General features: G+C 50.8%; 2 protein-coding genes across 2 annotated transcripts; both read left to right on the top strand.

Annotated features, from left to right (window-relative positions):
• Positions 1–14,886: 14,886 nt before the first annotated feature.
• On the top strand, positions 14,887–36,809 carry Capn1 (calpain 1). Its single transcript, XM_021638456.2, has 22 exons — positions 14,887–15,442; positions 16,039–16,306; positions 16,446–16,515; positions 16,803–16,921; positions 18,900–19,033; positions 19,144–19,312; positions 20,238–20,321; positions 20,651–20,736; positions 21,695–21,769; positions 21,858–22,018; positions 28,173–28,348; positions 29,317–29,328; positions 30,891–31,099; positions 31,184–31,223; positions 31,718–31,783; positions 31,876–31,933; positions 33,373–33,437; positions 33,849–33,917; positions 34,152–34,230; positions 35,008–35,124; positions 35,401–35,459; positions 36,041–36,809. Exons 2-22 carry the CDS (start codon positions 16,040–16,042, stop codon positions 36,065–36,067), a joined length of 2,142 nt encoding a protein of 713 aa, XP_021494131.1. The 5' UTR covers positions 14,887–15,442; position 16,039; the 3' UTR covers positions 36,068–36,809.
• Positions 36,810–39,254: 2,445 nt separating this feature from the next.
• On the top strand, positions 39,255–51,061 carry LOC110549374 (solute carrier family 22 member 20). Its single transcript, XM_021638515.2, has 10 exons — positions 39,255–39,631; positions 39,715–39,818; positions 40,549–40,703; positions 42,023–42,191; positions 43,054–43,177; positions 43,559–43,674; positions 48,148–48,362; positions 49,474–49,582; positions 49,695–49,901; positions 50,680–51,061. Exons 1-10 carry the CDS (start codon positions 39,257–39,259, stop codon positions 50,774–50,776), a joined length of 1,671 nt encoding a protein of 556 aa, XP_021494190.1. The 5' UTR covers positions 39,255–39,256; the 3' UTR covers positions 50,777–51,061.
• The last annotated feature ends 1,216 nt before the right edge of the window (positions 51,062–52,277 follow it).

Genomic DNA, 52,277 nt, shown 5'->3' with positions numbered 1-52,277 from the left:
GGCCCAGCCACTAGCCCATGGCTGGCTGTGGGGTGAGGGGGTGGGTGTCTCCCTGTCATCAGAGGGCCACTGTTCTCACTACCAAAATGGTCTCTCAGTGGGGTGAGAAACCTCTGGGGTGATAGTCTTGTACCTTCAGATGGGACGGGAGCCAGGCACCTACACCCTCTGAGTTAGGGGACAAAGTTTCTGGGACTGGGGTCAATCCTGGATGGCAGGGTGGGGCATATGGGCTGGGTCCCGTCTGCCTCTTCCTAGCTTTGTGTGCTTGGCAGGTTTCCCAGTGCCATCCCATCGTGTCCCCGTGTCCCGCACACATCTTCCCCAGCCCTCACTTTCCCCTACCTGCTGACCTCCACGGGGACAAGGGCTGTCTGCTTGTTTTCTGGTTGAGCCATGTTCTGCCTCACGCTGTGTCTGACCTCTTACCCATGGGCCTCAGGATGGCATTGTTGACTCTTCCCCTCACTTTCCTCTGAACCCAAAGCACATCCCACTCCGGCCTCCGCCCCTAGAACAAGTGAGTGTCTGAAGGACTACTGCCTCCATCCTGGCTTGGTCCAGGAGGAGGCAGGCAGTAAATGCACCCACAAGTACCAGCTCCACCCCTTCCAACTGGTGGCCAGTTGCTGTCATCCTGGCCTCGGTTTCCCTTCTGTGACATTCCTCTCCTATGGGTGTAGAGGGGATTGAATCAGCAGAGGTTTCTGGAGACCCATTGGAAGAGCCACCTAGGTTAGGATTAGGACTGTTTGTGAGACATGGTAGGCTGCGGACACAGCTCAGTCGGTAGAGCGCTTGCCTTGAGTAGATAAGATCTTAGGCTTGATCGACACCCACTGGAGAAGGAGGGTAGCAATAGGGGGAGACATGGCGGCCAGAGGAAGTGGTGTACACCTGTAATTCTAGTGCTCGGGAGGCAGAGGCAGGAGGATCAAGAGGTCAGTCATCCTCTGTCACATAGGGAACTTGAGGAACAGGCCTGGCCTACAAGAGACCTTGTTTGAAAAAGAAACCTAAACAAAGAAATGAGTCATGCTTCCTTCCTGCAATACAGTCTACTGGCTGTATGAGTTATCACAATACAAACCCGCCCCCCAGAGATGCAAGGGGAACGCCAAAGAGTGAACTGTCCATGTTGGGGGTGTGAGCTCAGTGGTAGAGCCTCCACTGCACCACAGGTTCCGCTCTCAGGACCTCCAGCAGAAACCAAGAGTAAATTTATTGTTACAGGGGAGGGAAAGGCTGTCTAGAAGAGGTGACATTTTTGTTTGTTTTGTTTTGTTGGTTTTTTTTTTTTTTCAAGATAGTGTTTCTCTGTGTAGCCCTGGCTGTCCTGGACTTGCTTTGTAGAGCAGGCTGGCCTCGAACTCACAGAACTCTGCCTGCCTCTGCCCACCCCTCTGACCTGCTGACCTGTGTGTGTCAGATATGTATGTATCTAGTATACATATATTGGTATCTAACTGTGGTCCTGACACACAGCTCCTAAAACCCACACAATTTTCTGTGATAGAATTTGTCCCTCACAGAAGTCCTTGGATAAGGAGAGCATGTGAAATTCATGCTAATGAGGTGACAGGACCAGGGCCGCTCATAGAAAGACTCATCTAGGACTGGAGAGATGACTCAGAGATTAAAGTTTGCTTCCCCAGAAAATGAGAGGACCTTCCTTCCTTGAGTCATGCCTTTCATGCCTTCCTTGAGAGAGGAAGCTTCTCCCTCTCTCTTTTCATTTTGGTTTCCTCGACACAGGGTTTCTCTGTGTAGACTTGTCTGTCCTGGACTCGCTTTGTAGACCAGGCTGGCCTTGAACTCACAGCATTCTGGCTGCCTCTGCCTCTCCTGAGTGCTGGGATTACAGGTGTGTGCCATCATGCCCATCTGAAGCTTCTCTTGCTCAGACTGGATCTCTATCAATTTTGATGGAACCCAGAGTCTTTCATTACCTGTGAAAATATAGGCACAACCTCTTCCCCAACACAACATAGTCCCTGATTTTCATTCTGATGTTAAAACAGTTTTAACATATACAGGTTGATCTAATTCATGTCAGCCACAGAGAAACACATCTGCAGAGCAATTAAACAGTATTGCTCTGGATATGAACATTAATAATCCAGTTATCAAAGTCAGAGCAGCTTCAGTAGATAAAACAAAACAAAACAAAAACCCAGAAGAGACCACAATACAAGGTTTTTGGCCAAAGTTAAAATTACAGTTAGATGGTATTGAAATTGAAGGCTTAGTGGCTACAGCAGCAGATGCAACTAACAGTTTCACAGGATTCCTGGACTCCAGCTTGGTCACTTCAAAGGGCATCTACACAGCTCATAGGAATTGGGACATTGTCTCAGGTAAAACAAAGTCGAAAATGGATTAAATGCATAGGACAAGAAATCAAATAGAAAAATTAAGACCATATATGGCTAAAAAAGCTTCATCTATACACCAACATAATCAGACTCTATATGCTGAGTTAGGAATACAAATTCTGTGCTGAGCGCAGCGGCATATGCCTGTAATCCTAGCACTCAGGGAGGCAGAGGCAGGCGGATCTCTGTGAGTTCAATGTTAGCCTGGTCTACAAAATGAGTCCAGGACAGCCAAGGCTACACAGAAAAACCCTGTCTCAGAAAACAACAACAACAACAATACAGATTCCGTTCAATGTCACTGTAGAGCAATGTCATACAGTAGCTTATGTGTTTCATTATACAGTTTAGAAAATTAAAATATGCGCACCATACCATAGGTTCATCTATTCAGATTTCCAATGGGCTTTCTGAAAAGAATGATTCTAAGATTGCACATTTATTAAAGGTGATAGCTATCTTGGAAATGTCTTTACAGATTAAACCTGATGATACTCAGTAAAGTACAATATTTTAGACATTATGACACAGAAAATGTTACAGATATATTTCACAATCCTACAGGACAAGCAATTATGGAGAAATCTAGCAGGAATTTAAAGAAAATGCTCATAGAAGAGGGATATATGATCTCCCAGAGATAGATTAAACAATGTTCTACTGAATTTAAATTTTTTTTTAAATGTCAGTGAGAGAAACAGCACAGCTGCTATAAAACACTGGATTGTGAAAAAACACTGCTGAGCTCAACCAACCAATTTATTTTAAGGATGTCTTTTTTTTAATATTTATTTATTTATTATTTATACAGTGTTCTGTTCTCCCTGCACACCAGATCTCACTATAGATGGTTGTGAGCCACCATGTGGTTGCTGGGAATTGAACTCAGGACCTTTAGGAAGAATAGCCAGTGCTCTTAACCTCTGAGCCATCTCTCCAGCCCTTTAAAGATGTCTTAACCTCAGAATGAAAGGCAGGAAATGTATTGCGTTGGGTTATAAGTTTTGCCTTTGTTTCAGTAGAAGAAAGGCTATAGATTCCTTCAAAATCAATAAAGATTAGATTTGGCCTGAGACCTCCAGAAAATCTTGACTGGGGACATGATGGAAGAAACCAAGAACAACAAAAACAGGTAAAATATATGCTGATCCCTGTACATGGGAACATCTCTGAGACCGGCTGAGACATGAGAAAACGTCTCTGCGTAGCCTCAGGATTTGTCATGCCATTCTTTCATATGGCATGGATGGAAATTTCTATTACAGTTTGGTCATGCTGTCCAAACTGAGTTATAAAGACAATCAGATGCCTTTTCGTTTGAACGTAGAGCAGAGATCATCTTTAGCTCAATTGTGCTCACTGCACATCTCATACATGTGTTAACGCAAAAATGTATATTACCTTTAAAAGTTTGTATGTTTGCAGAGCAAAAGGACCGGACACCAAAGCAGACAGGGAGCCCGAGTGATTCAGCATCACAGACTCCTTCAACAGTGTTTCCTCAAAACTGTGCATTCAGAAAAACTGCTACACAGCTAGCTCGGCGTCACAGACTGTTCCAGCCAGGACTTCAGTTAAGCCCTGCACTTTCCCTCACACAGAGACTGGCAGCAAATGATACAGCCAGCTCTCTCGGGGCCAGGCCTTAGCCATTATCCCAGTTTTCTTAGTGCCCCCTGTTGTCGATTATTGAGGTTTAATCTTGATTTACCTTTTAGTTAAACACTGTTGTTTTTTTTCCTAAACCAGCTGTATACCCAAATCACCACACAGAGACTAGGATTTATTTAACTAACCCAGAGCACAATGCTGGGCATTAGTTACTCCATCTTAAACCTCCAAGTCCTCATAGTTTTCTCCCATTCAGATTTCCCACATTATACTTGCTTTTAATCATATCTTAAGTTGGATTCATTTCTCCTCCTGGTTCCAAGTCCTCTCCTGCCCAATCTCTCTTCTGACTCCTCCCGCTCACTTCTTTCTCCTCCCCTCTGGACCAGGGTGTCCCACCCTATCCTCTCCATTGCTCAGCATTGTGTCTGTTTATTTTACTGACAATACAGAGAAAAAATGGTGGCATGTTTACCCAAACTTGACACAGGTGATGCTTAGAATAAGTATCACAATGCAATGCCTGATTGAAACCAGATAGTGGGTTAGAGAAATCGGCATTTGATTGAACAGGGGTAAATTGTATACATTCCAAAAGAACATTAATACCAGCGGTCCCCAAAAGAAAATGCCCCAAGAGAGCAGGAAGGAATTTTAAGGGAACAATCACTCCGTTCCAAACAGTGGGATGAGTAGTTTTTGGTCATTTGGTGAGTGGTAGATGGTTGTCATCACTTACGGGGGTTGGTTTCCACTTGCTAATGGTCTTAGTCAGGAAGGAAACAAAGTATAAAAGGTTAGATTCAGGGATCTCTTTTTCTCTTTCCTTTTCTTACCTCTATTCTTCTTTCTCTCCTATCTAGTGTTAAGGGAAAGGGGGGGTGAGAAAGGATGAAAATAAAAAAAGAGGATATATGAATGACAGAATAAAAGGGTAGATTATTGAATCTACCTTTCAACTAAAGAGCATTCTGTAAGCCAAAAAATTTACATTGGTACGGATCTTTGTATACTGATAGGAATCCATGGTTATTTTTGTTACAGCATGCTGTGTATGCTTCAATTCTTGTTTAAGGTATTGTACCTATGCAACCTACGCTACTAAAAATGCAATGTGAAGTTCTAGTTCTTTTGTGAGCTGCTATTACAAACTATTTCAGAAAATTAAGAAATGCAAGTTAATAGTCAATCAAACTTATAGTCATGTTAGGTACTAGTTTAATTATTCACAGAAATAAGCTTTATTTAGCCTCCTGTAGATGTTTCTGTTCATTTGCTTGTTTTTTTTAAAGATTTATTTAGTTATTATTCATACAGTATTCTGCCTGCATGTGTGCCTGTGCCCAGAAGAGAGCACCAGACCTTATTACAAATGGTTATGAACGATTTTGTTTTTTGTTTTTCAAGACAAGGTTTCTCTCTGTAGCCTTGGATGTCCTGGACTCACTTTGTAGACCAGGCTGGCCTTGAACTCATAGAGATCTGTCTGCCTCTACCTCCCAGAGTACCTGGATTACAGGCATGCATCACTGTGCCTGGTTCTGTAGATGTGGTTTTGTTTTTTTGTTTTTTTTTTTTTTAATTTTTTTAGATTTATTTATTTATTACTTAGCTAGCATTCTATTTGCATGTGTGCCTGTGCACCAGAAGAAGGTACCAGATCTCACTATAGATGGTTGTAAGGCACCATCTGGTTGCTGGAAATTGAATTCAGGACCTTTGGATGAACAGCCAGTGTTCTTAACCTCTGAGCCATCTTTCCAGTCCTCTGTACCTCTGTAGATGTTTTTAATCAGATAATAAATAGCTAGAAACAAGCAATGCTTGCCCATTCAGGTATCTTAAAAACAAAACAAAACAAAACAAAAAACCTCAGAGACCAACAGAATATGACATTTAAAAGATGTTTTATTAATGAAAGTTTTTTTTTATAGTGAAATATGTCTGCTCCTGACAGCACCCCCATTCTACGTCAAATAACACGACCATAGGTTTGATTGACTATTAACTTGCATTTCTTAATTATCTTAAGTAGTTTGTAATAGCAGTTCACAAAGGGCATCCAATAACCTCTATATGCAATTTGCTTCTAATGTGGTAGGCTAGGAGCTGGGCAAGAAGCTGCCCTTGTCTCGACTGCAGAGACCATGCTGTCCAAACTGGACAAACTGGACGCAGGTAAGTCAACCGCCGAGCTTTGCCAAGGCATGGTGGGCACTCCTTCATAATTTCTGCTTCACACACAAGTCTGTCATATGTACTGGGCCAGGAGGCTGAAGATGATGCTCCAGCGCTACAGAGGAGCCTTGAGTGACTGTCCAGAGAGCAGCTGTCTGTCATTTCCATAGCTTTGAAAGCTGCTTGCTCCGAATTTCCTGTCTACTCAGGTAATGTTTGTCCTTCTCAGATCTCTGATGGGGTTGAAGACTAGATACTTATAGTCTCACAATTAAGCTTAAGCTGTTTAGGATTTAAAAGTATGTTTTCATGTTTAGAAAGATATTTATAGGTTGATAAAAGCAAGTTAAGATAAAAATGGTTTAAGTACAGAACTTTGAACTCGCCAGGGTAAAATAAATAATAGAGTACTTTGCCCAAGGTTGCCAAATACAAATGGACTGGACACTGTGAATGTAATCCTTACCTGATTTTTTGTTTGTTTGTTTTTGTTTTTTTTTTTTTTTTTTTTTTTTTTTTTTTTTGTTTGAGACAGGGTTTCTTTGTGTAGCCTTGGCTGTCCTGGACTCACTCTGTAGACCAGGCTGCCCTTGAACTCACAGAGATCTGCCTACCTCTGCCTCCCTGTGTGCTGGGATTAAAGGTGGGTGCCACCACAGCCAGCTCTGATAATTTTCATAATTGTTTCTATTGTGTACAGTTTATTATTGAAAGCTAAAGAGCCTTTATGGGACTAAGAAGAGGGGAGATGTTGGGGATGGTTTGTGCACTGTGTATTCAAATGCTGATTTTTGTACCCATAGATCTGGTTGCAGTCAGGACATGGGCATTGTCATTATAACTGGAGCATCTACTATCTCAATGTTGTACAAAAGTTGTTCTCCGGCATCTCCGACTGGTTAATAAGGAGCCAAACAGCCTGTAGCTGGGGGAAAGTTGCCATCCCGGGAGGAGGGTCCCAGGTAAAGAGAAGGAGGAGGTTGCCATGAGGAAGGTTGCCATGAACAGGTCACCATGAGGGAGTGGCCATGAGGACACGGATGGAGCAGGAACACCAGGGCAAGATTAAGATTAAATGGGCCATATGGCTGGGAAGTAGTCCAGACCAGGGCACATACGTTAGAATAGCTGTGAATCTGCCCAGCTACTGTGCCTGAAGCTTTTAATAAATATAAAGGCGGGCATTGGAAAAGCTGTACAATCCGGGTCTCAGTTAGGATTTCTGCTGCTTGGAAAAGCACTGTGACCAGAAGCAACTTGGGTAGGAAAGGGTTTATTTCAGCTCACATATCCCAATAGCAGACCAGCCTGAAAGGAGGTCAGGGCAGAACTCCATGCAGGAACAGAAATGGAGACCAGGGGAGAATGCTGCTCGTCGGCTTGCTCCTCCCAGTTTGCTCCCCCGCCCTCTCATACACCACCTGCCAGTGTCCAGGGGGTGGCACTGCCCACAGTGAGCTGAGCCCTCCCACTCAATCATTAATCAAGACAGTGCCCCACAGACTCTTCCGAGGGACAGTCATTAAAAAACATGTTACGTACTCCCTCACATAATACATCTTGATCGACGTTCTCCCCTTCCATAAGACAGTCTGTGGAGGCATCCTCTTAATTAAGACATTCTCCTCCCAGTTGTCTAGGTTTGTGTCAACTTGATGGAAACAATCAGCTCAAACAGACAGACATACGAGTAACTTGGGCATCCTTTTTGAGGATGACGTCCGAGTGGGAACCGTTATTTGCGAAGGAGCCTTTAACCTGTGCGCTCTACACTGACTCGGAAAGTTAACGGTGAAACCGGGGTACCTCTAAAGCATTCTCTGACATCCAAATATTGTGTCTGCATCATACATTTGCCACCAATGTGCATGTGGTAGTCAGAGGCCAACTTGTGGGAGTCGGTCCTCTCCTTCCCCTTTGCGTGACCCAGGGATTCGGGTTGCTAGTTTTGGTGGCAAGCGCTTTTACCCACGGAGCATATCACAGATCCTGTTTTAAAGCCCTGTCACCACTGCTGAGGTAGCACAAGCCTGTAAGCCTAGCACTTAGAGGTGTAGGTAGGAGAATCAGGGGTTCAAGGTCAGCCTGGACTTCTTGGAAGCTGTGTAAAGAGAAGGGGCAGGGAGGCTGGAGGGATGGCTCAGCAGTTACACTCACTGGCTGCTCTTCTGGAGGACCCTGCTTAGGTCTCCACACCACAGAACATCTCGTTACCCATCCGTATCCACAGTTTCAGGGGATCCAATGCACTTGTTCTGGCCTCCTTGGGCACCAGGATTGCAAGTGATATACAGACAGATATGTAGGCAAAACATCCAAACACATAAAAAATATAGAATACATTCTATTTAAAAAAAAAAAAAAAAAGCTTAACAGTGGAGGTGTATGCCCTTAAACCCAGCATTGGGGAAGCAGAGGCAGGTGAAATCTCTGAGTTCAAGGCCAGCCTGGACCACAAAGCAAGTTCTAGGACAGCCAGGGCTACACATAGAGGGAATTTGTGCCAACAACCAAACAAGGCAAAACAATAAAAACCTATCATGCTCCCCCCCCCCCGCCTCCCCTTAGGTGGAAGTCGGAGGGAAATTTGTTAGAGCCAGCCATCCCCTGCTATGCGGATTCTGGGAACTGAACTCAGGTTGTTAAGGCTTTGGTGGCAGATGCCTTTACCCACTGAGCTATCTCACGGCTGCCACCTCTCTTTGCGTCAGGGTCTCACGTATTCCAGGCTGGCTCTGAACTCCTTGGATAGTCAGGATGACTTTGAGTTCATGATCCTCCTGCCTGCCTCCATCTCTGGTGCTCAGATAACGGATGTGCACCACCGCCAGCTGCCCTAGCATCCTCCAGGCATGAACCTTCGGTGTCCTCCATTGTAGCACATCTTCATCTCACTGGTCCACTCAGGGTCTTAAGGCACACCACCTGATACCTCCTCGTCTCCCGAAAGCCCCATCTGCCAGTAAGCTCCTGTGGGTCTTAACAGCTTTATTGAGGTGTAAGTGACATGTAACAAACCACACAGATCTAAAAAGAATACATTGTTTCAACATGTCATATATCCATGAAACCATTGTGATACTCAGAATAAACATGTCACCCTCCAAAAAAAGTTTCCTCAAGGTCCTTGGTAACGCCTCCCTCTCTTCCTTTTCAGCCCAATAGTTACCTTACCTCCCAACACTAAAGTGGTGTGACTTTTCTAGAATTTTCCCCTGCTCCCTGTGGCTGTTTGAATGAGAACGGCCCCATATTTTTATATGTTTGAATAGTTGGTCCTCGGTTGGTGGAACTGTTTGGGAAGGTGGTGGTGGTCTGAGTAGATTTGACCCCCATGGATTCCTGTTGGAATGCTTGGCCATAGGGATTGGCATTATGAGGAGGTGTGGCCTTGTAGAGGCAGTGTGTCACCGTGGAGGCGGGGCTTTTAGGTCTTAAATGCTCAAGATGTGTCCAGTGTGAAACACATCAAGTGTCTTCCTTGCTGCCTGTGGATCAAGATGTGGAACTCTCAGTTCCCTTTCCAGCACCACGTCTTCCTGGACCCTTCGGTGCTTCCTGCTATCGTAATAATGGACTCAGTCTTTGAACATGTAAGCCAGCCCCAATTAGATGTTTTGCTTTATAGAAGTTGCTGTCTTCACAGCAACGAAACTCTTACTAAGACAGGATTAGGAGGTATGGCTTTGTTGGAGGTGTGTCACCAGGGATGGGCTTTGAACTCTCAAAAGCCTGTGCCTGTAAGGAAAAGTCTGGAATTTGGGTTTCTTTAACACACACAGAAATATTATAAGAAGTTTTTTTTCCCCAAGTCTGGAAATACAGGGCCGCTTCACAGCAGCTGACTATGATTTGCCTCATGCTCTAGCCTGGGTGTGCTTTTGCCAGGTGCAAATAGTTTCTGCTATTGTGTGACAGTTGGAATTCTGGGAATCTTTCAGAGGGCATATAAATGGTAGAGCCCTGAGAGGCAGGGTTGGTAGTTCAGGGGCTTTTGTCTGTGGCCTGTTAGTAGTCCTGTTCAAAGAAGAAACAAGAAATAGATTTACTGGCCTCTTTCTCTCCCCTCTATCCTTCTTTCCCTCCTATCCAGTGATAGGGAGGGAAATGGGGTGGGCATGTGGGATAAACGGTGGAAAAAAGAAGAACCCACAAAGTATCTAAGATCAGCTATGCATGCCATTCTCAGCTACTTCTCCTGTGTCATGCCTTTCTGTCTGCTGCAAGCTCCCTACCATGCTGGTCATGGACTGGGCCTCTGAAACCATAGCCCCCCAAAACTGCCTCTTCTCTAAGTTGGCTTGGCCACGGTATCTTCGTGTGCAGAAGAAAAGCAACTGAGACATCCGTCCCTTGTTTCTTCCCTCCTCTTCCTGCTGGGGCTCCAATGCAGGGCCTCATCTGTATTAGTCTTTTTTTTTTCTAAGACAGAACCCTGAAGTTTCAGATTTGCTATGTAGCTGAAGATGACTTGAATTCCTGATCCTCCTGCCTCTATCTCCCAGGGGTTGGAACAAAAGGAGCAAACCACCATGCAATTGAAGCAGTTCCAGGCATTGAATGGAGGAGGGCTCTGTGTACGCTGCTCAAACATTCTACCCCACTGAGCTACATTCCCCAGCTCCATTTATTTAAACATTTGTCTTCATTTTATGTGTTTGGTTGTCTGCATGTGTATATGTATGTATGTACCATCTTGGGCAGTGCCCACAGAGGCCAGAAGAGGGCATTGGAATCCCTGGAACTGGAGTTACAGATGGTTTTAAGTATTCATGTGAGCGCTGGGAAACGAACCACAGTCTTGCAGCTCTTGCAGGAGAACCATGAATTCAAGAGGAGCCTGAGCGACACAGCAGGGCTGTTATCTGGAACAGAGGAAACCCACCATTTCACAATATTGTGCTCTTCCGGTCACAACTGTTGAAGCAATAAAGACACAATGTTGTTAACTGAGGGCCACGGTTCACCACCGGGCTCTCCCCTAGTGTTGCTGGTCTGTGGGTTCCTGGATACATAGTATCATGTAACGTATCCACCAGGATTGTATTGAAGAGTCACTTCCTGGTCTTGAATGCATGCTGTCATCCACTCAGTCAGCTATCTCTTCCCACCTTTTGGTAATCACTTATTTCTTCATTTTTGTCTTTTTTTTTTTTTGCCTCTTTTCTAAAATGTCTGAGATGCAGAATCATTCAAGATACCACTTTTTCTCGGCTGGGCGAGGTGGCACACGCCTGTGAGGCAGAGGCAGGTGGATTTCTGTGAGTTTGAGGCCAGCCTGGTCTACAAAGCAAGTCCAGGACGAAAAGCTCCATCTCAAAAAAACAAAACAAAACAAAATAAATAGCGTTTTCTCAAGAAGGTCTGCTAGACGGCTCAGTGTGCAAAGGCGCTTGATTGCAAACTTGACAACCTGGGTTTGACCCCTGGAACACACAGGGTGGAAAGAGAGAACTGCAGCACGAACACTGTGGCTGACACATACACACAACAAGTAAAATCACTCTCACGTCTGCTTCCTTCACTCACCAACATGTATTTAATACCCAGTAACATCCTCTATAGCTTGGATTCGGTGTCTTTCCCTCTTTCTCAGTCCTGGGAATTGAATCCAGGGCTTCATGCTTGCTAAGCAAAGGGACATACGGCTGAGCTACAGTCCGACTCTCCCAGTTACTTCTCAGTCAGGGTTTCCCTGTATGGCCCTGGCAGGCCTGGAGCATGACATGCAGACAAGACTAGCCTTGGACTCTGCCTCTGGCTCTGCCCTGAGGAAAGGAACGCGTCACCATGGCCCTCCACAAATCAAGTAAGGCAGGGTCTAGCTAATTACTCGGGCTGCCCCGAACTCCCTCTGTAGCCAGCCCAGGCAGGCCTTGAACTGGTGACCCTCCAGGCTCAGCCTTCTAACTGCTGAGATCATAGGCAAGTGGCCTTGGGCCTGGAGCTCCTTTCTTTCTCTCCCTGAATTTAAAGAAACCAAGGAATCCGCTGATGCCTCTGCCACACTGGAGCAAGCTGGGGGTGAAGCCGCAAGGCCACCACCTCTGTTTCTGTTGTCGGCTCCCCATGTGTGTGACAGTCAGGAATCATGAAATAGGGCCTTCCTTAATGTAGACAGCAACGCCTCAAGTACCACCAATACCTTGGCCCCTGTAAAGGCCATCCCCGTGAACCTGGTGTCACCAGGCCATCACTACCGCCCAGAAGACTGTGGACAACCTCTCTGGGAAATGGCCATCTGACAGCCATGGGGATATCCAGAACATCATGAGGCACAGGCTGATCCTATCAAGGCCACAGTCAAGCTCATCCCTGACCTGAAAGAATGGGAAGTTCACGGGCACGTCCTTTCTGTGTCCAACCATAGTATCTAGGATCCTACCTGCTGTGAAGAAAAGGTCACGGAGTTAAGTGACATCAAGGACTTGGTGAAGAGCCAGGTGTGTTGGCGCCCGTCTTTAATCCCAACACACAAGAGGCAGAGGCAGGCAGCTTTCTGAGTTTGAAGCCAGCCTGGTCTACAGAGTGAATTCCAAGGCAGCAGGGACTATGGAGAATGAAACCATGACTTTAAGGGGGGAAAAAAAAAGATATTGAAGCAGTCTGAAGGGCACTCTGGGCTAGCCTGAGGGACCAGTTTGTTCCTGCAACTGAAAAGCATATTCTTCCTTTCATGCTGAGGCTGGCATTACCAAGTTTCATTTCCTAGTATGATAATGAGTGTGGGTTACTGCACCAGGGTGGCGGCAAATTATGATCCATGTGGCTTCCAAAGAGTAAGAGCCTCCGGGCCACCAGGTCAAGCAGGATCAGGAGAGGAAGGGGGCTTTATCTGCTGGGGAGTCCCTGCTTCTACTCAGCCCCCCAACATCAGAAAACCCCCCTCCTTCTAGAACAAACCACGGGGGTTGGAGAGGTTAAGAGCACTGGCTGCTCTTCCAAAGGTCCTTATAGCCATCTACAATGAGATCTGGCGCCCTCTTCCGGTGTGTAGGTGTACATGCAGGCAGAACACCGTATAAATAATAAAGAAATGTGAAGAAAAAGCAGCAGCAGCAGCAGCAGCAGCAATGAAGTTCCCCACCCTCCAAAAAGAACACTCACTACCGCTTTGGTTTGAGCCCTTCTTCTCTTCTCTGTTCCTCCCACCTCCACCCCCAGACAGGATGTCTCTGTGTAGCCTGGACTGTACTGGACCGGCGGTGTAGACCGGGCTGGCCTCAAATTCACAGAGATCCGCCTGCCTCTGCCTCCCCGCTGGGATTAAAGACCTGCACCACCACCGCCCAGCTACATCCTTCTTCTCTCTGGTCGTCTACCTCTTCTCTCGTCTCCTCCAACCCACTCTTATTCAGCCTTCTCTGCTTGTACAACTCCGAACCGTCTGCCGCAGCGAGAGATCTGAAGGAGCAGAGCTAGTTTAAAAAAGGCACTTAAGAGCCGGGCGAGGCGGCACACGCCTGTGATCCCAGCACGCAGGGAGGCAGAGGCAGGCGGATCGCTGTTAGTTTGAGGCCAGCCTGGTCTACAAAGCGAGTCCAGGACAGCCAAGGCTACACAGAGAAACCCTGTCTCCTTACTAGAGGTTAGAGGTGCTGGGACTTCGGCATCCTCGTCAGGCAGCTTGTAACTGCAGCTCCAGAGGGTCTGACACCCTCTTCTGCCCTCTTGTGGCGGCCTGCGTGCAAGTGCACACACACACACACACACACACACACACACTCAAATACATTTTTCAATAGATGAAACAAAAATCTGAACCCCTGGATCTGCCCAGCCTGCCACTCCCCCCCCCTTTTTTTTCTCCGCTGATTAAGCAACGCCCTCCCCCCTCCGCACGCCATCTCCCCGCCCCTGAGTCTGATCGGAGCCTCTACTGACACCTGCTTTAGACGAGGCTTAAATCAGGCAAGTGTGTGGACCAGCATCTTCCTCTCCACTAACTGCGAAGGCAGGGGCCCCGAGTCTTCACTGTCTTGAGCCCAGTTGGGCACAAGGCCTCGGTGGTGTGTGCGCATTTGGGTTTCGTCAAATGCAGCCAGCTCTTTGGCAGAGTCAGGGCGCCTAGAATCCCAGGAGAGGTGGGCGCCTCTGCGCAGTGAGGGGCCTTACACCTCGTGCAGCCCGCAGCGGCCATAGTGTGATCGCCCTACTCGAGAAGAACCCTGAGCCTGGGGACCACTGCAGTCCCTCTGCATCCCTGGCTCTCCAGCCACATGGAGTGCGCCAGGTGGAATCTGCTGGTCCCGGGTGGACCTGCCCCGGGGCTCAGGCCCTCCGCTGCCCTCTCCCGGGTCAGGCGACCCCACAAGGAAGCTGCTCCCAGGCTGGGTAGACCAAGAACTTGGGAGAAAAGGCCAGCACGCTGGTTTCCAGAAACCAAGACCGGCTGAGGCCACTGTCTCTCCTCTTCCGCCGCGCGGTTGGGGAAACCGAGGCACGGATTTACCTAAGGCCCCGCAGGGACCGCGCGAAGGCCGCTAGGGCGGAGTGCTAGCATTGCAGGCCTGCACCCTACGGTGCGGGGGTGGGGAGCTGGCTCGGCCCTGCAGCGGGGCTGCCGCGGGGACCGGCCAGGGCGGGGCAGCCGTTTGCCCAGCGGCAGAAGTCAGAGCGGCTCCGGCCAGCATTGCGGCCGGCGGAGGCAATCTCTACTCCGCGCAGAGCGGCCGGCCGCGCTGGAAGACCGCTGCGCCCCGGGAGGCGCGCGGGGGCGCGGGGGGCGGGGCGGGGGGCTGTCGGGGGACGGCGCCGCCTCGCCCCGTTCGGTCCCCGTACCTCCCGGGAGAGCAACCTGGGGTGGGGCCGGCGGCCCTGCAACTCGAGCTGCGGCCCTAGTTAAAAATACCCCTTGCCCTACCCTCCCTCTGGCCGGCGGTGCCCTTCTGTCCCAGCCCAACCCTCCTCACCCCGACAGGAGCTCGCTTCTCCCGGGGGAGAACTCTGCCTTTTACCAATCTGTCCTCTCGCAGGGTTGGCTCAGAGCCTTCGGAGGAAGGGAGGGGCTGCAGACACCCGGAGTAAGAGATAGTAGGAAAAAAAAAAAAAACTATTGGGAAGTTGCAGAGGAAGATAAGAGAGCCTAGAGGGAGCGGGGACAAGAGCCTGAGGAGTAGGTGCAGGTCCAGGGAGGGAGGGACCAGGACCGAGGGGCGGTGGAGGAGGGCGGTGGAGGAGGGCGGGGAGGAGCTCTCTTCCTGGTTGGGCCCGGCCCAGAGCCACTAAGGAAGCAAGCAGCGGGGACCGCAGCAGTCTCCCAGACTCTCCTCCCCCAGGTAAGGAGTTGGGTACCCAGACTACGGTTGTCTGACTTGGGCCACTGCTTCTGGGGCTAGAGGGCAGTCGCAGATCGGCCCCTGTCCTCTGCGTACCTGCGTGAGTGGTTGGGGTCAGGAAGCAGCTCACCCTGGGCTCACCCTGGGCTCACCCTCGGCTCACTCTGGACCTGGGCCGCTGTCCAAGTGCTCTGATTTTCAGCCTGTCTCAGGAGCCTGCGGAGGGGCATCAGGGCCTTGGAGTTTTCATTCAGTTCCTAAGCTGAGGGAAGGGGCAGGCGATAGACGCTTGACAACTTCGTGGAGGGGGGCTGCCGCCAGGCAAAGTGAAAGATCTTAACTCCGCTGTGGCTGGCCTCCACCCGATACCACCTGCCCGGATGGCTGTCAGAGAGTTGTCAGCCCTGGACAGTGGGAACAGGGGAAAGGAGAGGTGATGGCCGGGGTACCTAGAAACCGGATTCTGGGAGTACCATAGCGGGGTCAGCGGAGCATGTTTGGGGAGTAGTGAGTCCAGGAGAGTGCTGGCAGGCATGAGTTGTGTTCTGTTCCTGCTGGGGAGGCCTGTATTCCTAACAGGCCCGTGTGTCCCCCAGCATGGCGGAAGAGCTCAACACGCCGGTGTACTGCACTGGGGTGTCCGCCCAAGTGCAGAAGCAACGGGACAAGGAGTTGGGCCTGGGCAGCCATGAGAACCCCGTCAAGTACCTGGGCCAGGATTATGAAAAGCTTCGAGCAAGCTGCCTGCAGAGACGGGTCCTCTTCCGAGACGACGCCTTCCCCCCGGTTTCTTACAGCCTGGGCTACAACAGTCTGGGTCCTAATTCCCGGGCCACCCAGGGCATCAAATGGAAGCGTCCTACGGTAAAAGGGCCACTCGGGGTGCAGCTTGGCTCTGGCGATGGGTGAGGAGTGGGGCTGGGGCCCCGTTAGTGGTGTAGGGGTGTCTGGGTGCCAGTTTCTAGGAGGGACTGGCCCAGGAACAGGACTGTGGGTCTTGCAGGAGATGTTTTCAAACCCCCAGTTCATCGTGGACGGAGCCACTCGGACAGACATCTGCCAGGGAGCACTGGGTAGGCTCCCCGGATGGGGTTCTGGGTGTTTGTCCCATTGTAGCTCCCCATTCCCACTCCATCGGTTACTGCCCCAACTCCTCCCTCCCGCAGGCCCAGGCAGGCAGGCCTGGGCTATCAGCATAGGTGCTGGTTTGCCCGGATTCCTGGATCTTTTCTGTTAGCTGAGGAGAGGTGACAGGCACCCCGCGCAGGGAATCCCAGGCTGTCCCGGCATCCCGCATACACAGCACCTCCCATCCCCGGGCACATCCTCAGGGGCCTAATGAGGGTCTCTTCTGTCCCAGGGGACTGTTGGCTCCTGGCTGCCATTGCCTCCCTCACCCTCAACCAGACCATTCTTCGCCGAGTGGTTCCCTTCGGCCAGAGCTTCCAGAGTGGCTACGCTGGCATCTTTCATTTCCAGGTGAGGGTCCTGCACCCTGCACTCTCTGGGGCAGGGGCATAGCTGGCCTTAGAGAGATGTGAAAGGATGGCCCCAGCACTGTGAGGCTGGGATGGCCAGGGCCACACTTGTAGGGGCAGCCCTCCCTCTGGAAGGCATTTGACCCATCTGTGCCATCTCTGGTCAGTCATGTGTGAATGGTTGGGCAGGTATTTCAGCTTGCCTGTTTCCCTGGGTAAGGTTGTGTAAGGTAAGGGGAGAGAGTGTGGAAGGAGAGAGACTTCTGTGCTTCGGCTACTGGCAGCAATCCGTTTCTTCACCCAAGCCTCAGTTTCCCTGGCTAAGATGGAGTACTCCCTGCTTCGGCAAGCTCTGACAGAGTGGAGGAGAAAAGCCCGACTCGGGACTTAAACTACCCTTCCCTGATGTTTCTCACATGACCCGCTTTTCTCAAGTTACATTTGCAAATTCTCCGGGAACAGTCACTGAGAGAGGCACACCCGAAAGTCTTGGTTTGGTTCTTTCTGATATGACGACCCTGGCCTTGCCTAGAGGAGTCCCTGTCTTCCTCTGCCTAATCAGGCCTCCTACCCCACTCGGCCCTGGCAGAGAAGAAATGGCTGGTATCACTCTCTAAACTGAGCGCCCACTCACCCAGCTCCACTCACCAGGGCCCTGGCTTATCACCCTTTTTCTCCACCCCTTCCCTCAATTCTCCAATCCACTCCTCCTCAGCTTCTGGCTGGCCCGTTCAGTACTTCCTCCCAAATCGTTTGTTTGCTAGACCTCTTCTTACCTCATTATTCTGGGCTTCCCCCTGAGACAAGTTTTTGTTTCTCTGTGTAGCCTTGGCTGCCCTGGACACTTTCTTTGTACACCAGGCTGGCCTCGAACTGCCTCCCCGAGGGCTGGGATTACAGGAGTGCACCACCGCGCCCAGCTGCCCCCGTGACAATTTTTGGTGCTCTTGGAAGCTTCTGTCCCTAGGCACCCAGGACCTGCACCCCACCCCTGCTTCTATCCAGGTGGCAGGTCGTTTGGCATTCCTGGGCAAAGCCAGTGATTTCGTGAGCCACCCCCTCCCCCATCTGCGGTTGAGGGTCTGGGCACAACATCTTATTCCACTTCTCCCACTTGCTCTGGTGGTCAGGCTTAGATAGGGAGGCAAGCCGCAGGGGGCAGGGCTCAGGGGTTGCTTTGATGAAGAACACTGGCTTCTCGCCCCCGGCCTCTCCTGTGTCTGAATGGGAGCCTTCTTCAGTCTTGAGTTATTGGCGTCACCTGCGTTATCTTAGTTACCTGTCGGGAAACTAAGGTGGTGTTGCTCCTTTTCCTGGTTATGGAAACTGAGGCTCAGACCTGATGCAATGCAAACACCCCCATCAATAGCTAGGCTATTTGCCTAGGGAAATACTGTCAAGAAACAAGTCTGTAATTGTTCGCCTAAAAGTTTTCAGTGCATTTGTTTAAGTTTTGCATGTGTCTGCATGTGTGTATGCTCGTGTGCCTGCATGGGTGTGTGAGCACGTGTGTTGATGAGGATTAACTGTGTGTCTGTAAAGGACAGAGGACGGACGGGAGTCATTCTCTCCTTCTACCATGTGAATCGTGGAATTGAACTCAAGTTTCACCCTTAGTGGCAAGTGCCTTTGCTGTCAGAGCCGTCTGCATGATCCCGATGTGATTCTGTGGAATTGTTGTTTCGTTTCTTTTTGAGACGTAGTCCTACTATGTAGCCTTGGCTAGCCTGGAACGCACTGTGTAGGGCAGGTTGTCCTTGAGCTCGCAGAGAGGGACTCCGGAGTGCTGAGATTAAAGGTGCTTATAGTTGTGGTACCTGGGGCTGAGGCGAGCTGACCGACGCGGTATGCCCCAGCAGATAGAGGGCGTGGCCCTATGAACGTATGTTCCACATGGACCTTGAATGAATTTAATAAACCCAGCCGAATCTAGAGCTGAGGGCCCCGGGAGCAGGTCCTCACTTTGCCCTCCCCCACAGCTGTGGCAGTTTGGGGAGTGGGTGGACGTGGTCGTGGATGACTTGCTGCCCACCAAGGACGGGAAGCTGGTGTTCGTGCACTCTGCCCAGGGCAACGAGTTCTGGAGTGCTCTGCTTGAGAAGGCATATGCCAAGTGAGTAGGAGCCCCAGGGCACACCTCCGGACTCTGGGGTTGGAGGGGTGGCTCTGGCCCTCTTACCTGGGCCTGCTCCAGGGTGTCGACTGACCTGGGCCTGCCCACAGGGTGAACGGCAGCTACGAGGCCCTTACAGGAGGCTGCACCTCAGAGGCCTTTGAGGACTTTACCGGAGGGGTCACTGAGTGCTACGATTTGCACGAGGCACCCCGAGACCTCTTCCAGATCATCCAGAAGGCCGTGGAACGAGGCTCCTTACTGGGGTGCGCCATCAGAGTGAGTAGTCTCCAAGGGCCTCATTCTCAGCCCAGGCTCAGCCCAAGACATGCCCCCTCCTTACCATCCCCGCTCTGCCCATCACCTCCTCCCACCTCCTCCCTGTCCCCACATCTTCCTTCAAACCTCTGGCCTGAGCTGTGCCCACTCCTGGTCCCTTCTCATTCTTTATTTGTTTGTTTTTATGATTTGTTGGTTTTATGTGCATTGGTGTTTTGCCTGCATATATGTCTGTGTGAGTGTCGAATCCCCTGAAGCTGCAGTTGTAGATAAATTGTGAGCTGCCATGTGGGTTCCTGGGAATTGAACCCCGATCCTCTGGAAGAGCAGCCAGTGCTCTTAACTGCTGAGCCATCTCTCCAGGCCCCTACAATAAACAGTTTTAAAAGGCTAGATGACTCTGCAAGTTTAGCCCCACCTGCTTGTCCCCTCACTGAGTCCCTCTTGGGGGTGAACTTGATTATAAGTGTGTGTGTCTATGTGCATTCACAATCTGGCTGGCCCTGGACACCAGTAGCAGCATAGTGACAGCATTGGTGAGGTAGCTAGGGTCAGCCCTGCTCCCTAAGAAGAGCAGCAATGGAGTGGATGGGGGATGGGAGCCTCTGAAAGTTTCTCCCATCATCCCCATAAGCTTTTTTTTTTTTTTTTTTTTTTTTTTTTTTTTTTTTTGAGACAGGGTTTCTCTGAGTAGCCCTGGATGTTCTAGACTCACTTTGTAGACCTGGCAAAGATCCACCTGCCTCTGCCTCCCTGAGTTGCTGGGATCACAGGTGTACGCCACCGCTCGTGGCCTCTCCTATCAGCTCTCATGTGGGTTGTATGTGCAGGGGGACTGTGTGAGTCCTGTGAATGCTCCAGGCAGGTCTGGCACCTCGTCTTCCGGACCTCGTCTTCGGGTCACAGTGCGTGTTTCCTTCTGCAGATCTCCAATATCCAGCAAAGGGAGAATATTACGTTTAAGAACCTAGTGAAAGGCCACGCCTACTCTGTGACGAGTGCCAAGCAGGTATTTCCCTGGATGGGGTTTGCCCTGCAGGGTGGTTCTTACTTCTATGTCCCAATGTCATCTGACATGCGCTGGGGGGGGGGGGGTTCTCCTTTCCTGATCTCCTGGGATAATCATCCTGTGGCATACACCCACGCTTATGCCCAGTGACTCTAGTGCATGTTATCAGCGGCCTCAGTAGGCTGTAAATTCCTGAAAGACTGGCTCTAGGGGATATTGACTGTGCGGCCCTGGTGTGCCGCTGGGCAATAAATAGGCTGAAGTGGTAAAGAAGGCAGGCCAAGAAGGGGGCCCAAGGGCATGGCACTGACGTGTGCTCTGGGGAACAGGTGAATTACCAGGGCCAGCGTGTGAGCCTGATCCGAATTCGGAACCCCTGGGGTGAAACGGAGTGGAACGGACCCTGGAGTGACGAGTAAGCAGCAGGGCAGTGGGCACTGGTCGGGGAGGTTGGTGGAAGTCTGGAGATGTCCCTGACCTTTCTGCCGGGGCCCCAGCAGGCAGGAGGTAGATTCAGGGTCTAGTAAAGAGCCGCATCCTGGGTTTTTGCCGTGACAGAGCCCACCTAGGCTGTGGGGACGGGGGCAGCCTGTGCCCAAGGCATCTGCTTTGACGTTGGTGAGACACAGCCCTGGCCGGATGTGGGCCTGTAATCCCAGTGTTCGTGACGCTCAGGCAGGCGCATCACTACAAACTCAGGGTTAGCCTGGGCCGCACAGTGAGTCCTAGCTCAACCTTGGCTGCACTGTCTTAAAGGGGGGAAGGATTATGGTGGCACATGCCTTTAACCCCAGCAGGGGCAGGCATGTCTGTGAGTCTGAGATCAGCCTGTCCTGTATACCCAGTTCCAGGCCAGCCAAGGCTACACAGCAAGGCCCTGTCTTCAAGGGGGGAAGCAGGGGAAGGATGGTGGTGCCTGGAAAAAAAAAAAAAATGACTCAGCAGTTAAGAGCTTGTACCGGTCTACAAAAAGACCTGAGTGTGGTCCCAGCACCCACATATGGAGGCTCGCAACCTTACGTAATTACAGCTCCAGGGGATCTAACACCCTCTTATGACCTCCACAAGCACCACACTTACATGCACAAATACACACATAAACACACACATACACACGGATATACACACATTTAGATAATTTAAAAAGTAAAAATGCACTTAGGAGGCATAGACAGGTGGAGCTCTGTGAGTTCGAGTCCAGCCAGGGCTACCTAGTGAGGCCCTTGAATAGGGGTCTGTAAGGCCTCATGACGGTGGTCCTGGAGAAAGCGTGCTGCCCTGGGCTCTGCAGACAGGTCAAGTTGGACAGGCCACAGGGACAGAAGTTAGATAGGTCAGTGGTACCCCGCACTGGCAGTGCCTGCTTCCCACAGCTCCTCAGAGTGGAACAAAGTGGACCCCTACGAACGAGAGAGGCTGAGGGTCAACATGGAGGATGGGGAGTTCTGGTAAGCGGCCCTTTTTCTCCACTTGCTCCCCTAAAAACCCAGTCCCGTGATGGAGGACTGTGGTTCACCTCTGCCCTTGGGCCCTCAGGATGTCGCTCCGAGACTTCTTGCGTGAGTTCGACATACTGGAGATCTGCAACCTTACACCCGATGCCCTGAAGAGCAGGACTCTGAGGAACTGGAACGCCACATTCTTCGAGGGTTCTTGGCGCCGGGGGAGCACAGCTGGCGGATGCAGGAACTACCCAGGTGACCTGAGCCCCGAGGAAGTGGGGAGACAGGACAAGGGTGTACATCCTTAAACGTCCTCAATGGTGCTAAAGGGACATGCTGGCCTCCCTAAGGCCTGGCTGGGAAAACCTTGTCAACCAGACATCTGCTGTCCACTCCTCCTCACTCCCTGCACCTCGTGACTCCCTGGCTAACTGTCCTCTCAGCTTTCCTTCTCAAAAATGGGTGACTGATGACTGGCATGGCATGGCCTCTCTGTGACCCTCTCTACTCCCAGCTCTCCGACTTCAACTTTTTTCTCTGCTCCAGCTCCACCCTTCCCTACCACAGAGCATTCTGGGCCTTGCCAGTCCCTATTCATCTCAACCTGGGAGTACATCTGTCCTTGCCCAGGCCTCAGTCTCATGGAATTGACCGATATTGCTGACTCCCTTTTATTTTTCCCTTTTTTTTTTTTTTTTTTTTTTTTACGCTTTGAGCTCTCTCTTCTAGTCTCTCACTCTTTCTTTCTTGTTCTTGTTTTTGGGTTTGTTTTGATTTTTGAGTCAGGGTTTCTTGTGGAACAAGCTAACCTTGAACTTGCTACGTAGCCAAGGGTAACTGTAAACTTCTGATTCTCCACTTCCAGAATGCCGGGATTCCAGGTGGGCATTCCACCACCTGGCTTCTGTGGTGCTATGGATGGAATCCAGGGCTATTCAAATGCTAGGCAAGCCCTCTACCAACTGAGCTGTGGCCCCATCCCCTTAGCTGTGAGTTATGAGTCACTCTAATTTGTTGTTGTTGGAGACAGAGTTTCTCTGTGTAACAGCCCTGGCTGTCCTTGACTCATTCTGTGGACCAGACCAGGCTGGCCTTGAACTCACAAAGATCTGCCTGCCTCTGCCTCCTGATTGCTGGGATCAAAGGTATGTGCCATCACTGCCCGGCCCATTTTAATATTTATTTATTTTGTGGGGGTATGTGTGTGTATGCACACTCCATGCTGCGGTGTGTGCACATGGAAGTCAGAGGACAACTCTCAGGGCTGGTTCCCACAGTCCACCATGTCAGTACCAGAGATAGGACTCAGGTTGTCAGGCTTGGTGGTGCCTTTACCCCCTGAGCCATTCTGCCAGCCCTCATTGTTTCATCGGTTTTCATTTTGCTCTGGTTTTTCGAGACAGGGCTTCTCTGTGTAGCCTTGGCTATCCTGGATTCCACTTGTAGAGCAGGCTGGCCTCTAACTTACAGTGACCTCTGCCTGCCTCTGCCTCCCTGAGCACTGGGATTACAGGCGTGCGCCACTGGGCCCAGCTCATTGTTTCATCTTGATCTTGCAGACGTCTAGTTCATTGGCCTCTCCTTCCCTCTGCTCCTGTCACCCACAACCACAGTCCCCGCCACTGAGCCCAGCTTTCTCAGAACTGCTAAATGTATCTGAAGAGAAATCACACAGCTCGGGCCATTTTCCTTGTGCATTCACAGCCACAGACCTCTAATGAGCACTTTGCACGGTCCCCACCATTCCGCTAGGAACTCTCCACTTTCCTCCACCTCTCTCTTCATTGCTGTCACCCAGAGACCTTGCATCTCACTGAGAAGCAGCCGTGTCTCCTGTGGGAGCTCCTGTCTGTCATTCCAGGGCTCGGGAGGTAGATCCAGGAGGATCAGGGGTTCAGTGCCAGCTTTGGCTGTAGAGTGAGTCCGAGGCCAGCCTGGGCTGCATGAGGCCCTGTCAGAAAAGAGAAAGAGAGAGGAGTGAAGGGGAGAGAGAAGGGGGGAAAGAGGCCTCAGTACACAGGGCACCAGGTATCTACCTCTGCTGCCTCTGTCTGTCTTCAGTGTGTGTGTGTGTGTGTGTGTGTGTACACACGTGTGCTTGGGACGGTGGCAGGAACGTCCCTGTTTCTGGGGAACCCTATTCTTCTTCTGTCCTATTCTCTTTGCTCCTAAGCTCTTTGCTCCTTCACCCCTCCTCTTACCCCGTGTCCTAATGGAAAAATCCCATCTTCAAACATGCGGCCCTCTCTTGACCTTCCACCTCCCAACCCATGCCTGCTGCCTCTCCTGCTCAGGAATTACCATGCTGCCCTTCCCTTCTGGCGGCGTTGACTTGGCCAAATTCACCCCTGTGGTGGGCTGCTGGCTGCATTCTCTGCTGTTCCCTCGGAAGCTCACCAGTGTTGTTCTGAAACATTCTTCTCCCCACTTCAGTTTGTCTCCAAACCTAGAAGAACCGGCTTCCTGTACCACAGCTGAGAGGGCTGCACTTCCCTCTGCCTGCCTAGCTAGGGGCATTGTGCAGTTCCTGTGTCTTTGTCGGTATTTCCGGCCCTTCTCTAAGCTTCCATTAATTGCTCTTTGATGTAATTATTATGGTTATTTATTTAGTTATTTATTTATATTTAGTTTTTTAAATACTTTATTTAATTTTATGTGCATTAGTGTGAAGGTGTCAGACCCCTTGGAATGAATTGGTGTTAGAGACAGTTAATGAGCTGCCATATGGGTGCTGGGAATTGAACCCAGGTCCTTCATAAGGGCAGACAGTGCTCTTAACCACGGAGCCATTTCTCTAGCCCCTGTATTTAGTTTTTTGAGATAGGGTTTCTCTGTGTAGCCCTGGAACTCACTCTAGAGATCAGGCTAGGCTCCAACTCAGAAATCCACCTGCCTCTGCCTCAGAGTGCTGGGATTAAAGACGTGAGCTACCGCTGCCTGGTGTTGTTAGGGATTTGTAAGTTCTGTTCCTAGACAAAAGCACAGCTTCTTCAGGAGTCTCTTAGCTATTTTTTTTTTAAGATTTCTTTTTAAATGTGTTTTATTTTATGTATATGAGTATTTTGCCTGCATGTGTGTCTGTGTACCGCATTCGTGCCTGGTGCCCAGGGGGGTCAGCGGAGGGCATCAGATGCCCTAGAATTGGACTTACAGAAGTTTATCCGCCACTAAATGGGTGCTGGGACTCTAACCCCAGTTTTTTGCTCTTGCTCTTAACTGCTGAGCCCTCTCTCTAGTCCTGATTAACTTTGCCGCCGCTCCTGCCAACTTCAGGCAGGGAACAGAGTCCTGTAACCCAAGTTTTTCTAGGACTCAACTTTCACTAGAACTCAATTTGCAGCCAAGGATGACTCTGTACTTCTGACTCTCTGCCTCCACCTTCTCTTGGCTTCTTTAATCTTGTTGTTCTTTATTGGGTGTTTGTTTGTTTGTTTGTTTGTTTGTTTGTTTTCTTAGACAGGGTTTCTCTGTGTAGCCTGCTGTCCCGGAACTCACTCTGTAGACCAGGCTGGCCTTAAACTCAGAGATCCGCCTGCCTCTGCCTCCCAAGCGCTGGGACTAAAGGTGTGAACCACCACACCCAACTCACTTGTTTCTTCTTGTCCCATTCTTCAACTTTTGTTGCTTTTTTTTTTTTTTTTTGCCTACAGCCCTGGCTAGAAGAGTAGAGCAAATAGGAGCCACCATTGAGGGGCTCCTGGTCTGCTTGTCTTTTTGTTGTTGCTTAATTTTCATAACCTGTTATTACTTTTGAGGGGAGGGGCTCACACATGAGGTGAGAGTACATCTTGTAGGAGTTGGTCCTCTTCTTTCCACCGTGCGGGACTTGGGGATCAAACTCAGATCATCATGTTGATGGCATGCAACTGTCTCCCCGGCCCAGTAAGAAATACTTGTTGTAGGTTTCATCACCGCAAACTTTTTTTATTTTTGGGGGGGGGGCTTTGGGAAGTAAAGGGTCTGTGTGTGGTTCTGTTATTCTGTGCTGCTGGAGATTGAATCCAGAGACTCATGCTAAACAAGTGATTTGGCACAGAGCCACACCCCTACTACCACACAGGGGTTTGTTTGTTTGTTTGGGTTTTTTGTTTGTTTGTTTTTTTAAATGAAGACAGATCTCTGTGTCCTGGAACTCATGGTGTCCTTCCTTTGCCTCACAAGCGCTGGGCTCCAGGTGTGCGCCACCACACATAATTTACAAGGCGCTAGGGACGGGACCCAGCACTTGGTGCAGTGGGTGCTCTAGGAGGAAAACACTTTACCAGCTGAGCTGCATCCCTCACCCTGACAGAAGTTTTCTTTTAGTTTTGTATTTTGTGTGTGTGTGTGTGTGGGGGGGTGTTTTGCTTGCGTGAATGTCTGTGTTTTACCTGTATTCCTGGTGCCCGTGGAGGTCAGAATCGGGCAACAGATCCCCCGGGAACTGGAGTTACAGGCAGTTAATGAGCCCACCATCTGGATGCTGCGAATCAAACCCAGGTCCTCTGGAGTAGCTGCCAGTGCCCTTAACCGCTGAGCCGTCTCTCCAGCACTTTGATGAAACGTCATACAGTAGTTTTCATGAGTGAGCTTTGCCTGTTCATTCTCTGCTCATGCTGACCACATTGCTGTGGAGCTGTCTGTCCTGTTAAGGCAGCCTCTTTGTGTTTTCTCAGGAGCGTTTGCATAAGGAAAGATGATTTGTTTGGTAGAATGTGTGGCTGCTGAGCCTGCTCTTCCCTTCCCTTCTTTTGGTTTTCCTAGGGACAGTACCTAGGGCCTCATGTGCTCACAGCAAGTGCTCTGTGCTCACATGCCAGCCCAGGCTTCTCCATCCCACTGGTTTATGCGTTTATTTGAACATTTATTTATTTATTTGATGTGTGTGAGTGTTTTGCCTGCATGTATATCTGTGTGCCACTTGCATGGCTGGTGCCTACGGAGGCCAGAGTCAGGCACCGGATCTCCTAGAACTGGAATCACAGACCACTGTAAGCTGCCATGGGGGCGTGAGAAACTGCACCCAGGTCCTCTGGATGAGCCGCCATCTTGACTGCTTTGCCCTGTCCCCAGCCCCACAGGCGCTTTTATAATCACCTAGCTGAATTTTTCTTCCTTAAAAAATTCTGTTTCTTTTTATTTGACACGGTGGGGTTTCATGTGTCCCTGTGAGCACATGGAGGCCTGAGGGCAATTTTGAGGGAGTCTTTTTTTTTTCTTCTACCATCTGGATCCTATGAATCAAATCCAGGTCATCAGGCTTGGTAGCCACCACCCATATCCAATGACCTGTCTACCAGCCTAACATATTAATATTTATTTCAGTTCATTTGCTTTCTTTCCTCCCTCCTTTCCTTCCCTCCTTTTTTTTCAGACAGGGTCCAGGTTGGCCTGGCATTCACAGCAATCCTCCTGTCTAGTAAGTTTTTCCCACTGTGGGTTTGCACATGTTAAGAACATGCTTAATACATTTTGTTGTGTTTCGTTGAGACACGGGGTCTCGTGCAGCCCACGAGCTGGCTGTATAGCTGAGACTGGCCTTGACCTTCTTATCTTCCTGCCTCTAAGCGCTGGGATTACAGGCACAAGCCGACAAGCCTAGCTTTCCCTTTTTATTTCGTTGTAGCTGTTTTCCATACTTTGTGGCCTCCCCTGCATGACACATGTGCTCTGCCAGTGAGGCCCGGGCCAGTCAACACATGCTGTGGTTGGTCTTCTAAATAATGCAGAGATTTTAGAGCATCTTCCTTGGCTTGCCCTTCCCATTATAAGATGGTGTTTTCCTTCCAAACCATTTCTTGCTTGCCATAAGTTAACTGTTGTCACATCCTCACATGAACTTGGAGCATCTGCATAGTAATGATGATGATCACATTCTCAGACCTGTTGGGCTGGAGAGATGGCCCAGTGGTTAAGAAAACACACTCCTCTTCCAGGAGACCCCAGGTTAGTTAGTGGTGCCTTCACACACGTGTGTGTGTGTGTATGTATGTGTGTGTGTCTGTGTGTCTGTGTGTACCACCATGGCCAGCCTGGATGACTGACTGGTCATGTAAAAGCACTGAGATAGCCAGGCACTGGCTACTGCTTTGGGAGCTCAGCTTGCTGGCACTATCCCGGGCTGACCGCAGCCGGCTTCTCTTTTTAGAATCCTAGGCCAAGGGCATGCCATTGCTCACCCAGTTAGAACTAATCTGCAGCTCCTAACAGCTTACTTTTCTTTGTAGTGATTCTGAAAGTTCACCCACTCCCCTTCCGGAAGACAAGCCCCGCCAGGCAGAGAGGCTGTCCTGCCTGTCTGCGTTCGGGTCTTCTGACGCTCAAGGGGCACAAATATCCGCAGTATTGGATGTGTGGAGGATGTGCAGGAGAGGCTTGGGGAGCCGGCTACCCTGCCTGCCTCTGATCCTCCTCTCCTCCCCTCCTGCAGCTACCTTCTGGGTAAACCCCCAGTTCAAGATCCGTTTGGAGGAAGTGGATGATGAAGACGACTATGAGAGCCGCGAGTCCGGCTGCAGCTTCGTGTTGGCCCTCATGCAGAAGCACCGCCGCAGGCAGCGTCGCTTCGGACAGGACTGGGAGGCCATTGGTTTCACGGTGTACGAGGTTAGCCGGAGGGGTGGGCCCATCTCTGCCCACTGCAGCGAGCATCCACCAGAGGGCGCAAGAGACGCTGACAGGGAGGCTGTGTCGGGGAAGACGCTCCTGGACGTAGCTGCGGAATCCCACTGGGGCGGAGAGGGAAAAGGTGGTGGTTGGCTCCAGGAAAGGAAGATTCTAGAATTAACCCTTCTCCTAGAATGTGGGATGCTGCTCCGGGAAAGAGGGAGCGGGGTTGATTGCTATGTTTGCCACAGCTTCTGCGGCTCAGCTTTGGAATGAAGTGGGGCATTCTGGGAGGAAGGGGTGAGGAGAGGCCTCTGTGGAGCAGGTGGGGAATGTCTGCTGTCCAGGAAGAGGCTGTTCTAGGCCTTTTCTGTGCCTCCCCTGCTGCTTTGGTTGTTGTTGTTTGGAGTATTTTTGGGAGGGGGCGGGGAGCTAGTCTTCAAGACCAGGGTTTCTCTGTGTGGCCCTGGCTGCCCTGGAACTTGTTCTGTAGACCAGGCTGGCCTCAAACTCAGAGATCTGCCTGCCTCTGCCGAGTGCTGGGACTAAAGGTGTGCACCACTATCGCCCAACCTCTTCTGTTTCTTATTCTGCAGCTCAAGATAGGGAATGAAACTTCTAGATCTCCCTTGCCAGGGTAGAGGGAGGCTATAGCCTTGCCTAAACCCAGAACCCCTGGCAGCAGATGAAATGGAGTCTCTGATGTCCCTGGGTTTTATTCACATTCTGACTGGCACGGACTAGCAGCCTGGTAGCTCTTTTAAGCTGATTCAGAGGGAGGCCCAGGAAGTCACAGGGACAGAGACTTGTGCCCTTTCCTTCCACTGAGAAGCTAGGTCTGGGACATCACTGGCCCATTTCCTGTGTCCTGGGATCTCTCCCTAAGGACTCAGGACCTCTACCCAGCATGTTTGTCCTCCTTCCAGGGTAGAGGTCCTGAGCTTTTCTCCTCTCTGTCTCTCTTGCAGGTTCCTCCGGAGGTAGGTGTAGCTCTCTTGGTTCATCAGCCCCCTACACTTATCAGTCTGATGGCGCCTGGAGAGGAGCAGCATGGCCAAAGTCAGCCCTAGCCCACATAAGGAACCGGGAGACCTCGCCTTGTCACTGCCTGAAAAATGCTGCCCTAGTTCTTGTTCATCAAGTAGCCAGTCATTGCACTCCTGAGGACAGGAGCAGATAGCAAAGACTGGATCCGAACCCCGATCCTCAGATCCCCACTCAACAGGCATACAGGCCAGGTTCCCTGTCCTGCTGGTCACACTGAGCAAATGCTAAGCAGGCTGTGGGGGACGGGCTTAGAAGTGGGTGTCACTCAGCTGAGTGGTCTATACTCTTAAGCAGTCGCTTAAGCCCTGATGGGGTTTATATTGAGACATGACACTTCCCAGCTGTGCCTGTGGGAGGTAAAGGCAGAAGGATCAGGAGATCAGGATCATCCTTGGCTATAGATTGAAGTCAGGGCCAGCCTAGGCTACCTGAGGCCCTGTTTTAGTGGAGGGAGAAAAGAATAACTTTTCCTCCAGGGGTATCCAGATGGTCAGCAAAGCACCACTGGTCAGGTTTCACAGATGCGACACAGGGACCACTCCAGGGAATGATAATGGTGGCACGTGGCATCTTAGCTTTCTTTTTCAGTATGGGAGCTTGAACTTAGGGTCTCCCCTGTGCTATGGAAGCACCGAAGCACTGGGCTGCATGCACACCTGCATCATAGCTTATACATTTTTATTTATCATCTGTGTTTGTGCCTGTGTGCGCGCGCATGTGTGTGTAGGAGAGTAAAGCACATGCTGCATCCTCAGTGTAGTGCTAAGAGGAATTTGTGACTCAGTTCTCTCCTTCCTCCTGAGCGCCAGGCATGGAGCTCGGGGCATCAGGCTTGTGCAATAAGTCTGCTTCCTTGTTGAGCCATCTCGACAATGCCTGTGGCATGGTGTTTTAGAGTCCCGTGTATGCTTGCAGTCAGGTTGGACACTCACGTTTTCGTTTCCTTTGTTTCATTTAATTTCTTATTTGTTTATCTTTGAGATAGGGCTTTATGTAGCGTAGGCTGGCCTAAACTTGCTATGTGGCCGAGGATGACTTTGAACTCCCCATCCTCTTGCCTCTACTTCCTGAGTAATGGGATTACAGGCGTGTCTGGTTTAATGCAGAGCTGGGGATCAAAACCGGAGCCTGGGGCTGGTGAGAAGTCTCAGTAGATAAAGGCCCTTCTCCCCAAGCCTGATGAGCTGAGTTTGATCCCTAAAACATGGTGAGAGGCGAGGACAGATGCCTACACATTTTCCTCTGACTTCTGCTCACACCTTGGCATTCAGGCATCGCCTCCCCCAACCACACACACACACACAAAAGAATGAATCATGGTAGGGAGGTACCAGTGCTCTGTACCACTGAGCCACAGCTGCAGCCCAGGCGCTCACATTGTACAGAAAAGTGACCAGAAGGTGAGTGGCTCGTCAGGGTCTCACGGGCTGTGCCCGACCTAGCAGGCCTGGATTGCAGCCCCCCCGACCCCCGCTTGCTTCTTTCCCCCTGCCAGCTGGTAGGTAAGCCCGTGCACATGAAAGGTGACTTCTTCCGCTCCAACGAATCCTTGATCGCTACAAAGATCTTCACCAACATCCGGGAAATCAGTAATCGCTACCGCCTGCCGCCGGGGGAGTACATTGTGGTTCCGTCCACCTTCAAGCCCAACAGGGAGGCTGACTTCCTACTGCGCTTCTTCTCCGAGAAGGCTGCTGGGACCCAGTGAGCGCCTCGCCCCCGCCCCTCCTACCGCACCTGTTTCCCCTCTGACTGACCCTCTGACTGACCCTCCCCTCCACTCTGCAGGGAGCTAGATTACAAGATCCAGGCCAACCTCCCTGAAGAGGTACGTGGGCCCTTTCTCTCCCCTGGGTGTGCCTCGGAGAGGTGGGCTCCAGCTGGTAGGGCAGGCGGCTTCCTCGGCTTCCTCGTAGGAGTCCTTAAGAACGTTAGTTTCTTGTCTGCCCAGCACTTGTGATATGCAAGGGCCCTCGGTGATGATGGTAGGCAGTTCCTAAGCTAGGAACTGTATCTTGTTTCTTCCCCATTGTTACCTCATTCACAACCTTGCCCTCTGAATGAGGAGCACAGCTTCAGAGAGGCTGATGAATTTGCCCAAGTTCACACAGCAGGGATCCTAACCCCAGCTTTTCAGCACCTACCTGACCTTTGGCCATCATTTAAGCGACAAGACTCCTAGGCAGAGGGCAGGTCCCATTTTACAGGTTAGAGGAGGGAGGCTCAGAGAGATGAAGTGACAGCCCCAGCTCCAGTGGCTGCCCCTGCAGGCAAGAGCCGGGCCACGGCACCCCTGATTCATTCTCTCCGTTCTGAGTACAGAAAGTGCTGTCGGAAGGAGAGATTGATGAGAGCTTCAAAGCCTTGTTCAGTAAGCTGGCAGGGGAGGTAAGTCAGGACCTGGCAGGACCTGTGTGAAGTGGGGGACCCCTGTGTGAAGTGGGGGAGCCCAACAGGTGCCATCTTCCGCCTTCCCCTAGGACATGGAGATCAGCGTCAAAGAGTTGCGGACCATCTTGAACAGGATCGTTAGCAAACGTAAGGGTCCCCACCTGTGTCCTGTTCCCCACCCACCCCAATCGCCACGCTCTTACTCCCACATGGACCTTGCTCCCACACCTTGGTCTACATGGATGGCGAGCCTTCCATCGCCTTGGCCCCACTCTCCGCCATTCCTATCCCAGACTCCTCGCTGACCCTGCCCCACTCCGTCTCCTCACTAGAGCTCTGTGGCCTTAGGGAAGACAGCCCCCAGCAGAGCCAGCCACAGGTGCTCAGTACCAATGGAAAGGCAAGACTGCACCTCCAGGCCAGGCCACGGGTCTTGGGAAGTAGAGTAAGGCTAAATTCCAGGCTCCGATGATACCTGTGGGCAAAGCCACTCTCGTGACTTGCCCTTTCCTTCTGCCTCAGCTGCTGTATGTGGGCATCGGCTGCTCTAGCTGCCCGTGGCTTGCTGGGCCTGGCCTCTGTCTGCACACCTGCCTGAGTCCAGGACATCTACCATGCTGGCGAGGCTTTGTTTACCTCTGCAGCCCACAGCCAGTGCCTGCTGGCTCCTCTGCTGCCCATGCCTTGTCTGTTCCGGACTTTCTTCCTTTCATTCTGGGCCTGCTGGTAGATATGGATCTGGCTTCCGAGGCGCGGAAACGCTCTGCTGTTTCTCAGGAGAACAGCGTTCCATCTCGTGCTGTGCTGGTCTCAGTACCCGAGGGCCGGACTGGGACCTCCCTATCACCGGTGACTTCAGGGCTCCCGGCATGGCTGGTTCTGAAAGAACTTCTAAGTGGAGCTCCTCTATCTCTGTCATCTCTCTCTTGACAGATAAGGACATCAGTGTCCTGCCCTATCACTCTCCACCCTATGCCCTTGAGACAGGTCTCTCACTGAACCTAGAACCAGGCTGGCAGCTAGCAAGCCTCTGCAGTCTTCCTGCCTCTGTCCCCAACAGCACAGCCGTTACAGATTGTGTGAGTGTGTTTGTATGGGCGTGTGTATGTGATTGTGTGAGTGTGTGAGACAGACAGACAGACGCGCTCACCTTTTATGTGGATGTTGTGGATTTTAAAACATTTATCCTAACTTTGATTTTATGTGTGTAAATGTTTTACCTGCGTGCCTTTAAACGTGCGCAGCCCCTGGACCTGGAGTTAGGAGAGGTTGTGAGCCACCATTTGGGTGCTGGGAAAAAAACCCATGTCCTCTGCAAGAGCAGCCAGTGCTCTTACCTGCTTCGCTACCTCTCCAGCCATTCTCTTCCTTTTCTCTTTCTTCCTTTTCTTTTGTAGACAGGGTCTATATAGCCGAGGCTGGCCTTGACCTCCTGATCCTCCTCTCTTCTTCCGGCTGTCATGGTGACAGGCACGTACCACCGTGCTTCCCTCATGCAGTGATGGGGCTCAGACCCGGAGCAAGCGCTCTGTGAGCTGAGTGGCACCCTTGGCCCCTAGACCCGATTGTTCGTTCGTTTGTTCCAGACAAAGACCTGCGCACGGACGGCTTCAGCCTCGAGTCATGCCGCAGCATGGTGAATCTCATGGATGTATCCTTCCACCCGCTTTTGTCTCTTCGGGGTTTGGGGCTGAGCAAGATGCCGTCCACCAGCCCTAGGAGCTGCTGGGAAGCTTGGAGAGTGCTGGGCGGGTGTGGATGCGGTAGGACCTCGTGTTCAAACACCCTCCTGGATATCTTCCAGTCAGCGAGAAAGGGAAACGGAGGCGCAGGTCTTGTGGGAAACGGAGCAAGACCTTGGTCTCCAGTTGGCCCTAAGGCTGGTACTATTTCTGCACCTCCCCCCACCCCACTTCGCTGTAGCCAGCCCTTTGAATGCTGGCTGTGAGCTGCAGGTGGCCGCTGTTGTCTCTCCCCTCCACGGCCAGGCTCCCTTTCCCCTAGCTCCCCATTTTACACGCCTACTTTCAGCCGTACAGTTTCCTTCTTAACCTCTGCCAAGCGAGATGGCAACGGGAAGCTGGGCCTGGTAGAGTTCAATATCCTGTGGAACCGCATCCGAAATTACCTGGTAGGTGGTTCCCGGGCTGGGCTCTCCCGCCTCCCTGTGGCCTCAGTCATGGCACGGCCAGGCCTGATGGCAGAGCTCGGGCTGGCTGTATGGCCAGACCTTCCTCTACAACTTCCTTTCTGCATGGGACCCCTCCCTGGCCATTCCCCTCCTCCTTCACTGTCCCCGGGGTCAGAGGCAGCCGTGAGGAGCTGCTGACTCACTTGGCCCTCACCTTTTTTACCCAACACACAGACCATCTTCCGGAGGTATGACGTGGACAAGTCTGGCAGCATGAGTTCCTACGAGATGAGGATGGCCATCGAGGCTGCGGGTGAGGCCCAAAGCTGTTGGCCCCAGGCTGCCCCCCTGACAGAGGCCTGGCTGGCCGGCCCTTGACCCTGGGGGATGGTGGCCATGCTAAAGATGTGGTTACCAAGCTAAGGGCTTTGTCTGTGTTCCTCCCTTTCCTCACCTAGCAGCCTACTGAGAACAAGGGCCTTTCAATTAATTTTTGCATATGTATGTGGCGTGCGTGTATGTATTTATGTTTGTATGTGTGCGGGTACACATAAAGGCCAGGTACGGCATCGTCCATCTTCCCTCATTAATCTTACCGAGATCTTATCTGATCTCACAGATTAAGATAGTTTAGCTTTTCAACTAACCTGGGGAGTCCCATCTGCCCTCCCCCCAAGCGAGTGCTGGGATTACTGGCAGGCTACCAAACCCGCCTGGATTCTATGTGGGTTCTGGGTATCCAAACTCTGGTCCTCAGGCAGAGGGAGGGCGGGCAGGAACGGCTCCAGGCTCCTGTGAGGCAGGTACAGGACTCTCCCACACTGACCCTTGTATAAACACAAGGCCAGGCCGTTTTGAGTAAATGCCTAGGTCCTCTGCAGCCAGCTTGTGATTTTTTGGGGTGATCTGGGTGTGATGCTCCCCCTGGGCCTGGCCCTCCCTTACCCAGACCTTCTCAGCTTTACCCTAGAGGTATTTCAGGCCCTTTACTGGGAGAAAGATGATCCTAGATACCTCACCTAGACCAACGCCTCCACTGCCCTGTCTGGCTGCACCTGCACCGGCCCTCACTTGCCTCTCCCCCGCTCAGGCTTCAAGCTCAACAAGAAGCTGCATGAACTCATCATCAACCGCTACTCAGAGAACGACCTGTGCGTGGACTTTGACAACTTTGTGTGCTGCCTCGTGCGACTGGAGACCATGTTCCGTGAGTGTTCCTAACTGGCCCCGCTTTGCCACAGTGCCCACAGTATTTCTTCTGGAGCCACGGAGGGACGAATTGGGTGGAGGCTGAGGGGGAGCGAGGACTCATATGTGGGTACTTGGTGCGAGAGGGCCTAAGGAGGCCTCTTTGGGCAGGAAGCCTCATGGCTTTAAGAGGCAATAAGTTGGGGGAGGCGTGGGAGGTGGGAAGCAGTCTTGGCTGGATGTTAGCTGTCTGGTTGGTGGCCCAGATTTAACTCATCTTTTTTTCTGAACACAGGATTTTTCAAACTTCTGGACACAGACCAGGATGGTATTGTGACCTTTGATCTATTTAAGGTGAGATGGCCCGTGTTCACCCGTCCCTTCCAGGACAGGAGTCCGTGGCCTTGGAACCCGGCCTCAAATCTGTGCCCTAGTCCTGGAAGCCTTGGGTCAGGGGCTTCTGGAGCCCAGGGAGGCATGAAGAGGGGTAAGGCCAGGCTGCTAGAAGCTAGTGGGAACCAGCAGCCTAGCGTCCTGGAATAGGGAAATAAGAGAGCACAACCCCCAGCCGCAGCAGAGGTGGGTGGAGGGGGGGGCATGTACCTTTAACCTCTGCGCTTGGGAGGCAGAGGCAGGCAGATCTCTGTGTTTGAGAACAGCCTGGTCTACAAAGCAAGTCCAGGACAGCCAAGGCTACACAGAGAAACCCTGTCTCGAAAGAAAGAAAGAAAGAAAGAAAGAAAGAAAGAAAGAAAGAAAGAAAGAAAGAAAGAAAGCGCCCTTTTCACCAGAAAGCCCCTCAAAAGGGGCATGAAATATGGGTGGTGATGGCCAAGCGGTGGGGCTGGAGTCTGTACTCTGGGCTGGGTGAAGAAGGAGGCTGAAGTGGCCGTATGTCCTGCTGCTCCCAGTAACCTGTCCATCTTGCCCTACAGTGGTTACAGCTAACCATGTTTGCGTGAGCTGGGGATTCAGCTCCGATTGCCCCGTTCTTCCTTCTTCTTCTGCCAAGCCTCGCCTTCCTGCCAGACCACAGCAGCCGCCAAGTGCCTCCCTCGGACTAGGAATCACCCTTGTCCTCCTGCCCTTCAGCCCCTCCCCACTACCTCTGTTCAACTGCTCTGGGCAGAGTAACAGGCTCTCCCTTTCCCTGTGGCCAAAGGCTCAGAATGGGCAGCCCTGGACTCCGCTCATGGCTAAGACCAGAAAGGCAGCTCCCTGCTGATTCCTGCCTCTGGGGCAGGAGCCATCAGCCCTTCTCCTCTCCCGACTAGTGTCCGGAAGTGTGTCGTCCCTAACCTGTGAAGGCTATAGCCCCTGCCATCCCCTAGACCTACAGACTTTATAACCACTAGCTAGCTCACCGTCTGCATCTGGGTACCAGAGGCCTCGCCTCGCTCGCTGCAGGAGCCCCGCAGCCGGAATTACCTGTGCCTTCCTGTCCAACAGCCAAGATCCCTCTGCAAATCAACCACACACACCCCACCCCCCGCCCCGTGTGCCCACCAAGAATGTCTTAGCCTGGAGGGTGCTCAGGCCCTCCCTTCCCCCCTCCCCTGTCTTTATATATATATATATATATATATATTGGTCAGTTTCAAGTGAATCCTGCTTGAGGTACTAGTGTACTGGTTATGGAGGACCAGGCACTGGGGGGGGGGTCCCGTGTGTCAGTGCAGTGGAAAAATAAAACAAAAGGCCGCACATCTGTCTCTCAGTGTTATTCTCCCAAACCTACTTCCTTGATTGTGCCAGCAATCCTTGGCCTAGAGACAGCTCATAGCCTCATGCCCACCCTTGCTGAAGAGACTGGGCGTCTGGCTGTGGCCACCTCTGCCCCTGAGATGTTGAGAAGGCCTGGGCACAGATATGGACTGGATGGCTCCATTGACAAGTCAGTCCGTTCAGGTGGCTTTTCTGGTTTTGCATGCCCTCCTAGAGGGCTGACCCTGACTTCCTCTTCTGCAAGGAAACACAAAACCTCCACTTCGCATAAATCTGACCCACCGGGGGCTGCCCAAGACACAGAGCCCCACCTCACCTCCCCAGGCCACACTGGGACACCCCGTGATCCAGCAGTTTATATAAGCTGTTCCGCCCCTGTGGCTCTTCTTACCAGAGATAAGAGTAGGTGAGACGAGAGAATGAAAACCAGTCACCTGCTAGGACAAAGGCTGCAGGCAGCCTGTGTAGACTGAAGGATCCAGGCTGGGTATATTTGGTCGATAGAGGGCTTGCCTAGGTAGGCAGAGGAGGATTAGAAGTTTAACAGTCATCCGGGCTTGGTGGCGCATGCCTTTGATCCCAGCACTTGGGTGGCAGAGGCAGGCGGATCTCTGTGAATTCAAAGCCAACCTGGTCTACAAAGTGAGTCCAGGACAGCCAAGACTACACAGAGAAACCCTGTCTCAAAAAAACAACAAAAAAAAAAAAAAAAAAAAGAAAGAAAAAAAGTTTATCAGTCATCTGGGCAGTGGTGGCTCACATCTTTAATCTCAGGAGGCAGAGGCAGGTAGGTCTCTGAGTTCAAGGCCAGCCTGGTCTACAAAGAGCAAGTTCAGGGACCAGCCAGGACTCCACAGAAAAATCCTGTCTCAAAAAACAAACATAAAAAAAGTTCAAAGAGGGACTGGAGATATGGCTCAGAGGTTAAGAGCACTGGCTGCTCTTTCAGAGGTCCTGAGTTCAGTTCCCACAATCACATGGTGGCTTACAACCATCTATGATGACATCTGGTATCCTCTTCTGGTGTGCAGGCACACATGCAGACAGAACATTGTATACATAATAAATAATAATAATAATAAGGTCACCCTCAACTACACAGGGAATTCCAGGCCAGCCTGGGCTATATTAGACCCCATCTTGAGAAAAAGAAAAGAAAATTGGAGGGACCCAGAGAGAGAGGGACTGCCCATATGATCAGAAATGGAACTGAGACATCTCTGATAGTAAGAGGGACAGTGTCCTGAGCTGACTGTTAGTCACCTGCTCGCCGGGAGCCCCGAGTCGGCAGGGGGCTGCTCGGTGAGACAGGTCCTGGAGGGAGGCCGGGTGGGTGATGTCCTGGACTCTCCTCTCAGCCTTCAGCCGGTCTAGCGTGGTTTTAATTCGATGTGGTGACTGGCCAGTGGGGATAATCTGAACTCACCCGGACCCCGAGCTGAGGCCGCACCGTGAACCTGCTTCTTGACTGCCCTTTTTGGGCTTCTGTGGTTTTGTTTCTGTATTGTTCTGTTGTGCTGTATTTGATTTAGTTTTCATTTAGAAAAAATAAAATAAATTTGAGAGCCAGGTGCACACACTAGGGAGGCAGAGGCAGGCAGATCTCTGTGAGTTTGAGGCCAGCCTGTCCTACACAGTAATTTCGAGGACAGCTTTATTCATTCATTCATTTTTAAATATTGATTTTATTAATTATACAACATTCTGCCCTCACACCAGACCTTACTATAGATGGTTACTAGCCACCACGGGGTTGCTGGCAATTGAACTCAGGACCTTTAGAAGAGCAGCAACTGTTCTTCACCTCTGAGCCACCTCTCCAGCCCAGCTTTATTTACTTATCTGTCCGTGCCATAAGGTATCTGCGCATATGTGCACAGATGGGCATGTACTTATACATGACATGGCACTTTGCAGAAGTCAGGAGTCAGCCTCAGGCGCCTGAGGAGCCTTCCTCCTTATCCTGGGGAGACAGGCTCTTTCTCACTGGGACCTGGGCTTGCTGATTAGGCTCGCCTGTCTGGCCAGCACGCCCCATGGCTCTGCCTCTGTAGTGCTGGGATACAGCGCAGGCCACCATAGCCCCCTTTTTAAGTGGGTTCTGGGTTTAAATGCAAGGCTTTCATGATTGTAAGGCACTTGAGCACTCTTCGGACTCAGCTTTCTCCCTAGTACCCAACCCTTGGCTTTTCTAACTCAAGAGGTCACAGATGAAGACGGAACTGGAGCAAGGGCCTGGGGGAGGGGCACCCTGCAGATGTGGGCACACTTAGGCCTCCTGCAAAGTGTAACTGGATCTCTCTGAGCCGCAGTATAGAAGGCCTGTGTGATCCTAACCCCTGGCCTGATCCTCCCCCTCCCGGTCCCTTCCCCAGCCTTTTTACATAAGACCTGGGCAGGCTGAACGGAGTATAGGGTCCTTAACCATGGCCTTCACAGATCTGCTGGATGTCCTGGGGGGTGTGGGTCGCTTCCAGTTTGTCTATACAGCCTTGCTGCTGCTGCCCTGTGGCCTGCTGGCCTGCCACACCTTCCTACAGAACTTCACGGCTGCTGCGCCCCCTCACCACTGCCAGCATCTCGCCAACCACACAGAAGCTACTGCCAATGACTCAGGGGCCTGGCTGAGGGCCACCATACCCCTGAACCAGCACGGGGTCCCTGAGCCATGCCAGCGTTACAGAGAGCCTCAGTGGGCTCTTCTGAAACCCAACACTTCCTCCCACGAAGTGGCCACAGAGGGCTGCAAGGATGGTTGGGTCTATGACCGAAGCATTTTCCCATCTACCATCGTGATGGAGGTCAGAGGTGGGTGGGTGGCTCGGGGGGCTGGGAGAAGGCTACTGAATAAGGACACAGGTTAGCACTCCTCTCTCCTCAACAGTGGGACCTGGTGTGTGAGGCCCGTACCCTCCGTGACCTGGCTCAGTCCATCTACATGTCTGGGGTGCTGGTCGGGGCTGCCTTGTTTGGTAGCATTGCTGACAGGTGAGCCTTAGGGGCAGCCCATAAAAAAGGAAAAAAAAAAGAAAACCTTACATTCATCTGTATTCTTTGTTCCCTTCCTTCCTTCCTTCCTTCCTTCCTTTCTTTCTTTCTTTCTTTCTTTCTTTCTCTCTGTGTTTTTTTCAAGACACTGTTTCTCTGTGTAGCCCTGGCTGTCTAGAACTCACTATGTAGACCAGGCTGGCCTGGAACTCACAGAGATCCACCTGCTTTCCAAGTGCTAGGACTGAAGATGGGCACCACCACTGTCTGGCTATTTCTTTCCTTTCCCTCCTTCCTCTTTTCCGTTCTGTGTGGATGTGTCTGTATGTGTAGACATGCAATGGGTTTGTGTTTTTCTATTAATTTGTTGAATTTCTGATCTTTGTGCCCCTGCTTCCCCAGTCCTGAAATCATAGTCATGGAACTCTTCTCAAAATCTGGGTCTTTTCAGAATCTCTACCTTGCCCAACCCGGGAAATCTCTCGGTCTCTGATTTTCTTCCACACATGCCCCTCTACCCCTGACCAGCCTTGGCCAGCAGTCCTCAGTCCTAGAGTCCCGGCAGCTGCGTGTGCTGGTTAGAGGGGTAGATTTTTTTTACTGGGCATCTCACCTTCCCCTTGATTGCTTTGGTGTCTCCACCAAGGCACAAATATCAGGCACAGGCTTTGCTCCGTTGGGGGTGTCTGGCTGCCTTGGGATTTCCTAACCCCTCAGTCTTTGGGTTCAGGTTGGGCCGCAAGGCCCCACTGGTCTGGTCGTACCTACAGCTGGCAGTTTCGGGGGCCGCCACCACATACGTCGGCTCCTTCAGCGCCTACTGTGTCTTCCGGTTTTTGATGGGCATGACCTTCTCCGGCATCATCCTCAACTCTCTTTCCCTGGGTGAGTCCAATCTCAAGGCGGGCCCAGGGAGGCTGTGGTCATGAAAAGGGTCATGCTGCCATCATAGGACAGCTTTTAAACTTTCGTTTTCTTGTAATTCTCATCTAGAAACCTCAACTCAAACCCTCCTACCCAGGGGTCTGGGTTGACAGACTGTGACCCTGGCAGAAGCGGGCCGTCCCTGGTGGCCTTTCTTGGGTCTGGGTTTCAGTTTACCGATCTGTGATCTGAAAAGGTCAGGTTGATTTCACTTGAGAGTTACTCAAGAATAGCCATTAACTGTCTACAATGTGCCAGGCCCAGGTGGGGGTCACACAGGACCATAAGGTAGGATGGTCTCCAAGGGAGCCGGGTATAGTGGCCCACACCTGGAATCCCAGCACTTGGGAGGTGGAAGCAGGAGGATCAGAAGTTCAAGGTCATCCTCAGCTACACAGCAAGTCTGAGGCTTCCCTAAGCTGTGGGAGTCTGTAAGTGAAAGGGGGGCACGGATAGGTTCACACATTCGAGGCTAGCCCGATCTAGATAGTGAGTTTCAGGCTAGCCAGAAACTACAGAGCAATGAGACTTCTTTTTTTTTTTTTTATAATAAATCTATCAATCAGGTGGTCCCAAGGGCTACAGAGAGCCCTCACACTGTATGGCTCCAGGGAAGGTAGGCTCCCTAAGCTGCAAAGGTTCGTCATTTCTTAGCTCCGTGGCAGAGGTTTGAACTCCTGAGTGCTAAGAGGAGTGTCACCCTTCAGTGATAACTGATAAGCTGGGACCTTTGGGTGGCCCTGGCGGAAGGCGTTATGAGGCGATAGAGAGTTCACTCTGGACACAGGCTTGCCACCTGTGTGTGCTGCTCTTAAGCTACATAGTTTGCTTCTGAAGACGCCGTCAGGCTCAGAGACTGCCAGCACCTTCAGCTCGCCATAGACAGGCGGGCCTTTGATTTCAGGTTGGGAGAAAGGCCTTGGGCCTAGATCATAGCCCCTTTTCTGCCTCTGTGTCCCAGCATTTGAACATTGAGAGGTGCAAAGTGTATATTGGGCCCCAGTAATTCAGTTCCACCTTCCAGAGGAGTAGGTGTCCAGCTGCAGCTTAGAGCAAATGCCTGCAGTCCATCAGCCTATCTCAGGACAGTCAGTCTTACCCTGAAGCCATTTTGGAGTCTGATGTCCTCTAACGAATGTCCTGCTATAGGCCACATAGGAATGTTATCTAGGTAGATCTTGGCGTGGGGTTTAACATGCCACAGCCATGAGGAAGGGGCAAGTGAGCTGAGCAGCTACGTGGTGGATGAGTTCCTCCAGCTGACTGCCTTTCCCCCACAGTGGTAGAGTGGATGCCAACCAGGGGCCGGACCGTGGCGGGCATCTTGCTGGGTTTCGCCTTCACCTTGGGCCAGCTCGTCCTGTCTGGCGTGGCGTACCTGATCCGCCCATGGCGGTGGCTGCAGTTTGCTGTCTCTGCTCCTTTCCTGGTCTTTTTCCTCTATTCGTGGTATGTCCAGCGGGGGTGTGGGGGTGGGGGGAGGCACATCTGTGTGGCTGAACCATTACATGGCTCCCTGATAGGTCACAGTGTGTAAATCCTGCAATGTGCTGGACACAGAGAGCAGAGAGATCATGAGGGCCATGGGGTCCCAGGTACTTATGAACAGCCTTAAGGAATCTTTGGCAAACCTCTTTCCTTGGCATGGGCCTCTGGATCTCACGAAAGGATGTTGCTTACACCAATTCCACTGTACTTCATAATAACCTATTGCATTTTTAAAGAGGGGAATTGAGGTACAGCCCAAAAAGGGAGCATGATTTTTTTTCAAGGCCACATAGCTAGGGTAAGAATCAGTTTTAATGCCAGGGGTGTCTTAGTTTTGAAGGATTCTTTAGTGATTCTCTGTATGATATGCTAAAAGAGAGAGAGAGAGAGAGAGAGAGAGAGAGAGAGAGAGAGAGAGAGAATGGGCAGGAAAGATGGTTCCACTGGTAAAGGCATTTGTATTCAAGTTTAACAACTGGAATTTGATTTCTGGGACCCATCCACATAGTAGAATTATATGTAAACATGTGTGTGTGTATACACACACACACACACACACACACACACACACACGAGAGAGACTACTGTGTTCTGTATGGTGGAGCACACCTGTTTTTCCAAAACTTGATGGGCAGTGGCAGAAGGATGAGGAATTTGGGGCCAGCCTGGGCTATATAGGGAGAACATGTCTCAAAAAAAAATCACAATAAAAGGATGTTGGCAGCTTGTGGAACTGAGACCCTGCCACTTGCCTTTAGGGTGTGGTAGAAGGCAATGAAGGTACGTAGAGATTGTAGGTGGCAATGGTCCTTCTGTACCCCAGGTGGCTTCCAGAGTCATCCCGATGGCTCCTCCTTCACGGCAAGTCCCAGCAAGCTCTGCGGAACCTCCGGAAGGTGGCCATGATGAACGGCAGGAGGCAGGAAGGGGAAAGGCTGACTTCGGAGGTAGGCAGCTGTGCGGATGGAGGGCTGGGGTAGGGTTTTGTGGTGCTGACGGCTTTGGCCTACACTGGGGTTCGTCAGCTTCCCAGGACTTAGCTGCCATCCTGGCAGAGAGGCTGGCAACCCTCGGGGCAGGCACAGGACGAAGCCACCAGCCATTGGGAGTACCTCTAATGCCACAGACCCTCAGGATGGTTGGGGGTGCATGTTGCAGCCTCCTCCCCACCACACGAGAGTTCCCCTGTGAGGAGGAGGAGGAGGATAAGGCCAGATGTCATGCCAAGAAACACAACTGGAGAGCTATTTTCTACTGATAAGATGTCCCCAGCAGTGAAATGGCACCCCAGAGCCCTCGATACCACTAATCACACATTCCTCACCCAGGTGGTGAGCTCCTACATCCAGAGTGAGTTTGCAAGTGTCCGCACCTCCAGCTCCATCTTGGACCTCTTCCGAACCCCGGCTATCAGAAAAGTCACCTGCTGTCTCATGGTTGTCTGGTAGGTGATAGGCTCATATCCAAGACTTTGACCCAAGGTGAGGACACGCTTTCTGCTCTTCTTGGCAAACTTTGTCCTTAAATAGTCCTAATGCGATGAACAGGTGAGTGTGTGAATTCAGTCTCATATCACACCTTTCGGCACCTGGACCTTATGGCTGGGGAGACCACTTGCTCTGCAAGTGTAAGGGCCTGAGTTCCAATCCCCAGCACCCGTGTAAAGAAGCTGAGTATGGCCTGGTGTGCCTGTAACTCTCGCTTTGGTCAAACTGGCCTTCAGGTTTGGGTTTACAGGAATAAGGCATCAAAAGATAGAGGAAGGCATTTGATGTTCTCCTTACATGGGCACAGACACGTGTATACATAAGCAAAGGCTATGTGTGCCGGCGCACGCGCACACACGCACACAGGGGCTGGAGAGATGGTCTAGTAGTTTAGAGCATTTGCTGCTCTTGCAGAGGACCCTGGTTCAATTGTTAACACCTATATGGTGGCTCACAACCATCTATAAATCTAATTTCAGGGGATCTAATGCCCTTTCCTGGACTCTGTGTGTACCAGACACATGGCATACATTCATTCATGTAGGCAAAATACTCATACACAAAATTTTTTTTTTAATTAAGGTTACAGCCAGCGTTGGGGGAGGGCACCCCTTTGGTCCTAATACCCAGGAAGCGGAGGTGGGTGGATCTCTGTGAGTTCAAGGCCAGCCTGGTTTACAAAGCAAGTTCTAGGACAGCCAGAGATACACAGAAAACCCCTGTCTCAAGACGATGACAACAACAAAATTAAGGTTACACCCAGCGCCTGCCTCTGAGTGAATGACACTATAGATGAGACTGTATGTTGACCTAGAGCGTCCACATTTGAGCACACACGTGGTGCACATAAACCCACACAGCTACACACATACATACACAAATGAAAACAAGTCAACAAAACTTTTAAAATTAATAAGGGGCTGGAGAGATGGCTCAGTGGTCAAGAGTACTGACTGCTCTTCCAGGGGACCCGGGTTCAATTCCCAGCACCCACATGGCAGCTCACAACTGTCTGTAACTCCAAGATCTGATACCCATAGACATACATGCAGACAAAACACCAACGCACATAAAATTAAAAAAAAATTAAATTATAAAAAATTAATAGGATAAACACAAAAATAATAAATAAGTTAATTTAACAAATACATAATTAACAAAGTTAAAAATGAACTTATAAGTTTATGTAATTACAATTATATTATGTTTATAACTTAACAAATAAATTAAAAAGAAGGCTTGGAATATAGCCCAGTCATAGAGCATTTATCCAGAATATAAAAGGGCTTGGGTCAATCCCTGAATGAAACAAAACAAAACAATAAATCAAGCAGTCTCAGGGAGGGATGGGCAGGAAAGAGATGCTCATCCTAGCCCTCTCTCCTCTGCACTGCCAGGACATTAACTATTCAAAGCTGACGTTTATGAGGCAGGAAGGCAGGCAACGATTTAGTACCTATTATAGTATGGTCCTTGTGAGGATCAAAGTGAAGGCATGCAAGGAGATTTCAGGTTTGTGGCCCCTTTCATTCTGTTACCTGATTTAGGGATGTATTTCCTGGGCTCTAGGAATAGAGAGGTATCTCCCACTCTGGAGATGGAGAGAGCTTGATGGTCAGGCTCTGGGCAGCAAGAGAGCCTTAGGGACCCCAAGACCCCACCCCTGGCTGAGCCTGCCCTCTGACATCCCAGCATCCCCTGCCCCCCTGCCAAGCCTGCTCTCTGATGTCCCACCATCTCTTTGCCTTCCTCTTCCTGTTAGAAAGACACAAACCACCAACTCCAAACTCAGAGGTTGAAAGACCTCTTTTGGATCCTTCTAGAAATAATTAGCAAAGACCCATTTTTGTTATGAAGAGAGGCAGCGATCCACAGCTCAGGCAAAGGTGGGGCCATAAGCCTTGCTGAAGATTCTCCAACCATCGGTACTCCCTGGCTTGGGTAGTTTTGGTTTATACAGAAATGCTTGGTCATTTTCAGGGCTCCCAGAAGCCCTGGAGCTTCACCAGGCCACATCTGGGTCCAACTGCACCATTTCTGGGTGGAGAGAGGCCCTCTAGGTTGGGCTAGGGTTGGGGCAGTACTTCGAGGATCCCAGAAGGCTGGGAGGGTGAAAATGGAGAACTGATCAGCTTGCACAAATGTCTATAAACCCTGTGGTCTCTTTTTGTGGCTAATTTCCAACTTACAAAAGCAACGCATACCCAGTGCAGGGGGGAGCAAGACTCTGAGGAAATGATGGCTTGAGTTTTGATCTCAGCACTACCATTTACTGTTTGATCCTGAACATGTTGACCTCTCTGTGCCTCAGTTTCCCCATCAGTCGTGTGACTTTTATAATAATACCCACAGTACTGTTGTGAAGATAAGAAGAGTGAATTACATAAAAGGGATACTTGCGATAAGAGTGAATGTTCTGGGTGATGTGCTTGCCTTTGAGGCAGTGGGACTCAGATTTCAAGGCTAGCCTGGCCTACACAGGGAGTGCCAGGCAAGCCAGGGCTACATAGTAAGACCCTATATTTAAGAGAGAGAGAAACAGAGAGACGGAGAAAGAATGTGCTCTCACTCTTGCTCTTCCCTGGAAATTTACCCCAGGGACAACATGCATACACACACACACACACACACACACACACACACACATAAACACACACACACATACACGTGTGCTCCTATAAAAATAGGTTAATACTCTGTTCTGCTCCTTTTTTTTTTTTAATTAACTTAGTCATATCTGAAATACCATTAAGCAAAGCCATGATTTGCAATAAACATTTGCTAAGCCAGTGAATAATGAGAGGATAAAGTAAGGAATGTGAGAGTTTTGTCAGGCACAGAGACGTCGGACAGTCAGACAGGAATCATGAAGAATATCTATCTAGTCCATGCTGCCTGTGTTGAGATCCAGCTTGACATGACTGCAGCCATCTTGAATGTGACCCCCACATTTGCCACGCCTGCACAGTCTCCCTTCATGCATCCAAACTCAGAAGTGTAAACAAACTTGATCGGGTAGTCAGCCAAGCATTTAGCGCCAAGCACTGACACCAAGAACCACTTCTTAACTGACATTTGATATGTAAATGGTTTTTTGAGACCGTCCAAGTACAGTCCAGTTGGCCCTGATCCATCTCAGCATAGTGTATGACCCCCTTCCTCCTATCGCCGGGCACCAAGACATGCTTCCTTCTGCAGGCCTAAAATAATCCTGGACTAGTCTGTCTCTTGGCACCTTTTGTCTTTAGTAGCCAGTTCTCTATTGTTGTTGTTTGTTTGTTTGTTTTTTCCGAGACAAGGTCTTTCTGTATAGCCTTGGCTGTCCTGGAACTTGGTAGCCAATTCTCATGCGCCAGGTATGAAGACTGAACATTTCCAGTATCGGTCCTACCTGGATGGAACCCCAGGTTGGTCGTGGTCCAGTCTCTCTGGAAAGATCGTTTCAGGAACAAAGCCGCTCCTCACTCTTCCGAGCTAGCTGTGCCAACAGCAGGGCTGGGAATATAAGCCGGATGGCTTTTCTCTGGATGCTCTTCAACTCCCTCAAAGGCCACATTACAACCGGGCTTTACTATCTTAAAGCAAAACCTACCAAGCATCACTACCCTGCAGGCTCAAGCCGTAGCTGGAGGCAGCCTGGGTCCCTGCACAGCGCTTACAAGGCCGAGTGGAAGGACTCTGTGTAGCTCAGCTCCTTGGCAGGGCCTTTGGGGAAGAATTCACTTGGTGGGGTTCAGCTCCCTGAAGCTGGAGGGTGGACGTCTCCCCACAGACTCAGTTCCGAGAGACCACCCACATTCCTGTCCAGGTGGCAGTCTCCGTCCCAATGGAGACGCTCACCTCAGATTGCTCTTCGCCTGGGCGAAGGGGCACACAGCTACAGCCTCAGCATGTGAGGAAGTGGAGACAGAAGAAGCAGGGGTTTAAGGTTAGCCTCTGTGTCTTCTTCCATCTTTATTTATTTAATTATTTATTTTATCACTGTTTGGTTTTGGTTTTTCAGTTCTTTGGAGACAAGGTTTCTCTATCCTGGAACTTGCTTTGTAGACCAGGCTGGCCTCAAACTCACAGAGATCTACCTGCCTCTGAGTCCTGAGTGCTGGGATTAAAGGTGTGTGCCATCACCTCCTGGCTTTTTTTTTTTTCTTTTCTTTTCTTTTTGAACTCCAGCACTGAAGTTGTACTGGCAGTGAAAGCCAAACACACCCACAGTTCAGAGCCTCAGCTCAGGGAAGGGGATGTTGAGGAAGAGATGTAATAGGAAATGATCTAAAGTCTGAGGAATGGGGAACCAGAAGATGCTGCCAAAGGTCTGGGGATTTGAACCCTCTGAGGGGAGGATCTCCAGGACACATATCCTGTATCTGTTGCCTTGAGGCCCAGACAGTGAGTTGTGGGTTGAGACAGGGCCATTCTGCCGCCTTTCCCAGGTTCTCTAACTCTGTGGGCTACTATGGCCTGGCCATGGACCTGCAGAAGTTTGGGCTCAGCATCTACCTGGTCCAGGCTCTGTTTGGGATCATCGACATCCCTGCCATGCTGGTTGCCACCACTACCATGATTTACGTGGGACGACGGGCCACAGTGGCCTCCTTCCTCATCCTGGCTGGGCTCATGGTTCTCACCAACATGTTCGTGCCTGAGGGTGAGTCAACCTGGCTGCCCCGTGGTAGCCAGGTAGACACGGGTTCCAGGGGCAGCGGGAGGCCCTCTGGAAAGGACCAGAAACACACCTGTTATTCTAGCCTTTGGAAGGCTGAGGCAAGAGAGTCGTCAGTTCTGGGCCAGCCTGGACTACAGAGTAAGACCCTGTCTCCAAAGGTATAAAAAGGAAACCTTGGTCACCATGAGAAAGAGGCATCGGTAGATCTGAGACAGAGCTGCTCAGATGTGGGTGATTTAGGGACTCTCCTCACCTGGACTCAAGATGCTCTCCAGCTAGCACCAACCCAAATCTGGTACCGTAATCTCTCTGACCACCTAATGCGGGTCATTTGCGCCAGGGTTTGCAATTTATAAACAGCGTCAGGACGAGCATGGTGATGACACAATAGTGAGAAGTGCTTACTGAGCACCAAGCACTCCGCACTAGCGACACGGGTCCCCTTTTAACAACCATGCAAAGCAGTGCAGAGTTTCCCTTACTGACAGGACACAGACGCTCTGGAATGGGAGGTCACTGTGCTAGGTCACCCACCTGGGTCAGAGCTAGGGTTTGAACGGAAGTCTGGCTCCAGATCTTGTCCTGTCTTTGCAGCAGGCCATAGAGTGACAGATGCAAAGGAGTGAGGAAGTATAAGCCAGATAGGGCAAACTGGGACTTCTGGATCCTACCCAGGAATGAAATGGTGGATAAGCTTTCACCTTCTCTGAACTTCCTGGACTTGTAGCTTTCTCTCTCTATCTCTCTCTCCTCTCTCTCTCTCTCTGTCTCTGTCTCTCTCTGTCTCTGTCTCTCTCTCTCTGTCTCTCTCTCTCTCTCTCTCTCTCTCTCTCTCTCTCTCTCTGAGACAGGGTCTTACTATGTAGTCCTGGCTGGCCTGGGACTCTCTTCTGTAGACCAGGCTGACCTCAAACAGAGATCTAGCCTTCTCTGCCTCCAGGGGATTAAAGGCGTGTGCCACCGGCTTCAGTACTTTCTCTTGTACCTCCTCCCTTGCCAGATCTTTACCCTCTGGCCCTCTTCCTAGTCCTAAGGTCCCCCCTTTTCCAGCCTCTGCTCCTCCCAGCTTCACCTCCTTCCTTTGCCGCTCTAGATCTGCAGACCCTGAGGACAGTGCTGGCAGCGCTGGGCAAAGGTTGCCTGGCCAGCTCCTTCATCTGTGTGTACCTGTTCACGGGGGAACTCTACCCCACAGAGATCAGGTGGGTATGAGGAGTGGTTCCCAGGCAGGGGCCCACTCTCCTCTCTGACACCCGCAGGCCTTGATCTTTGGGGGCCCAGACCCAGCTGCTGAGGGGTCTGTACTTCCCACAGGCAGATGGGAATGGGCTTCGCCTCTGTCAACGCCCGCCTTGGAGGCCTGGTGGCACCCCTGATCACCACGCTTGGTGAGATCAGCCCCTTCCTGCCACCTGTGTCCTTTGGCTCCACTTCAGTCTTGGCTGGGGTGGCTGTCACCTGCTTCCTGACTGAGACCCGAAATGTGCCACTGTTGGAAACCATTGCCGCAATGGAGAGAAGGTGCGTGTCCTCCAGCACTGTGAGTGTGAGGCCAAATGGGTTGTGCTAACCAGACATCCCTGGGGGTCAGAGGAATCTTCCATGGCTGTGCATAAAAACCCACTCTGCTGGCTTACCTCTCAACCAGAATAGGTCCAACAATGAAGGAAAAGAGTAAGAATAGAGGTAGACCAGGAGACCCAAGAAGGGAGGTGGAAGGGCTCAGGAGGCAACACAGTGGTCAAGTACTTGGTACTCTGTGATACTGGATGGTAGAGAACACAGGAAACCTCAGCACCGATAAACTGTTAGCACACACTATCAATTCCAGCTTTTGGGAGGCAGAGGCAGGCTGACCTCTGCGAGTTCAAGGCCAGCCTGGTCTACATAGTGAGTTCCAAGCCAACCACCGATAACTAATGAGACCCTGTTTCAAGCAAACAAAACAAAAACTGGAAAAAAGTGGTTTGAACACTGAGTTTTGTTTTGTTTTCCTAAAAATGAAACCAGTTAAAAGTAGACAGGTAGGGCTGGAGAGATGGCTCAGAGGTTAAGAGCACTGGCTGCTCTTCCGAAGGTCTTGAGTTCAATTCCCAGCAACCACATGGTGGCTCACAACCATCTATGATGAGATCTGGTGTCCTCTTCTAACATGCAGGTGTGCATACAAATAGAATACTCATATAAATTAAACAGACAGACAGACAGACAGTTTAATGGGCCAGTGGGCAAGTGACTAAAACAGGAAGGTAACAAAGGTTTCAGAATATAACAGAAATTTCTATTTGCCTTTGAGCAGAGTCAAAGAAGTCCATTCCAAAAGAGACACAGAACAGAAGAGTGAAGAAATTTCTCTTCAGCCGCTGGGGGCCTCTCCCCTCAAAGAAACCATTTAAGCTCCCAAGCCCCTGACCCTGAGCTGGCTACAGCTCAGCCTGTACTAGGAACGAGCATCCGAGTTCTCCTAGGGGACCCAGCGGTAGAACGGCATGCAAAGCCAGAGGTTATCTTGGACTTTCCTGAAGAGCCACACCCAAGCCCGAGCAGATGTACAGAAAGGGGAAGCAACCTGCAGGGACCGAAGGAGAGCATGCTGTCCACGGCGACAGAAGTGCCACTTTCCAGGTGCACAGCGACTTCAGTGCGCCACGGTTTCCCTGGCCAATGTTCTTGACATGTGCCCAACCCCCTCCCAAAAAAAAAGAGAAATTCAGAACTCACTCTTTTTCACTCCTTCGGACATTATGGGAGAAAAGTTCCTTTTTCCTGGGGTGTGGTGGAGAGATGGACAGTGTCTCCGAAGGGCGAGGGTGGGTCTTCTTGCTTATAGTGGGCATTGCAGCTGGTAGAATCGCCTGTGAGCAGTGAGAGCAGAGTCGGAGTGCGTGGACCCTTGCCTGTTGTTTGTACTTTGCAAACTTTGCAGAGGTGGGATCTGATCCAGTCTCCCAGAAGTCATAGGCGGGGCAGGCCCCTGACATTCGCAGCTTCTCTCCGACTTCAGGTCTGCACACAGTCCAGACTTTGGACATAGTCCCATGGCCTTGACCTGCAGTTGGCTTTGTCAGCCAAGCTGGCCTTGGACCCACAGAGATCTGTCTGCCTCTGCCTCACAAATGCTGGGACTAAAGGTATGTGCCACCTCACCTGGCCATATCTAAATTTTTTATTGTATTCCTAAAGACTCTGTATCTCAGCTGGGCACGTGATCTACAAAGCGAGTCCAAGACAGCCAGGGCTTGATACGCAGAGAAACCCTGTCTTAAAATTTTGTTTAGAAAGGCTGTATCTCTGAAAGTATGGCTGCCATCCCGACATGGAAGACATGAGTTCAAGAGACTGTCCTGACCAGAGCAATCTCAAGAGCTCTGACCCATGATTGCACAACAGATGCCTTCAGGGTGAGCGGGCCAGGCCAGCGAGCATGATTCCCACCCTGGTTCTGTGAGTCAGGAGCTCCCTGGATCTGCCGCTTTTCAACTGCTTTTCACTTAGTCAGTACACTAGAAAGGCCTATGCCTAACATCTCCAGTGCTGTAGAACACAAGGAATTTAAAAAAAAAGTAATTTTATTTCATCCAACATATTCTGAATATCATCATTTAAATATATTACCGGTTCAGTACAAACTTTTTTTTTTTTTTGAGACAGGCTCTTACTATATAGGTCCTGGATGACCTGGACCTTGCTCTGTAGAAGAAGTTGGCCTTGAACTCACAGATATCTGCCTGCCTCTGCCTCCTAGTGCTGGGTTGAAAGATGTGTGTAGAGATCATGGCCTCTGAGACTGTAAGTCACTGGGAAATTAGGACGTCCACACGAGATTTGTCTTTCGAATATGCCTGGTTTATTCACACAGACATTCCTTATATATCATGCTAATAGAGACCTTAGGCA

The sequence above is a fragment of the Meriones unguiculatus genome, chromosome 1 (genome assembly GCF_030254825.1).
Source record: "Meriones unguiculatus strain TT.TT164.6M chromosome 1, Bangor_MerUng_6.1, whole genome shotgun sequence".
Classification (NCBI taxonomy): Eukaryota; Metazoa; Chordata; class Mammalia; order Rodentia; family Muridae; genus Meriones; species Meriones unguiculatus.
The sequence above is the reverse complement of the archived record's forward strand: the minus strand, read 5'-3'. Positions and strand labels throughout refer to the sequence as shown.

Bases quoted from the DNA above. Each gene is read 5' to 3' on its own strand.
- Capn1 (XM_021638456.2), top strand. From the start codon at position 16,040: ATGGCGGAAGAGCTCAACACGCCGGTGTACTGCACTGGGGTGTCCGCC. The intron at 16,922-18,899 runs GTGAGGGTCCTG...CCTCCCCCACAG, and splicing joins CTGGCATCTTTCATTTCCAG to CTGTGGCAGTTTGGGGAGTG. The intron at 31,784-31,875 runs GTAAGTCAGGAC...GCCTTCCCCTAG, and splicing joins TCAGTAAGCTGGCAGGGGAG to GACATGGAGATCAGCGTCAA.
- LOC110549374 (XM_021638515.2), top strand. From the start codon at position 39,257: ATGGCCTTCACAGATCTGCTGGATGTCCTGGGGGGTGTGGGTCGCTTC. The intron at 43,675-48,147 runs GTAGGTGATAGG...CGCCTTTCCCAG, and splicing joins TGCTGTCTCATGGTTGTCTG to GTTCTCTAACTCTGTGGGCT. The intron at 49,902-50,679 runs GTGCGTGTCCTC...GCCTTTGAGCAG, and splicing joins ATTGCCGCAATGGAGAGAAG to AGTCAAAGAAGTCCATTCCA.